This window comes from Mus musculus, chromosome 17 (assembly GCF_000001635.26).
Source record: "Mus musculus strain C57BL/6J chromosome 17, GRCm38.p6 C57BL/6J".
Taxonomy (NCBI): domain Eukaryota; kingdom Metazoa; phylum Chordata; class Mammalia; order Rodentia; family Muridae; genus Mus; species Mus musculus.
Window position 1 is genome coordinate 16512923 of NC_000083.6, and position 72089 is coordinate 16585011.

The 72089-nt window shown below is 37.0% G+C and overlaps 2 pseudogenes across 1 annotated transcript; both read left to right on the forward strand.

The window, feature by feature from the left end:
• The first annotated feature begins 29602 nt into the window (after positions 1-29602).
• Gm4786 lies at positions 29603-45166 on the forward strand (annotated as a pseudogene). Its single transcript, XR_003952304.1, has 2 exons — positions 29603-29677; positions 44315-45166. The product of XR_003952304.1 is annotated as a predicted gene 4786 (transcript).
• On the forward strand, positions 45489-46265 carry Gm17939 (predicted gene, 17939; annotated as a pseudogene).

Sequence of the window (72089 nt, forward strand, 5' to 3'; positions counted from 1 at the left end):
GTGGTAAAGAGAGTCACCTCTGAAGCGTGACTAATCTCTGCAGGTAGTGAAATTGACTGTTATTAAATGCTAATATGAGGAAAAGAGAATTTCTTTATGTAATGTAATTTGTTTCTGAAATAGTTCTTAAATAGAATCATAAAATTTCTGTGAAGTAATATTTTCTTTCCTGGGCCATGCTCATACACAATGGGAGAATAAATATAAATGAAATGTAAGGAGGCTTTTATTCTGCCTGCTGGTATAAAAGGTGCCTGGGGTGTCTGTGCAGATGGAGAAATTCAACCATTGTGCTCTCCTGGTCTTTTCATGGTACCAGTGGCATCTCTGTGTGAGACAGTTGCCTGATAAGAGGTCTCTGATTGTGAACCAAATAGAACTAATTAGTTCTGAGCTTCTATCTAGTATCTGTTAGTTCTATCTAGCATGAACCCTATAATCAAAAGGTTGTCTTGTAAAGCAATACATAGAAGAACCCTGTTGAAGAAAACAACCCTAAAATTTGACCCATCCTTGTGAAAAATATTGGCACTTGAGGGTACATGTTTAAGGTTACAGAAAGAGTCATCATGGTCTCTAATTTTATGTAAAATTAGAAATAATTATAAAGACAATAGAGAGTAGAGTAGCCAGAGATAATAAATTCTGCATGGGACAAACACATTTTATAGCTGCAGAGACAGATCTATTTAACCACCTTCTACTTATAGATATAAATGAACTTTGGACACATTTCCTGGCATAATAATTCATAGAACTCAATATGTACATACTAGGGTTGCAATTGAACTGTAATCTAGTAGCAAAGAACCATGTCAAAGGTGAAAATTCTGGGGACCGGAGAGATTTTCAGTGGTTAGGGTCATTGACTGCTTTTGCACAGGACCCAAGTTCTATTACCCCATACATGACTTCTACAAAAACATCTATAACTCCAGTTCCTATTGTGTATGAGCATGGTACAAGAAAGAAAATGCTTCTTCATAGAAATTTTATGACATACTTCTATTTAAGAAGTATGGTAGAAACAAATTATATCATCTACTTATCTATATGTCTATCATCTATCTATCATTTATCTATCCATGCATCCCTATCTATCTATCTATCTATCTATCTATCTATCTATCATCTAACATGTATACATTAATACATCATCTTACTATGTAGCCCTGGTTGGCTTGGGACTCCCTACATAAACCATGCTAGCCACAAATTCACAAAAATCAACCTGCTTCTGGCTTCCAAGTGTTGGAACTTAAGGCATGCATATACCAGCACACCCAAATGAACACTCAAACTTCAAGAAAGGAATTAATATGTGGCATTCATAAGTTTAAGATTCCTCTACTATAAAATTATTTTTTGAAAATTTCATATATTTTATTTTATTTTGATAAATAAAATAAATCAATGATTATTATGGATTATATCATTTTTGTATATTTACTTTTTATTTCAAATTTTGGCAAATAAGCAAATTAGGTATGCATTTATATGTTAATTATCACACTGACTTCTCAAATTACTTTTTTCTATTTTTGCATGATTTTATATTGAATCACTCAGGCACTTAAAGTTATGTCCATTCAATTTGTAAAAAGGAAATGACACTTTCTCTCTCATGTTACAAAATATTTACAAGAAAGACATTTTAAATCTTTCTACAAGCTAAGCTATTGATATTTTTGTTTTTAGGTTTGATATTCTTATTAAATTTTTATGTCATTTTGCTTGATTTGGAAGCATCATCTGAGCATTTAAGAATTTTTATAAAGCTTGAAAATGACTGTTATAGATGATACATTAAAACATTTTTAAGGGAGAAATTATTTCTAGATTTCATAATTAAATAAAAGCTTAAAGTCGTCTCTGAAGATTAGTAAGCTCTTTGTAACTGTTTGGGTTTTTCTATGACTGCCCCAGTTCCCAAATAATGACACAGAGGCATATTTATTTATTTATTTATTTATTCCCAAGCCTTAGGTTTATTGGCCAACTAGCTTGTAACCAAATTATTCTATGTCTGCCACGTAGCCTCAGTTTCTTACATCTGATATCCCCATGGCACATTTATAACTCTTAACTTCTTTTCAGAATTCTAATCTCTTCCCAGCTGTCCTGCCTATTCTCTCTTACCTTGCTATAGGCCGTTCAGCTCTTTAGTGACAGACAATGCTTTTACACAGTGCACAGAGATTATCCCAGCAGGTCTTTATGAATTAGAATTTCTGAGAAGAAAAGACTGGGAAAATGGAAAAGATGATACAAGACTTGTCTTTTGGTGAACAACAACAACAAAAAAAAAACCCTGGATTTTATTGAGTACACTTACAGCTTTTGTGTGTAACATCTCCAGACATACAAGGCATATTGCTCATTTGCTTATTTATATATTATTTATTTTGCCTAAAACTTTGTAACAAAGATTCTGGAAATGTACAATGATATGTAGAAATTACACCATGAAAGATAAAAGAAAAAGACAAATCTATGATCTATTTGCTTGCTTCCTGAAGTCTTTTGGGTCTGCTTTTAACCTTCAGCTTCCTTCTAAGTAATACTAAAGATCAGTAGGCAATTTCAACCTGCAATGAAGATTACCCTTGCTCAACATGTCAATCACCTGATAGGCAGACTTTACCTTTCTATTTCTGTCATTTTAACACTAGCAGTCGCTTGAATTTTTTTCCTGCTCTGACATTTGCTAATATTTGTTTAATACCTGTCACTGGTTCTTAAAGGAAAGCCTTCCATCTCATCTTTGAAATAAATAAAAGATTACAAAGCCATTATTTGTTTGATTAATTTGTATGAGCCCAGCTGTTAGAACATTGTTTATGAATTTAGATAAGGAAATAAAAATTGGTTTCATGTTCCCAAGCCTTCTTATTACGGTCTCTTACCAATTATATTTCATATGAAAAGTGAACTGAAGGAAATATTTGGCCATAATGAGGCAGCTGATTATGGAAACAGACACATAGTTAAATTCTAAGAGCACGTTGGGTTTCTTAATGAACTCTTTACCTTGTTTTCTTTGCATTTATCTATATCCTGAGAATCTTTTAAATCTCTTTTTATTCTCTCACAGTAGCACAATAAGCCATTCAAAAGCCCTTTTATTTTTGTAGGAATAGAGGTGTTCAGTATTTCTATTAGAATTATAAGGTCTCCATTTTAAACTTTCTAAGGAAGTTGACTCTGGTTTACTTAAATCTTGTTAGACAATTCTTGATACAAAGCATTTACATACAACCTCTTTAAAGGGGAAAAAGAACACTTAATTGAAATCCCAAATTCACAAACTCAATTGACATAGAAAACATTCTTTTTGTACCTATGGAAAGTGTCTTTAGTTGGGAAAAGGGAAATGAACAAAAACTCAAGCTGCTCTTTACCAGGTGTGAAGAAACAGACTTCCCAAGGGAGGTGTTACTCAGACACTGGGGAGTTTTGTTGAGTGTTTTCAGTCACATGTAATTACATAGTAATGCAAATATAGACTTTGCTGTCCAAGATATTTGCAACTTGAAACCCCACATAACTTGTACTGAAGAGACTTTGAAGGAAGTTCAGTAGGGGAAGATTCTGTAGGAAAGATGGTAGAGCTAGACACAGCTGAATCTGTGTCTAGATCTGTCTTGTAGGCCATCTTGTTAATGCACTAGCCACATTTATGACATACTTGCCTTGTTAGCATATCAGAGATGAGCCAAGATAATTATGAGGAACTTAGTGCTCTTCACTGTGATATCAGGGTTGTGTTGAATATTTAGAAATACAGGATTAGCTTTGTTTTCCAAGGGAGGGGGTGTTATACAATAATGAACCTAATCTGTGTTTAATAATGTTTTCTTCCTTTGCATTCATTGTAGTATAGAACTAATTTTAGTTTGTTTGCACAGAAGTCCCCTCTGGCTTACATCACATTATAGTACATAGCATCAGGAATCCAGCAGGTATCAAATGAAGCACATGACTGGCTGCCTCTAGAGATTTTTTTTCTTCTAAATTAATGATGCAGCTTTTCTACATTCACTTATGCCTAATAAGTGGATTTTATTATATTAATACTTTGCTAATCTCAATTATATTAACATCTTTCAATAAATATTCTGGTTTATACACTACATTATAACACAGACTTGGAGAAACATAATGCCCACATTTTTAGAAAAAAATAACACAATATCTTTCAAATTCGCACACATAAAAAGCTAAAAAAGTATTTAGTATACATTGAAATGTGTTTGAGAGTACCTAATATGTCCGTGTCACTGTGAATGTTTCTGATAAAGTACTCTGTTTGAAGATTAGGAAAATCTTGGTTTATTCCAATGCTGACTTTTAAATACTTCAACTTGAGAGATTATGAAAGGAATCATTTTAATAGTTTAGAAATAACTTTAAACAATATTGTACTTTTAATAGTTGGCGATTGTATTGTACATTGACCACATTTAGTGAAAATCATATATTCTCACCACCACTGCATTAAAAATAAGTGTAGTAACATTCATTTCAATTTGCTAGAGTTAGTTATTTTAGCAAGCATAAATACTTTAAAAGTCAGGTTTTGCATAATAAATGCACACAATCTTATATATTAATATAAAATTAAAATAAAAAGTAGTATTACAGAGTACTGCTTTAAGCACCAAGAAATTTAAATTTGCTCCACTTAAAATATTGTTCATATAACACTTAACACTTACATCTTCTAAGACTTAAATTATTATGTGAAACTTAGAATATTTTACTAGCTGAACTTTCCGCTATGACCTAAGCACTGTGGTCTTTGCCAAAGGGATTCCTTACTGGATATAGTGGTTTGAAGAAGAATGCCCCCTTAGGCTCATGTATTTGAATGCTGGTCAACAGGGACTGGCACTATTTGAAAGAATTTTAAGTATTAGGACCTTGATGAAGGAAGCATGACACTGGGGGAGTGAGCTTTGAAGTTTCAAAAGCTTTGACAGTCTCTCTCTCTCTCTCTCTCTCTCTCTCTCTCTCTCTCTCTCTCTCTCTCTCTCTCTTTCTCTCTGCCTGTACATCAGGGTGTAGTACTGCTCCAGCACCATGCCTACCACCATGCTTCTCATCATGAAAGTGTAAGCAAGTCCTCAATTAAATACTTTCTTTTATAAGTGTTGCTGAGGTCATCATGTCTCCTCCCATCAATAGAACATTGACTGAAACTGTAGATTCCTGTTACAGAGTTTCCCACTGATATAGAGCTGTGGTGGTGGTAGGGCAGGCACTACATCACTGAAAGGCATGCTTACACCAAGATTGCAAGTGTGAAGTTAGGTACAATAAAAGAGCACAGTGTTTGGAAGTTCATAATCACTCAATGCTTATCTAAATTATTGATTTCCTCTCTCCTGGTCCAAATGTGTTTCAGGATACTATAAGGTCCTCCATTGACCCTTACAAGCTTGTTAAAGATAGTTTGAATGCACAATACTTTGGATTAAAATTAAAATCTTAATTTTACTCCCATGTCTCAGGATCACAAATATGGAGATCATCTCAGCTCTGCTCTTGGAGTCTGGAGATGCCATTAGAGTATATCCAACAGATATGGATGGATTACTGTTGCTTACTTAAAACCAGTGTGGACAAATGCTCACTCATATGTCCAAACCAAATTTTCAGTGTGATGGTATTTAGAAATGAGCTTCTAGGATAGGTCTTGGGAGCAAGATCAATTTATCTTCTCTCTCTTTTTTCTCCCTCTGTCATGTCTCCTTCTCTATGTCTCCCTTCCTCCCTCTTTCCTTCCCTCTCTCCTTTTTGTTATGCTATGCGAGAATTCAACAGGATAACACTTGTCTATGAATTGAAAAGTAAATCCTCTTCAGAAAACTATGCTTTCAACCCTTTAGCCTTGAATTTCCTAGTCTTCAGAGCTGTGGCAATTATTGATTTAACCACTTAGCTCACACCACTTTGTCATAGCATCCCAAATCAACTAAAACTGTTAAATAACCCAAGTTTTGCTGTGGGCAAAGGTATCTAGATTCTCTACTGCAGTCTTGCTGAAGTAAGTGCATTTTTGTTGTAGAAGGTATGTTTCAGGAGCTGGACTTTGAAGTTTCAAAAACCCACACTGGATCCAGTATCTCCCTCTCTGTCTATAGATCAGGATGCTACACTCTCAGCTTCTGCTCTAGTAGTATACCTTTCTGTTTGCTGCCAATCTCCCCACCATGATAATAATGGACTAACCCTCTGAAATTGTAAGCAATTGTACTATACCTTTCTGTTTGCTGCCAATCTCCCCACCATGATAATAATGGACTAACCCTCTGAAATTGTAAGCAAGTCCCCAGGAAAATGCTTTCTTTCCTAAGAGTTGCCTTAGTCACAAACTAAGACACCCAGAATTAAATCATGTCCATGTAAAGACCGAAGGAGGCAGGACTTGGAGATTTGCTCAAAGGAGGGCTGGAGGGCAAGGAGAAGGGAGGGATCACCATGACAGGGAAAAAGAAATACCAGACCTAAGGACTCATCCACATGTGAGAATCAGGGAAAGATACCACACAGGTGTTTGGGGTAGTAGAGATGAAATTTAGATTTTATTTGAATGGTGGTGTGTAGCAGTCGGGGAGGGGTACTGAGGGTAGCTACTAGAAAATTCTAGATGCCAGGGACCCTAGAGGTCCCCAGGACCCAACAGGGATGGCATTAGCCAAATGCTCAACAAAGGGGAGGGAGAATGTAGAGACCATATCCAGTGGATAGACACAGCCCCTGTGTGAGGGATGGGGCCACCCATCCATCTCAGAAATTTTAATCCAGAATTGCTCCTGTCAAAAGTAAATGCTGGGACAAAGAGTAGAACAGGAACTGAAGGACACACCATCCAGACACTGCCCCACCTAGGGATCCATCCCATTTGCTGATATCAAAGCCACACACTCTTGGTGATGCTAAGAAGTGCTTGCTGACAGGAGCCTAGTATAGTTGTCTTCTGAAAGACTGTGACAGAGCCTGATCAATAGAGATGCAGATGCTCATGACCAACCATCGGACAGGGAGGGGCCCCTTTGAAGGAGTTAGGGAAAGAACTGAAGGAGCTTAAGGGGTTTGCAACCCTATAGAAAGAGCAACAATATCAACCAACCAGACCCCCTGACCTCCCAGGGACTAAAACACCAACCATAGAGTACACATGGAGGAACCCATGGCTCCAGCTGCACATGTAGCAGAGAATTGCTTTATCTGGCATCAATGAGAGGGGAGTCGTTTGGTCTGGTGGAGGCTTGATGACCCAGCATAGGGGAATGCTAGGGTGCTGAGGCAGGAATGTGTGTGTGTGTGTGCGTGTGTGTGTGTGTGTGTGTGTGTGACCCTCATAGAAGCAGGGGGATAGGGGAGGGATAGGAAATTAATGGAGGGAAAAAAAAACAATAAAAACTATTAATAGGCAAAAAGAGAGGAAGAAGAAGAAGAAGAAGAAGAAGAAGAAGAAGAAGAAGGAGGAGGAGGAGGAGGAGGAGGAGGAGGAGGAGGAGGAGGAGGAGGAGGAGGAGGAGGAGAAGGAGAAAAGAAGAAGAAGAAGAAGAAGAAGAAGAAGAAGAAGAAGAAGAAGAAGAAGAAGAAGAAGAAGAAGAAGAAGAAGAAGAAGAAGAAGAAGTTAACTCAGGAGGGGAGTGTTTGCTAGCAGCAGGAGGGATTAGAACTGCTCAGCCTTTGACCTATACAAGGCATCCTATACTTAACTGGCATGTGTACGTGTGCGTGTGCGTGTGCGTGTGCGTGTGCGTGTGTGTGTGTGTGTGTGTGTGTGTGTGTGTGTCTTTCATTCATGAATCTAGTGGGCTCTGGCAGGTAGCTGTGTATGCTACCCTCCGATAGCACAAAGCGGTTTGCCAAATTATCCCAACAATGTTGTTTGATAAAAAAGGTTCCTTTTTATTTCATTTGTGTCTCTTCTTCCTGCTAATGAAAATCAATAACATGACATGCTGAGCTATCCAGACATTTCTAATGTACTGCCAGGCTAGGATCATTTGATTTTCTCTGCTTATTTGCCGGTTAATCATTTGTTTTTGTATTACAAACTAGTTCAGCTGTGCCTCATTGCACACTGAAGGTAATCCTTGACACGTTATTGCCCAAGACTCACCAAGCAATACTCAATCTGGCTGGCAAAGGATGCTCACAGAATAGTCGGGCTGACTTTCTGTGCAGTCAGCTTGCTTTTCACTCTATTGTCCAAGTATCTACTGACAGAGGGAAGGAGTCAGAATGATAACTGAACGAGAAGAAATCAAAGGGGAATGATATTGATATTTTAGGCAAGAAATAGCCACACATATAGTAGAATAGGAAATTCAGGGGATATTAGAATGGTTACTGGTAGTTTGGTGTTTTATTTTGGTTTTCCCAAAACTGAGGATCGAACCCAGGGCCTTGGGCTTGCTATGTAAATGCTCTTATCACTGAGCTAAATCCCCAACCCCAGTTTGGTGGTTCTTCAGGCAGAAAAGGAGTTTTGTTCTATGGCAACAAGCACAACAAATACAACTGGACAAACTTCTGCTAAATATTTTCTAAGGTTAATCAGGTTCCTAACATAAAAACAATATGCTTCTTATTTATTACAAATGATTATGGCATTATTTATATATTTGAAAGAAAATATTTTAAATCTCCTTGCTCATCTTGTGATTCCTCATATACTAAGGCCCACAAATAAATTGATGACTTTATTGTAATTATAATGCATTTTAACATTTTATGAGTAAATGTTTCATAGAATGTTTCAATTACTTTTTAAAAATGAAATATGTCTTTGCACTTACTAGCACTGAGTATCTTGAATCAACTTAGAAAAAGAATTCATATCTGCTAATCAGATGTCTGGAAGAGATCTCCTGTGTGAGGCTCAGTGCTTAAAGTAATAAGTGGGCCCAGGACTGAATATTAGCTTTTCATACTGCTTTCAAGTTGCATAAAGGATGGTTACTTGAATTTGTTTTTAACCTTATCATTTGAGATAAATTATTTTCCAATTGTAAAGTTATTTGTGGTTAACATTACAATAGAATCTAAAATCCTTAAGCATAAGCCAATTATGGAATAATCAGAAAATAAAATTCACAGAAAATCTAGAAGAAATAATTGTCCTAAAATGTAATTTATTATCAGGTAATCCAACGTGACAAAATAGCAATGTGAAATAAATATATTCTTGACAAAATAAATTTTCAACAGGTGACTACTCTGTCAAAGTAGGTGGCATATAAAACCTTTTAAATACTTCCAGTGACAGATTGGCAATGGAAAAGCCTTGTGGAATTCTTCTTTCATGGTCATATTTGAAGACTGTCATCCTTTCAGCAAATACTCACTGAACTCTGACAGCTCAGTCCAGAAGGCTGTGAATAATCCAGCACGTGTAGAATGAACTCTGACATCAATAACCCCATGGTTTCTGTCATTTATCCAGCATGCTTTTTCTGAGCATTACTACAGTATAGGCATCTTGCTAAGCATGCCCTGAGAATTAAGTAAAAGATTATGACATCCTTGGTGTTCCCTGCTTTATTTACCAGTTTTACCTACAACTTCCTAGAATGTGGCACTAGCTAACCAAACTATAACATTTCTGCAGTATTGTGTCTCAGACCCCATGTAATCTATGGTTCATTTCCTACATTACTAATATATATGATATATACTAACATATACCACCTTACTGCTTTGTCCTTTTTAAAAATTGGTTACATCTGTATTTGGGACCTATACTGTGAAACTGTTTTAATTAATTCTGTATTTTCTTAGATGCTTTCAACTACTGCTTAACTTGAACCATCCACAAACTGTCTAGCATAACTTATCTCCTGGTTAAAAATATCCTTTACCAGGAGTCCAAATTCTAGTATCCCATTTGTAGTGTTACCAGTCTGAAAGTTATCTCTTGTCTAATTTACTTAGAAACTGACTAAAACCCATGCAATATTTCTTTTTATCTCTGATGATGAAAAGCAAAATATGACCACATTTTAACAGTAGAAAAGGAGAGAAAGGGGTTGTATATCCAACCAGAGACAGATGGAGGTGAACCTCTTTTGGTTAGAAGCCAGCCTGTTCTACATAGTGAGTTCCAGGACAGCCAGGGCTTCATAAAGAGTCCCTGTCTCAATCTGCCCCCAATAAAAAGAAAAACAAAACATGCAAAGTTGGGGAGCCCAATGCCAACATAGGCAATAGAGAGATGTAAGAAAACTCTAGAGGCAAAGGAAAAAACGTTTTGAATGGGACTCAGATTGACCAAGGATTATGAAGGTGAACAATTGACAAGTGAGACTTCATGAAAATAAAAAAAACTTCCACATGCCTAAAGAAAAACCAACTAGGCAAATAGAAAGCCCCACAGTATGGGGCATATAGATATAGATATAGATATAGATATAGATATAGATATAGATATAGATATAGATATAGATATAGATATAGATATAGATATAGATATAGATATAGATATATATGTATAGATTAGATAGATATAGATATAGATATAGATATAGATATAGATATAGATATAGATATAGATATAGATATAGATATAGATATAGATATAGATAGATAGAGATAGAGATAGAGATAGAGATAGAGATAGAGATAGAGATAGAGATAGAGATAGAGATAGAGATAGAGATAGAGATAGAGATAGAGATAGATTAGATATAGATATAGATTAGATATAGATATAGATATAGATATAGATATAGATATAGATCTGACAGAGGATTAATATCCATAATATGTAAAAATACTAAAAGTGAGTCAAATATAAAACAAAACAAACAAGAGATGAACCCTAAAACCTACTCAACAAGAAGGCAACTGTGATGCTCAAAGCCTAGCTAAAGACTCAGGGGTAGAATGTCATGGATCTGGGAGGGAAAGGGATAACCCCTACTGTACTAAACTAGCATAATCCTTAACAAAGATCTAAACATTTTTATACCCACAGATAAGTATATTATTCTTCCTTAATCAAAGAATCTTCCCTTTGCAGAGTGCACTGCAGAAACTCACAATGATTCAAAATTCAGAGATGTCAAACCAGGCATGCTTTTAATTCCAGCACTCAGGAGGTGAGGGCAGGTAAATCTCTATTAAGTTAAGGCCAGTCTGGTCTACATAGTGAGTTCCAGAACAACCAGAACTACATAGAGAGAGACCCTGTCTCAATACCACTTACACACACACACAAACACACACACACACACACACACACACACACACACACACACACACAAAAGCAAATCTGTGGAGCCCAATCCTAATGGATACATCTACAAAAGAGCATGAGTCTTCAATGTTTCCATGTCTATTGAAATCCTTTCCAAGTCCTGGACCAGCTTTATCATTTCTACCAGCTTTATATTTTTGTTTTCTTGGATATTACTCTAGCACTGTAATTAAATGCCACCTCTGAATTTCACTAAACTGGTTTTGTTTATTTATTATTCACTTATGATTGCATATTTGTGTATGCATATGCATAGTTTTAAAAGTCTTTTAACTCTTTGGTAAAGTTTATAGCTGTTCTTTTAAATTCTGTGTCTACAGTTTATCTAATTCTTTTTTAAAAAAATTTTTAATTAGGTATTTTCTTCATTTACATTTCAAATCCTATCCCAAAAGTTCCCCAGACCCTCCCGCCCACCCCCCGCACTCCCCTACCCACCCACTCCCACTTCTTGGCCCTGGCATTCCCCTGTACTGAGGCATATAAAGTTTGCAAGACCAAGAGGCCTCTCTTTCCAATGATGGCCGACTAGGCCATCTTCTGCTGCATATGCAGCTAGAGACACGAGCTCCGGGGGTACTGGTTAGTTCATATTGTTATTCCACCTATAGGGTTGCAGACCCCTTTAGCTCCTTGGGTACTTTCTCTAGCTCCTCCATTGGGGGCCCTGTGTTCCATCCAATAACTGACTGTGAGCATCCGCTTCTTTTTTTGCCAGGCCCCTGCTTAGCCTCACAAGAGATAGCTATATCTGGGTCCTTTCAGCAAAATCTTGCTGGTGTATGCAATGGTGTCAGTGTTTAGAGGCTGATTATGGGATGGATTCCCAGGTATGGGAGTCTCTAGATGGTCCATCCTTTTGTCTCAGCTCCAAACTTTGTCTCTGTAACTCCTTCCATGGATGTTTTCTTCCCAATTCTAAGAAGGGGCAAAGTGTCCACACTTTGGTCTTTGTTCTTCTTGAGTTTCATGTGTTTTGCAAATTGTATCTTGTATCTTGGGTATTCTAAGTTTCTGGGCTAATATCCACTTATCAGTGAGTATATATCATAGGGGACTAATATCCAATATATATAAAGAACTCAAGAAGTTGAACTCCAGAAAATCAAATAACCCTATTAAAAAATGGGGCTCAGAGCTAAACAAAGAATTTTCACCTGAGGAATACCAAATGACTGAGAAGCACCTGAAAAAATGTTCAGCATCCTTAATCATCAGGGAAATGCAAATCAAAACAACCCTGAGATTCCATCTCACACCAGTCAGAATGGCTAAGATAAAAAATTCATGTGACAGCAGATGCTGGCAAGGATGTGGAGAAAGAGGAACACTCCTACATTGTTGGTGGGATTACAAGCTGGTACAACCACTCTGGAAATCAGTCTGGCAGTTCCTCAGAAAATTGGACATAGTACTACCGGAGGATCCCGCAATACCTCTCCTGGGCATATATCCAGAAGATGTTCCAACTGGTAATAAGGACACATGCTCCACTATGTTCATAGCAGCCTTATTTATAATAGCCAAAAGCTGGAAAGAACCTAGATGTCCCTCAACAGAGGAATGAATACAGAAAATGTGGTACATTTACACAATGGAGTACTACTCAGCTATTAAAAAGAATGAATGTATGAAATTTCTAGGCAAATGGATGGACCTGGAGGGCATCATCCTGCTGAGGTAACCCAATCACAAAAGAACTCACATGATATATCTATATAATTCTTATTGTAAATATTTTTACAGGACTGATGGGTTTAGGAGGAGATAGTGGCTTGATTTTTTTCATAGTGTTTATATTTTTGTGATGCTTTGCTATTGGACTTCTTTAGGAGGAAGAGAGGATATGCAAATAGGTGGAAGATGTAGGCTGGAAATAGCTCAGATGGGATGAAGTGTAATGGATAGAGGAGACTTTGTTGGTATACAGAATGCATGTCCTTGTCTTAATCTAGACTGTGGACGTAAATCTGTTTGGGTAGTAGGGTTGGATACACCTTAGGGCAGAGCATGTGGGGCGTGGAGAGGGAGGATCTAGAAGGAGCCTAGATGTTGGGTGTAGCACAGGCCAGGGTATCTAGATTAGCCAGGGCACTTCTTGTGGCAACTGGGCTAGATCACCAGATTATGTTAGGAAGGGTAAACAGAAGGAGGTTCAGGCAGACTCACCTGCCTAGATTTTGGAAAAGAGTGTGCATGATCTAGCTGGGTGTGCAGGATCTGGCTGGGTGTGCAGGATCTGGCTGGGTGTGCAGAATCTGGCTGGGTGTGGAGGATCTGGCTGGGTGTGGAGGATCTGGCTGGGTGTGGAGGATCTGGCTGGGTGTGGAGGATCTGGCTGGGTGTGGAGGATCTGGTTGGATGTGGAGGATCTGGCTGGGTGTGGAGGATCTGGCTGGGTGTGCAGGATCTGGCTGGGTATGAAGGATCTGGCTGGGTGAGGAAGTTGGTTGTGGTATGAAAGGTATATGTGGGCTGGGCACTGACAATAAAAAACACACACACACAAAAGCTGAAAATAAACTAAAACTTGTAAGACAAATATAATAGCAATTAATATCAAAGTTATGCTTACTGATTTATATAAAGAAGGCTCTCTTTTTCCTTTTTTTATTAGATTATTTTCTTTTTTTTACATTTCAGATGTTATCCCCTAGTTTCCCCTCTGAAAATCCCCTATCCCCTTCCCCCTCCCCCTGCTCCCCAGCCCACCCACTCCCATTCCTGGTTCTGGCATTCCTGGGACTATACTGGGACATAGAGCCTTCACAGGATCAAGGGCTTCTCCCATTGATGACTGACTAGGCCATCCTCTGCTACATATATAGCTAGAGCCACAAGTTCCACCATGTGTTTTCTTTGATTGGTGGTATAGTTCCAAGGAGCTCTGGGGGTACTGGTTAGTTCATATTGATGTTCAAGAGAAGTCTCTCTTGTAGTCATGATTTAAGAATAAAATTTATTTTAGATTTGTGTATCTGATTTCATTAAATGGCTTGGATATGAGGGGAATTATGTAGTGACATCCAACCGTATGGCCATTCACAGGCTACACTTTAGATTTTGTTATGATATTTGTATTTTCAATACAATATCTTTCTGATTTTAAATGAAACTAATAAAATTGGTTTACAAAGAAGACACAGTAAGATAAAAAAATTATGTGTTCATTGGACTTGTATTAGGTCCCAGAATCTTAGCACAACTGACCCTCCGTTCTGACTTCAAAACACAACATAATAGGCCCCAAATCCTGCCAAAATGGGAACAAAGACCTAATTCATTAAAGAACATAGTTTCAGGACCATACCTAAATGTGTTAACTTAATATCTGGCTTTTATTATTCTGCTTCTTGGTAACTGAAGTATCACAACCAGGATGTGACATTTTTTCATAAAAGACAAAGTGTTATGAGGCTCAGGTTGCATGATTGGGACAAATTCCCAGTGCAGCTGTTGGTTGGCAATAAAGACTATCTTTTTTACTTTAAGGGGGTCTGCCCTGTCTTTCTACTGGAAGTGGACTCTTCAAGTCCTGACACTATTACTGAGGCTATGGTGTGCTTACAAACAGGAGCCTGTTATGTCTGCCTTCTGAAAGACCCAGCAAGCAGTTGAAAGAGTTAGATGCAATATTTACACCCAATTAATGGAAAGATTCCTGTGAACTCTGTGGTTGAATTAGGGAAAAGCTGGAAGAAGCTGAGGAGGAGGGCCACCCTATAGGAAGACCAGAAGTCTCAACTAACCTGGACCCCTGAGATCTCTCACTTAGCTAACAACCTTCCAGCATACACCAGCTGATATGAAACCCCCAATACATATACAGAAGAGAATGCCAGGTCTGGACTTAGTCAGAGAAGATGCACCTAACCTTCAAGAGACTTGAGGCCCCAAGGGGTGGGGAGGTCTGGTGGCATAGGAATAGGGACATCCTCTTGGAGATGGGGGTGGGAAGGGCAGGTATGGGATGTAGAACAGTGAGAGAATGGGCTGGGAGGGAGATAAAGTCTGGACTGTAAAAAATGATTAAAGAATTAAGAAAAGAAATTATTAGAGACAAGAGTATATTTAAAGATACTTAAACTATTTCAAATATTATTTTAATATCTATAAATAGCTGTGCTGTTCAATATTTAACAATTTACTTTAACACTATAACATTTCCTTTTAACATATCTTTGGCTTTCTACAGAAATGGTTGCCCTCAGAGAAACAGTTAAGGATATAATTAATGAACAAACATGCTACCCACCCAGTTCTATGCATAGGAGAGTGAGCCTGGGGTCTGGTTTACCATCACAAGTTTCTGCTCTCACTGTGTCTGACATCTGCAATCTTGCCTGTATTAAGTTATATGCTGGTAGATAGGAGAAACATTCATTAAGTAATGAGTATAAATATTGCAATCTGTTGGGACAAATGGATGTGTAAAGTCATCTGTATGTATTTGAGTAATTGATGTTCAAATGTCACTCCAGAACATTGAAAGTATGGTCATTTTCCATTAATAAGTTACTAAGAATAGTAACTATGCAAAAAATCTTGAAAAAAAATGTCTGTGTGTGGTCTCTGGTGAACTTTGAAACAGCATCATATTCAATTGTTAGCCTAGCTGACTTTGTTTATTTATTTGTTTGTTGTCTCTTCATCAATTTTACTTTCTATAAGTGTTTGAGCTCAACTGGCTTAGTTGATTATTTCATTAAAAAGCTAAAAACATGAAATTTTATTTAGGTGTTAATAAATATGCATTTTTCTTTCTAGGCCTTCTATAGAAAAAGTATAAAAAGATTGAGGCTTAACCAAAAGAAATTAATATTACCATAGTTCAGAAGATACACATGAAAATTGAAGGTGTCAATGAAGTACTAAAGTTTCATCCTTTGGCTTAAGATTGGCTGCCTTGTGGGTTTCTCACATAGCTTTTAATCTGGGCATGAGTATCCTTGGTGTGACTTTATGTGCCCTAGTTTCTTTCTTTCTTTCTTTGATAAGATTCAGTGTGCATTATATTCTTTCATAACTGTTCATTTTAACTGAATCTCTTGTTTATGGGCCATATGTTATGACTTGACATTCACATTACATTTAAAGATTGTAGAGCTATGAAGTCAGCATATAAATTTGGAGAGAGTTGGGGTGTAGCCACAATTTAATATCAGACAAGAGTTAATTGATACAACATTCATTTAAAATGAATTTATCATTTCTACACTTCAGTTATGATCTGATTTCTGAGTTTTTAGACAGTAGTCCCTGGGGTCCTTAGCTATACTTCTTTGGGTCAATAATACTGGGGAAGTATTTACAAATCATCCGAACTCTATACACTGTTTATTTACATTTGCTAATAGGCTAATAGTTTATATGTTCAGAAAATTATTTAATCTCCAATGAGTGGTAGCACCACTATCCCTTTGGAGATAGTAAAATAAATTAGTGTGGTTGGAAATAATAGCTTGCGTTAGTAGCAGGTTAAAAATGTGTGTTTGTTTTTGGATTAATCTTGATTGTCAATTTGATTGGATTGAGATTTGTATAGATCAGGAAAGCGTGTCAGAGCATGTCTGTGACAGCTTTGTGCAGAGAGGAGAGGAAGAGAGGAATCTGACAAAGTGAATGGGTTCATGATTGATTCATTGGTCATAATGTGATGGAGCACTAAGAGATGGTGAGAAAGGCTGGGTTTGATTAGACGAAGCAGACCACTGAAAACCTGTTCTTATATCTCTCCAAGTCTCTTCATTTGTGCCACTTTTCTATGTCCTGGTCACCATGCTGAGAATTGACTCTCGCCACTACACTGGAATGTCACTTCTGAAAATATCAGCCCCCATAAAACTTTCCTAGCTCAAGTTATTTGGCATAAAGAGTCACAGCAACAAGAAAAGTAATTCAGGTAATTAGGATGTGAAAGAACTCAAGACTATTGCAGATCTCTGTTTTCTGCTTGGAGAATTTTAAGGCCAAAGTGGGAACTCATTTATTTTTGTTATTTATGCATTTATTTATTTATATGTGAAATGCTACCCCACCCCTCCCTTTTCCTTTAAGAGAATGCCTCCTGTATCCCCCCTTTTTGTAGCCAGCATTAGCTATTTTATGGGTTCTTCTTTCTTCCAGTATTCTCTACCCTTCTGCACTCTTTTCTACTTTTTCAACCCCCCAACACTAGATGGGAGACTAAAAAGGATAAAGGGTAAAGGGCCCCATTATCATCAGAATACTTCCTGCTGATTAGGTGCATCATTTTCTTGGGGCAAGTTTTATATTCACCATCAGGATATCCAATTTCTTCTTGTTGTTGTACTTAACAAACTGTGACCACCACCAACTAACCAACAAGTCACCATACCTCTCAGGGCCCTCATCACATAATCACAAAAAGTATCTGCTATGGGAAAAACCACACCCTTCACTGGGTGAACCATAGTCAGCTACTGCGAAAATCTGAAGCAGCCCCATATCCCACACTAGCGATTAAAATGAGAACATTTTAAAATACTATTTCTGTGTTTTTTAAAGAACCCAAGACTCAAAACTTGTCACTACAATTCCTTAGTTAGGATGTCATCATTTTAAATAAGTCAATATTTATAGCTCAGTTTGCCACTTGCTGGACAAAGATTTTAAATTATGTGCCTCAGCTTTTTCATCTTGAGCCAAACTTGTATCTCATTATTACAGAATGCTTATAATCATATATAATCATAGAAGACAGATTCACCAAAAGTAGTCAGACAGCATATAGAGCAATCAAGGATCACTCTTCAAACTGCAATAATAAAAAATGTTGTCCATCTGTTTTAGTCAGCTGCTAGGTAGAGCATCTCAGAGGAGAGGTTTTTTTTTTTTTTTTTTTAAGGCATTTTTTATTAGATATTTTCTTCATTTACATTCCTTTTTTCATTTACATTTCAAATGCTATCCCCAAAGCCCCCTATACCCTTCCCCGACCCTGTTCCCCAATCCACCCACTCCCTCTTCCTGGCCCTGGCATTCTCCTGTACTGGGGCATATGATCTTCACAAGACCAAGGGCCTCTCCTCCCATTGATGGCCGACTAGGCCATCCTCTGCTACATATGCAGCTAGAGACATGAGCTCTGGGGGGTACTGGTTAGTTCATATTGTTGTTCCTCCTATAGGGTTGCAGACTCCTTTAGCTCCTTGGGTACTTTGTCTAGCTCCTCCATTGGGAGCCCTGTGTTCCATCCAATAGATGACTGTGAGCATCCACTTCTGTATTTGGCATAGCCTCACAAGAGAGAGCTATGTCAGGGTCCTGTCAGCAAAATCTTTCTGGCATATGCATCGAACAAATGCATCTGTACTTAAACCCTGACATGTCATTGACAACTAATCTAGACATAAGAAGAAGATAATTCAAGTTTTGGGGGGTAATTGTAGGCCTCATTATATACTGAATAGTTTAAAAATGAGTATAATGCATTTGATAGTTTGAGAGTTGTAAACTCCTCATTCAAGAATATTGAATACAAGAAGATATCACTAAAATCTCTTTGAATCATAAGAAACAATATCTTTGGAGACTATTCCAACTATTATCAATCTACTAATTTCGTTTGTAAATTGGTCTAAACTATGAGGTTGTTTCTGAATGATGGTATGTGTCTTATCTCCTTGGAAATATTTTTTCATGTGAGAAGAAAGATACCAGAAGACAATTTCTATCTCAAATAAAATTATAACAGGATACAGTATGTGGGTCACTCATTAAGCACTGGCCTACCGTACTCAAACCTTAGCCTCAATTTGAACAATCGCAGGAGAAAACAAATAAATATGAAGATATAACTTTATGGAATAAACACTTATATAGAATTCATGCTACACACAATAAATATTAATAAATCCCTTGATACAAGTGGTGTGTTAATGTGGGTATTTGGGTGTATACATGTGTAATCCAGGGCAAATGCCAAGAGGAATCTCACTCATATAGAGATATCTGTACATCTGTATTAACACTATTTTTTAATTAAATAAGATGAAATCATTCTAGATGATTATCATCAGATAAATAGGTTAAAAAATACAGTATATGCATAATAAGGAGTTTTATTTAGCCATAAGGAAAGTAGAACTATGTCACTTGTAGGAATAGTATAAATGGGAGTATCATTTTCAGCAAAATAAACCAATCAGAAGAATTCGCATATTTTCTCTTACATGTAGAATCTACATTTAGATTTTACATTCACACATATATGTGTATGTATAAATATATATATGTATGCATTGTATGTGTATATATATATGTGTGTGTGTATGTATCTATATGTATGTATAGGTATGTAATATATACCCATATATATATATACATATATATATATATACACATAAATACTGTCATTCATAGCCAAATATTTATATATATAATTACATACCCATATATATTAATTATTTACACACACATACTCTCTCTCTCTCCATATATATATACTTACTTAGGTATATATGACCTGGTCATGGTCATTAGGAAACATTGTTTTCTAAAATAAATACTGTCAATAAAATTATTAAAGTGGAAGAACCATGTCTATATTCAAAACTATTCATAGTGTGCAGCTCAAGATATGTATTTTTGTGTACCACATGCTAACTTACAGATTTAAATCTGCTATTTTCCTACTTCCTATAATCACTGTTTAAGTTAGATATTGTTCTTATATTCATTTCAGGGGATGGGAAACTGAGTCACTGAGTAAGCACTCAGTGGCTCTAAACTATGCCCAAGACAACATGGTTTGTAAGCAGAGGAGCCAAATCTGACTCTAGAGCACGTAAACAAGGAATCAGTGTTTAAAAAATATTCATTAAAACCTTTAACTGTAAAATATGTATTTGCACATGCATGTGCAAAATTGCCCACCTGTGACACAGCACACATATGGAAGGCTGGCAGCTACTTGTGGTAGCTGGTTCTCTCCTTGCACCATGTAGGTACCAGAGATTGAGCCCAGGTCGTCTGGTACAGTTGCAAGTACCTTTATTCACCAAGCCATCTCACTTGTTCCCATGCATCTTATAACTTCACTTAGAAACACAAAACTGTTTGCCACTCTGAAAACCAAACCTAAGAAAGGAACATACAGAAGCCAGATCCCTGGAAAGAAGATGCAGTCAGGCTCACTGTGTTGAGTAACAAGTTCTTTGACACAGGTATAGGGTTGCTCAGATCAAAAATTACCAAAGATGATCCATCACAAGCTAGTAAACAATACAGTCATTACAACCCTGGAAACTCTATGCTCGTGTTTAATATTTCTAAATCTCATCATGAATTGATAATTACAACATAAAGAGACATTAAATATTTGGATTTTATATTCATAGCATTTCTAGGCTGGGGTGCATACACACACACACACACACACACACACACACACACACACACACACACATATATATATACCAGTAGTTGTTTTACTTTTTAAAAAGAGCAATGATGATATTTCTTCCTATAGAATAGGTAAATTCACAATTTTACTATATTTATATTCATAGGTTTTATTTAAAAAATACCTTTCCTCTCATTCTTTAATTTTCTTTTTCTATTTAATTCCAAATTTACTCCCCAAGATCAAAAGAAAATATAAATATAACTTTAGAAAATTGAACATTGGTTATGGACTATTCCCTTAGAGTAAGTAATGGCTAGCGACCAGTCAAATATTAATTTTTAAAGAATCAAATATTGGTCTTGAAAGAAAATATGAATAAAATTATGGAAATTATCTTTCTCAAAATGGAATTGACAATGCAGTGTAAGTGTATAAGGGAGTACATCAGGCATTCATATAGTGTTTGACACTTTCAATCAGCTGTCCTAGTTCTAGGGATGTTATTCACTGAAGTACAATTTGCTTTCAGGGCCTCCTACTGCATTAACACACCACTGAGACAGTTTTTTCGATTCAACCAAGGTGAATGAGAAGTTCTAATCCCCAAGGTGTTAAGGTAATTTAGTGTGTTGAAAGAAGGGCTCAAGCTTTCATAAGAAAAATTATTAGTTTGTATTATGTGGGGAGGGCATCATAGATTGCTCAGGGCTGGTTTCTTCTCTGTCAGGGTTATTTTTCACATTAAAGCTTTTTCAAATATAGTTCCAAACATATTTTATAGTAATTTATGATTGCAGTGACAAAGCCTGATTTGCTTGAAGCTCACTGGCAATCTGAATTCCTACAAAGGTAAGGAACACAAATAAATTAAAATCAGGGAGGCCATTATGGAGGAAGACAGAGGCTTTGGAAAGGCAGAGATTAAAGGTGAGCTCCTGGGAGCACTTCATTGCAAGCCCTTCTTTAAAATAATTTAATTTAATTCCTTTAAGTGTTTCCTTTTCTGTAGGAAGAGACTGAATTTCAATAACACTCATTTCCTACCAGCTTAATAAAAAAACAAAAACAAAAACAAAAACAAAGACTCTAGCCATCAGAACGTGGGGTTTTGTCATTGTTTCTATAGAGAATGCCAAAAGTAACGATCCCTCTGAACAGAAGGCATCATTTCTTTGACATTTTTAAAATCTTCTAACTTTGCCAGCAGCTATGTGAGATATATTTTATTTTCTTCTGTTCACAAAGGATTTTTGTTACAACTTGAGAGTTTCACCATATGTTATTGCAGAAAGGCTTACTGAGAATTGTATATATTTTTATCTTTTTCATTAAGGTTGATGTGTGTGCTGTAGAGATTACGTTTTTTAATTGTGTAAAGAATGTAAAGTCTTTGCTTTGTAAGAAGTAAATTGCAATTAGAAATTTTTATTGTACTGCAAAACAGAACATGGAAAAGGCTAAATCACCACAATCTAAGTATTTTTGATAAAATGTGTTAATTCTTTTTGTTTTTCATTCAAGGCCTGTAGGATTCTTTTTACAGACATAATTCATGTTTGTTTAATTCAAATAGTACATACTTAATTAAATAACTGAAATTAATCAATATTTTGTCTAATTAGGAATTTCTAATTAAGAAAATTAAAATATCTTGGAATTTTTAATTAGCAAATCTGCTATATTGTTGCCTAGAATTTGTCCTACAATAAAATTGTCACCAAACTGTACTTGAAAAAGAACGCTTACCTGTGTAACAGGTGAATTCTAAAGCTCCTTTCAAGTCTTGCAATCCTAATAAAGTCTTTATCTGATGGTTATGCATATGTAATGTCCCAGTTCAGCACCTCAGGCTGGCCTTGAACTCACAGAGATCCCTCTGCCTCTGCCTCTCTCCTGCCTCTTATGGAATGAATGAAAGATGTGCACTATCAGATGAAGTGGGTTATTATACGAGTTCATCACTCTAGTTTTATCAATCACTTTTAGTTGTATTATCTGGTAGCTATCATTCAATATGCTAACACATTCTATCAATATATATGATAGTATATTATATATAATAGATTATATATTATATATGTAGAATATATCAAATAATATTTAACATATATTATATATAAATATTATATAACTAAAAATAATATAAATATGTATTAAATATTATAATATTTTATAAATTTGTATAGACATTTAAAGTAATAAGTTATAAATTATGAGAAATATGTTATATAGTATATAATACTGTACTATATATATTGAATTATAAGTTTATTGGAAATATTAAAAAGCACAGAAACTCATCAACAGAAATACAGTGAAGAAGAAGCAACTTTGCCAAGTTTGAAGAACTGAAAAAAATGATCAAGCTTGAGTGTTGAAAGTGTAGAAGGGGTGTATTAGGTGACCTGGCTTATCACTCAATATATAATCCTGCATTGTTCAAATGAGAAGCGTACTACTCCATTGCTATTATAAAGCATTTAAGTATTATAAGTATGGAAATAGCTATCATACTTAAAGTATCAATGCTATTAATACTTTAAATTTTTTTCTATGAATATAAAGGAATACATCTGTCCTCTCAGCACTTGGGAGGCTGAGGCAGGAGTATTATTATTAGTTTGAGGTCAACTTGGGTTATTAAACACAATCTGGGTTTAAAAGGGAAAACAGCTCCCATTGCCTTGTGGAGAATATAATTTAGGAAAATAAAAAGTGGAAGGATGGCTATCACCCTATCACACATGTCCTGGCAGAAATTTAGAAATTATAAGAAAAAGTATGTATCTATGCTGATGACAATGTGGGCAAAGCCTGATGATATGTACTTTTTTAAGTTTTGCTACTTTTTCAATGGCATGCCATACTAAGATGATGGTTATTTTTTTAATTAGTGAAGGTTTCTTAGAAACAATTTCACCTGTGTATTCTCATGCTACTTTTTTTTTGCATTATAAGAAGTGTTTAAGTATGTTATCTTTGATAGAGTGTAGCTTTCATTAAAGTAGTATTTTTGTACAAAATAGATTACTTTCAAAGATTTTACTTTGGGAACATAAACATTATATTGAAAGAACTCAATTATAACTCTCTGAACACTAAACAAGGCAGTAAACAATTACTAAAGAACTATGTTCTCTGTTAGACTAAAACTTGAAATCTCTGAATGTTCTCATTTTCACTAATGCTGAACTCTCTGCCATCCCACTAGATACTGAATGTTATGGGTTAGATTTTATAAATCTTTGAATGGTAATGATGATCTTTTTCATCTAAATTAAGACATTTGTGTAAATTACAGGGAATTTGTCAATGGGAAATTACTACACACACACAATTTATTGTTAGCTTTATGGCCAGTTGGAACTGCCTAGGAATTGAAGTCATTGAAGGTCATTCAGTTTGTATGTTAGACAGATAAATAACACAGTATGACAGGCACATAGTCTCTGAACAATTATGCTCTAAGTCTGCATTGGCTATCACAAAAAAAGATGATTGTTAAATCGACAGGGCTATAAAAATCCACTGTATTCCAATACCCTGAGTAGCTGGGAGCTGAGAACATGATGGAATTGGGAATTGATGAAAATTAAGAATTCTTGAATATTATTTCAATTTTTAAGTGAGAGAATTAAAGATTTCCTATGTTTCTTATATAAATTTTCATAAGAAGTAATTATTCAAAATGTATTGAAAAAACTCATCCTATCAAAGTTTGAGAAGTTTGAAGGATCAATGGTCACAGAAACCTATGAAGATAGTTTACATTTGTTGAGATGAAGAAAACCACATGAAAAAGGTTGGAAAATTGAGAGAATTTTATTAGTAAGGATAAGAAGTTATAAAACTAATATTTTATTTCCATGTACAAGTATATCATGTGCTATCTCAACAGTTTATAATTCCCAAATGAACACATATTTACAAAGCTTAACTGTTTTTTTTAATTGGTTTTTAATTTTTTCTTTTCTTTTTTATTTATTTTCCTTTTTTATTAGATATTTTCTTCATTTACATTTCAAATACTATCTGGAAAGTCCCCTAATCCCTTCCCCCACCCTGTTTCCCAAACCAACCAATCCCTCTTCCTGGCTCTTGCATTCCCCTGTACTGGGGCATATGATCTTTGCAAGTCCAAGGGCCTCTCCTCCCATTGATGGCCTAATAGGCCATCCTCTGCTACATATGCAACTTGAGACACAGCTCTAGGGGGTACTGGTTAGTTCATATTGTTGATCCTCCTATAGAACCCTTTAACTCCTTGGGTACTTTCTCTAGCTTCTACATTAGGGGCCCTGTGTTCCATCCAATAGATGATTGTGAGCATTCACTTCTGTATTTGCCAGGCACTGGCATAGCCTCACTACAGATAGCTATATCCTGTCAGCAAAATCTTTCTGGCCTATGCAATAGTATCTGGGTTTGGTGGTTGTATATGGGATGGATCCCCAGGTGGGGCAGTCTCTTGATAGTCCTTCCTTCCTTCTCAGCTCCAAACTTTGTCTTTGTAACTCCTTCCATGGGTAGTTTGTTCCTCATTCTAAAAAGGATTGAAGTATCCACACTTTGGTTTTCCTTCTTCTTGAGTTTCATGTGTTTTGCAAATTGTATCTTGGGTATTCTAAGTTTCTGGGCTAATATCCACTTATCAGTGAGTGCATATCAAGTGACTTCTTTTGTGATTGGGTTATCTCACTCAGGATGATAAGCTTCAGATCCATCCATTTGCCTAAGAATTTCATAAATTCATTGTTTTTAATTGCTGAATAGTAGTAGTTTATTGTGTAAATGTACCACATTTTCTGTATTCATTGCTCTGTTGAGGGACATTTGCATTCTTTCTAGCTGCTAGCTACTACAGAAAAGGCTCTATGAACATAGTGGATGGAACCTGTGTTCTTGTTATATGTTGGAGAATCTTCTGGGTATATGCCCAGGAGTGGTATAGCACTGTCCTCAAGTAATACTATGTCCAACTTTCTGAGGAACCACCAAAGTGATTTCCAGAGAGGTTGTACCAGCTTGCAATCCCACCAGCAATGGAAAAGTGTTCCTCTATCTCCACATCCTTGCCAGCATTTGCTGTCACCTGAGCTTTTGACCTTCACCATTCTGACTGGTGTGAAGTGCAATTTCAGGATTGTTTTGGTTTGCATTTCCCTGATGACTAAGGATGTTGAACATTTCTTTAGGTGTTTCTCGGCCATTAAATATTCCTCAATTGAAAATTCTTTATTTAGCTCTATACCTCATTTTTAATAGAGTTATTTGATTCTCTGGAGTCTAACTTTTTTTTTTTTGGAGTCTAACTTCTTAAGTTCTTTTTATATATTGGATATTAGCCCTCTAATGGATTTAGGATTGGTAAAGATCTTTCCCCAATCTGTTGGTTGCCATTTTGTCCCATTGACAATATCTTTTGCCTTACAGGAACTTATCAGTTTTATGAGGTCCTATTTGTTGATTCTTGATCTTAGAGTGTTCTGTTCAGGAAATTTTCCCCTGAGCCCATATTTTCGGCGTTCTTCCCCTATGAATTTCTATGAATTTCAGTTTCTCTGGTTTTATGTGGAGTTTCTTGATCCACTTGGACTTGAGTTTGTACAAGGAGATTAGAAGGGGTCAATTTGGATTCTTCTACATGCTGACCTCCAGTTGAACCAGCGTCATTTGTTGAAAATGCTGCCTTCTTTCTCCTGGATGGTTTTAGCTCCTTTCTCAAAGATCAAGTGACCACAGGTGTGTGTTCATTTCTGGATCTTCAATTCTATTCCATTGGTCTTCCTGCCTGTCTCTGTACTAATACAGAGACCAATACCATACAGTCTTGGTCACTATTGCTCTGTACAGTTTGAGGTCAGGGATGGTGATTCCCCTAAAAGTTTTTGGTTTGTTTGTTTGTTTTATTTTTTTATTTTTGAGAATAGTTTTTCGTTGTCCTGGATTTTTTGTTTTACCAAATGAGTTACATACAGACTCCTTTAGTAATTCTAAATAACTTAAATAAATACTGTAAAAGCAAGATTTGTTCTAAAGCAAAGAGACAAGCCACTAGATGAACACAAAAGTTTTAAACACAATATGTCCCACATGAACCTATAGCATAGAACTCTTAGACCACAGTGAAGACTTTGAATTTATGTGGAGAAATCAACTAAATAAAACCTAAAATATGAACTATTAAAGGTGATAGTGATTTATAGTAAATATTCTTATCTCCAAATAGATATTGGCTTTGCAGTTTATCCTATCACAAATTCTGATTTAAAAACTATGAATATGTGCATTGTGTAAAAAAAAAAGCAAAAAAAAATGAACAAACAATCTGAGCTGTAAGCTAAGTGCTATAGCAATGTAAGAGACTCTGAAAGAGGTTATACAATGGTCTGCATCTGCATCGAGTTTGCATTGTGTATGGGATGATTTTATGTAGAGTTATAGGACAAACCTATCTTAAATGATTTCCACTAGAAATGAAAACAAGTGTAAAATACGTTATAAATGCATATTTTTCTATATGAAATAAAAATTCCAATGTATTACATTAGGATTGTAGGTTTTCATATTTTATGTTGATTTCACATGGTAAAATATAGCAAAAGAAGAATAATTCAGAGAAAATGTATCTTGTTCTGTGACTCACACATCTGAGTTATGGCAGGCAAGAAACATAAATTCAATAATGAAAATAACCCAATAATTCATTACTTGTGGAGATTTAATCAAATAAGCAACAGTTATATCAATAATACTGCAAAATCAACAGAGTATCAACCCAAAAGAATAAAAAGTATTTTGAGCAGATGCTGAAGGGAAATATTTGTGAATGAAATGAGGAGCAAATCAAATACAGGAAATCCCTGACGTTATTAAATTATCCACCAGATGGGATGTGTGCACTTACATTTAAGAGACATTAGTCTGGCAGGATGGCACATGCTGGCAATCCCAACTACTCAAGCACTATGGTAAGAAGATGGCTCTATTTCCATTACACAAGTAGACCAGACTGGGCCAATAACCAGAACCTTTATCAAAATGACCAAGTGAAATAATCAATAAAGAAAGAATTAGCTTTGTTAGTAAGGTCACTTTAATTGTTTACATTTATTAAGTTAATGTGAATTTCAAAATATTTTTCATAATATCTAAAGAAAGAATCCTGGGCTTAACTAGACAAGGAGGTTCATTAGAAATACATCTCAAAATTAAGTTATCCTTTCACATTAACAGGCATCAATAGATTGCTATGCACCATTTAGAAGGACAGAATGTGATAGCTTAAAAATACCTAATGTTTTAATTGCTTAATATAGATGTAAACTGTCTAAAGATACTTAATGCCTTTTATGAAGCCATATAAGATGATATGAGATCCTCATATTTATTGTATGCCTTCTTCATGATATGGAAGCTTTTGAATTTAAATTTTTCTCAGAGTGAACATTCACATATGAGAAATGAATGTAATCAGGGATGGGGATGGTAAGTAGTTTGAGGGTTGTCATGGTGACAAAATTACTCAGGCATCTACCTGACATCTGTAGAGAACACCTTGGGGTGTCTGAAAGTACTCTCTGAACAATATGAGATGCAAAAGGATAGCAAAACACAATGTGGAGAGCAGAATAAATATTCCTAAATATACTTCTTATGAGAACTGGGAAACCATCAGGGACAGGGGCATTGGTTCTGAACAGGGATAAATTCTAACACGAAAAAACAGCCATTGACTGCTGACTGGAAAAGAAAAAAAAATGTTGCGACTACATCAGACTGTTTGACAATAGGAAGTCCTACTAAACCTAAATTAAATGTGAAAGTGGGTTTGATACGATGGCACAGCAGGAAAAGGACTTTCCAAAAGTATATGTATAGTACAAATTACAGATAATCAATTACCCAAGTCTAAAGCAGTAGCCACTTTCTCAAAAGTTAGTAAATTTTTCATAGAAGAAGTATGGTTGAGAATGTAAAAAAAACATATAACCCCGTGGGGAGTGGGGCAACCACTCACTAAAGGAACAATGTCATTTCCTAGTATCTCTTATTCTTACTAACTTAGCGATAACAAAAGACTAACAACATAACAGCGATGTGAGAGATTTTAGGAAACAATCATTGGCGTGGAAACTTGTGGTGCAAAAATCTGATGAGAAAAATCCAAAAGAAAGCTGCAATGGGGTGAGGAACAGTCAGAAAAGAATAATTGGTGTTCAGATGCATTGCAGAGAGCACAGAAACAATCATTCTTGTACATATTTAACAGACGTGTATAACTCTACTCTAACTACAGAGTATAACAGTACTGTCTATAAAAGCTGTTTGTCAGAGATTGAGGCAGTACACACAGGGCTGGCCTGCACCAGGATCTCTGTGTATATCTATGACATCCAGTTTAATGTTTGAACGGACTTCTGAACATGTGAATGATTGAGTCTCTGTTTCCTGTGCCTTCTCTTAGGCTTTTTTTTCTTTCTGTTTGTTTTGTCCAATTCTAGTGTGTTTTTATCTTATTATATTTTATTATTTGTAGCCTCCCTCAGCCTTGAAGCAGGCTGATCCAGACTTTGACCTTGCTGCCACTAAGAAGGAGATTACCTAGGGTAGAGCCTTCTGACCTTGATGGCTCTATGTGTTCTTCTTCAAGACTCTGCTTCCTGCTGAAAGGTCCTTGAGATGTTCCGGAGACACACCCTGTAGATCGCCTATGGGTTGGCTCCAGGCACCAAGAATGGGCTGATGGGGAATGGGCCTACCCTCTTTATAAGCACGGACTCTCAGTAAACATCAGAGGCTTTGAACAGAAAGGTTTGTCTTGGCCTCATTCTTTTCTCACCATCTGATCTCTTTCAGCCCCAGCCCACCTTTCAGGGGAAACCCAGTTCACGTGACCCCAGGCATCTACAGGTGGTGTGGGATGTGGGGCCTGAACATGGCCGGACAGTCTGAGGGAATCCTGTCTTATGTGGAGCTCCACGAGAAGGGAAGAACAAGAAGATCGTATCGAGCACAGTGAGCAACAGGTATTCATGCTAGCACTGGCTTTAAACTTTATCTTTTTAAAACTGTTGCTGTAGGTGCGATAGGATACAGGCTAAGTTGGGACAGTGTTGACCCGGCACTGATTCCACTTAGCAGAAAATGGGATCAGAAAATTCTAAACAGGCATCTGTCCGCAGCCTCCAAGAGCTGCTTCAGGCGAGAGGAGTAGGGTTTGAAAAACATTTGTTAGAAGATTTCTCAGATCAGATAGATTCTTGCTGCCCATGATTCAGAAAAGAAAAAACTTTAGATAAGAGAACCTGGGAGAGAATTGGAGAAGCTCTGAGAAACACCCAGGCAGATAATATCACCCTCTGCCTCTGAGTGCTCGTAAAAGAAGCTATTGATGAAGAGACCTCACAGGCATCAGATAGTACCCAGGCAGAGTTTGAAGAATCTCAGGAAGAACACCTGCCAGAGAGGACTTTCTCAGAAGAGGGCCCTCTCAACCCTAAATTAGAAAGATACAGAGACTCTGATGATGAGCTAACATTAGACAAGGAAGATCATTCAGAAAAATAGCCTCCAAATATTTTGGTGAGGATTAGCCTCCTTGCAAACCTCCTGCTCCACCTATGGCCTCCACTATAGGAGATGCTACTCATATGGATATGCAACGAAGTAAATTAGAGTTTGAAATCAAGTTGCAGAAATTGACTAATGAGCTTCGGGAGCTAAAAAAAAGGTGTCAAATACAGGGAAGGTCAGCTATTCTGAAATGTACCAATCTCCACTAGAAAGAGCTGTGAGTCAGACTCGTGGGAAAGGGCAAGATACTTCTGACATGTTAGCCTTTCCTATAGTTGAGATAATTGATCAGCAAGATAATAGGGTCAGACAATACCAGACTTTGGAGTTCAAGGTGATAAAGGAGTTAAAATCAGCTGTTGCACAATATGGCCCTACAGCTCCCTTTACACAAGCATTATTGGATACTGTCATGGAGTCACACTTAACACCCCCCCCCCAGATTGGAAGACTCTATGTAAGGCTACTCTGTCAGGAGGAGATTTCTTACTTTGGAATTCCGAATGGCAAGAAGCCAGTAAGAGAACTGCCGCTTTGAATGCTCAGACAGGTAATCCTGACTGGGATGTTAACATGCTTTTAGGAGAAGGTCAATATGAAGGCAATACTAATTATATTGGGTTTCCTGTTGGAGTGTACACACAGGATGCTATCGATGCTCGACATACTTGGAATCAGTTACCAACTAAAGGGGATCTTGGTGGAAGTTTAGCCAGAATTCAGCAGGGTCCTGATGAGCTTTACCAGGACTTTGTGGATAGGCTATTGAAAGCAACCGGTAGAATTCTTGGAGATTCTCAAATGGGAATTCCTTTCCTTATGCAATTGGCTTATGAGAATGCTAACACAGCGTGTTGCGCCACTGTTCAGCTGCACAAAGGACAGACAGATTTAGCAGGATATATCCAGCTTTGTGCAGAGATTGGGCAGTCATATAATCAGGGTTTGGCCTTGGCTGCTGCTTTGCAAGGAACCACTGTGCAAACAATGCTTGCACAGAAACGAGGGAATAACGCATGTTTTAAGTGTGGAAGTTTGGGTCATTTAAAAATGATTGTTCTAAGAGTAGAGGTGCAGGGAGTGGGCAAGCAGGCCGTGCTCCAGGAGTTTGTCCTCAATGCAAGAAGGGCAAGCATTGGGCTAGGGAATGTAAATCCAAGACAGACATTCAAGGTCGTCCTTTGCTGGGAAACGAGAGGAGGGGCCAGTCTCGGGCCCCGAGATACCCACAGCAAGCAGCTTATGGGGCCATGAAGCTGCTGCCCAGCCAAAGCAATCAATTTTTGAATTTGTCAGGGCAACCCCAGGAAGTGAAGGATTGGACCTCTGTTCCACCACCCACACAGTATTAGCCCCAGAAATGGGAGTTCAAACTTTGCCTACAGGAGTTTTTGGACCTCTACCTGAAGAAACTTGTCGATTTCTTTTAGGACAAAGCAGTTCTATTGTAAAAGGTCTGCAGATTTATCCAGGTGTTATAGACAATGATATGAGGGAGAGATTAAAATCATGGCTGCTTCCCCTCATGGTATTAAAACTGTACCTGATAATCAAAGAATTGCTCAACTTGTCTTAGTTCCTTTACATCCACTACCGTCCAGATTTGTTAAGAATAAGAGAAGACAAAGTGGCTTTGGTTCCTCTGATGTGTATTGGGTTCAAGATATTACTAATCAGAGACCTAACCTTAAATTGATAATTGAAGGAAAAAGCTTTGAAGGATTAATAGATACTGGAACTGATGTAACAATTATTAGAGGACAAGATTGACCTTCAGCTTGGCCTTTGTCTGATAAACTTACTCACCTTCAAGGAATTGGTTATGCCAATAACCCAAAACAAAGCTCTAAATTGCTAACCTGGAGAGATGAGGAGGGCAATTTGAGACAAATTCAGCAGTATGTTATGTCAAATTTGCCTGTTACCCTATGGGGAAGAGATCTCTTGTCACAGATGGGCATTATAATGTGCAGTCCTAATGAGGCAGTGACTAAGCAGATACTAAGAGAAGGATTTTTGTCCTGTCAGGGGCTAAGAAAGGAAGGACAAGGTATTAAGACTTTTGAAAGTTCTAAACCTTACTCTAACACAAAAGGCTTAGGGTATTTTCAGTAATGGCCACTATCTTGCCTGCATCCCATGCTGATAAAATTCAATGGCTTAATGATACTCCGGGGTATGGGTTGATCAGTGGTCTTTACCTAAAGAGAAAATAGAAGCTGCCTCTTCACTAGTACAGGAGCAATTAGAGGCAGGACATTTAGTAGAATCTCAGTCTCCTTGGAATACTCCAATATTTGTTATCAAGAAAAAATTTAGTAAATGAGATTGTTACAAGATCTAAGAAAGGTTAATGAAACCATGGTACCTATGGGAGCTTTAAAACCTGGGCTTTCATCTCCGGTAGCCATTCCTAAAGGATATTATAAAATTGTGGTAGATTTAAAAGATTGTTTCTTTACTATTCCTTTACATCTTGAGGATTGTGAAAGATTTCCTTTCAGTATTCCTGCTATTAATTTTAAAGAACCTATGAAGAGATATAAATGGACAGTTCTTCCACAGGGCATGGCTAATAGTCCTACCTTATGTCAAAAGTTTGTGGCACAACCCATTCAGCCTGTGAGACAATGGTCTATGATCTACATTATTCATTACACAGATGATTTCTTATTGGTGGGAAAAGACCTCCAGGACTTGATTTTATGTTATAGAGATTTACAACAGGCATTGGCTGATAAAGGACTACAGATAGCTCCAGAGAAGGTACAGACTCAGGATCCTTATAATTATTTGGGTTTTAGACTTGCAGATCAAGCTGTTTTCCCCCAGAAGATAGTTATTCGCAGGGACTGCTTACCAACTTTAAATGATTTTCAAAAATTGTTAGGTGATATTAATTGGCTTTGCCCTATTTAAATCTTACTACAGGAGAATTTAAACCTTTATTTGATATTCTTAAAGGGATTTCTGACCCTACCTCCCCTAGATCTTTAACCTTAGAAGGATTGCTGGCCTTACAACAAGTGGAATGAGCTATTGAAGAACAATTTGTCACTTAAATAGATTACTCTTTACCTTTACATCTGTTAATTTTTAATACGATTCATGTGTCTACAGGATTGTTGTGGCAAAGGGCTCCTCTAATGTGGATACATTTGAGGATATCTCCTAAACGTAATATCTGCCATATTTTGAAGCAGTAGCTCAGATGATCATACTTGGAAGAAAGCAGACACTAAATTATTTTGGGAAAGAGCCAGATATCAGCCTTATAGTGTAGATCAAGATACTTGGCTGAATCAGCACAGTACAGATTAGTTGCTTGCTCAAATAGAATTTATAGGAATTATAGATAATCATTATCCTCAAGATAGGCTGACAAAGTTTTTAAATGTACATGAGGTGACATATCCTAATATGACCTCTTTACAGCCTTTGTGTAATGCTTTTCTGATTTTTACTGATGGCTGCTCTAAAGAGCAAGCTGGATATCTTATGAATAATCAACAGGTAGTCATAGAGACTCCTGGCCTCTCAACTCAGTAAGCAGAGCTGACATGTTTTTCAGTCTGCAAATGATGGTTTTAATATATTTACTGATAGTTTATATGTTGCACAATCAATTCCCTTATTGGATACTTGTGGTACATTTAACTTTAATATGCCAGCAGGATCTCTGTTTTCACAATTGCAAAACATTATTCTTGCTCAAAAACATCCGTTTTATATTGGTCATATACGAGCTCATTCTGGTCTTCCTGGACCTTTCCCTGCAGGCAAGGATTGCATTGACAGAGCTCTAATAGTAGAGGCCTTAATTTCAGATACTGTTGCATTGGCTAGACGCAATCATGATAAATTTCATCTCTCTAGCCATACCTTAAGGCTCAGACACAAGATCACTAAAGAGCAGGCAAGAATGAATGTAAAACAATGCTCTAAATGCATTACAATATCTCCAGTTCTGCATTTAGGAGTTAATCCACGAGGTCTTATGCCTAATCATATTTGGCAAGTGGATATAACTCATTATGCAGAATTTGGAAAATTAAAATATATACATGTTTGTATTGACACTTGTTCAGGATTTCTTTTTGCCTCTCTACATATGGGAGAGGCCTCTAGAAATGTAATTGATCATTGTTTACAAGCCTTTAATGCTATGGGATTGCCTAAACTCATTAAGACAGATAATGGGCCATCCTAAACTGGCAACAATTTTACTTCATTTTGTAAGGAATTTGGTGTCAGACATAAAACTAGAATTCCTTATATGGGACGAGGAATTGTTGAACGTGCTCATCACACTCTGAAAAATTGGCTTTTAAAAACAAAATGGGGGCAATTATACCCCCCAAAGTCACCAAAAGCACATCTTACTTTTGTCTTATTCATTTATTTTTTTGCAAACTGACCTTAAAGGTCAGTCTGCAGCAGATCGCCATTGGCATCCAGTTACTTCCAGTTCTTATGCCATAGTTAAATGGAGGGACCCATTAACTAATAAATGGAATGGTACAGACCCTGTTTTATTTGGGGGAAAGGTTCTGTCTGCATTTTTTCACAAAAAGAAGATGGGCACGATGGCTGCCTGAAAGATTAGTTTGTCAAGTGTACCCAGATCTTGAATCTTCTATTAAGTATGATTCCAATCCTGATGTAGCTAAAAACCTTTTTTAGCCAGAAGAGTTAATTTGGAGCACAGCCTCCATTTCCAGAGAACTTACAGACTTTCTGTTGATTCTAAAAGTCAGCCCTTCTACACTGGGATGTCAGAGTCTAAGCTTAAACGTTGCTAATTTGCAACTAAATAGAGTACCCAGACATCCCCAAAGAAGTTTTTATCCTGTTGTTTTTCAACTGTCTCGACCTTGTTTTTCAAGCAGATCAGTCAATGCCTTACAGCCTGTTTTCAGAAAGTATATAGCTCAACTCCAGCAAAAGCAGGTGGCAGAAATCCATCGATATGAAGAAGCATTTTAAGTATATTGTGGCTTTGGTCTGATTTGGGAACAAGGTGTGCTATGAGGGCCGATCAGTCAATGACAGGCAACCAGATTTCGGAACTATATCAATCTAAGACAGAGGTATATGCCAAAAGACTGTGGTTTATTAATAATACACCACAAAGGCATGTTTGTGCAAAATAAATACAAACAAGCTGCATATATTCTCTTTAACGGATAAGAATAGTTTGGGAAAATCTGAGCCCCCAAGCCCCAGGCGACTACAGTTATTAAGCTTGTTTTTCTTTTTTTTTTTTTTTTAATTTTTTTTAATTTATTATGTATTTTCCTCAATGACATTTCCAATGCTATCCCAAAAGTCCCCCATACCCTCCTCCCCACTTCCCTACCCTCCCATTCTCTTTTTTTTGGCCCTGGTGTTCCCCTGTACTGGGGCATATAAAGTTTGTGTGTCCGATGGGCCTCTCTTTCCAGTGATAGCCGACTAGGCCATCTTTTGATACATATGCAGCTAGGGTGAAGAGCTCCGGGGTACTGGTTAGTTCATAATGTTGTTCCACCTATAGGGTTGCAGATCCCTTTAGCTCCTTGGGTACTTTCTTTAGCTCCTTCATTGGGGGCCCTTTGATCCATCCAATAGCTGACTGTGAGCATCCACTTCTGTGTTTGCTAGGCCCCTGCCTAGTCTCACAAGAGACAGCTATATCTGGGTCCTTTCAGCAAAATCTTGCTAGTGTATGCAGTGGTGTCAGCGTTTGGAAGCTGATTATGGGGTGGATCCCTAGATAAGGCAGTTTCTAGATGGTCCATCCTTTTGTCACAGCTCCAAACTTTGTCTCTGTAACTCCTTCCATGGTTGTTTTGTTCCCAATTCTAAGAAGGGGCACAGTGTCCACACTTTGGTCTTCATTCTTCTAGAGTTTCATGCATTTGGCAAATTGTATCTTATATCTTGGGTATACTAAGTTTTGGGCTAGGATCCACTTATCAGTGAGTACATATTGTGCAAGTTCCTTTGTGATTGGGTTACCTCACTCAGGATGATACCCTCCAGGTCCATCCATTTGCCTAGGAATTTCATAAATTAATTTTTTAATAGCTGAGTAGTATTCCATTGTGTAAATGTACCACATTTTCTGTATCCATTCTTCTGTTGAGGGGCATCTGGTTCTTTCCAGCTTCTGGCTATTATAAATAAGGTTGCTATGAACATAGTGGAGCATGTGTCCTTCTTACTGGTTGGGGCATCTTCTGGATATATGCCCAGGAGAGGTATTGCTGGCTCCTCCGGTAATAGAAATGAAAAGGGAGACATAACAACAGATCCTGGAGAAATCCAAAACACCATCAGATCCTTCTACAAAAGGCTATACTCAACAAAACTGGAAAACCTGGATGAAATGGACAAATTTCTAGACAGATACCAGGTACCAAAGTTAAATCAGGATTAAGTTAACGATCTAAACAGTCCCATATCCCCTAAAGAAATAGAAGCAGTCATTAATAGTCTCCCAGCCAAAAAAAGCCCAGGACCAGATGGGTTTAGTGCAGAGTTCTACCAGACCTTCAAAGAAGACCTGATTCCAGTTCTGCATAAACTATTCCACAAAATAGAAGTAGATGGAACTCTACCCAACTCATTCTATGAAGCCACAAGTACTCTGATACCTAAACCACAGAAAGATCCAACAAAGATAGAGAACTTCAGACCAATTTCCCTTATGAATATCGATGCAAAAATCCTCAATAAAATTCTCGCTAACTGAATCCAAGAATTAAAGCAATCATCCATCCTGACCAAGTAGGTTTTATTCCAGGGATGCAGGGATGGTTTAATATACGGAAATCCATCAATGTAATCCATTATATAAACAAACTCAAAGACAAAAACCACATGATCATCTCGTTAGATGTGGAAAAAGCATTCGACAAGATCCAACACCCATTCATGATAAAAGTCTTGGAAAGATCAGGAATTCAAGGCCCATACCTAACCATGATAAAAGCAATCTACAACAAACCAATAGCCAACATCAAAGTAAATGGTGAGAAGCTTGAAGCAATCCCACTAAAATCAGGGACTAGACAAGGCTGTCCACTCTCTCCATTCCTATTCAACATTGTTCTTGAATTCCTAGCCAGAGCAATTCGACAACAAAAGGAGATCAAGGGGATACAAAATGGAAAAGAGGAAGTCAAAGCTTGTTTTTCTTAATGAGAGACAGAAAGGGAATAGGTAGAGAAAGGAGGAGATTTGAATAGAAACTAGGGAAAGTAGAGGAAAGTGAAAACATAATTAGGATATATTATGTGAGAAAAAGTCCATTTTCAATAAAAGGAGAGAAAACTGTGCTTGTATAAATTCTTTATTCTAGCAATTCAACTTTGTAGTGTATCCTATTGTTATTCTTAAAGGAATTTTGTTGTATATTTCACATGATACAATAACACAATCTTCTGTGTAATAGGAAAATATGGAAAAGAAACTAAATTTTTATCAAGGTGGCTAAGAAATTAATTTACATTACATATATAGTATGAACTATCATACAACTGCAACAACTTAAAGTAGCTCTTTGTACACTAAAATAGAATGATGTTCTTGGACAAACCCTGTGAAAGAACAGATTACGTTGCTTATGATAGAGTTTTCATGCATGCATAAATGCTGGGAGTGGAAGTATTCTCATTTGAGAAAATTGAAGGTACTCAAATAATTGGCTTTTGGAGGAATGAAGTATCCACACGCTGGTCTCCCCCCTTAGAATAGGGGACAAAATACCCATGAAAGGAGTTACAGAGACAAAGTTTGGAGCTAAGATGAAAGGATGGACTATCCAGAGACTACCCCACCCAGGGATCCATCCTATAATCAGCCACCAAACCCAGACACTATTGCATATGCCAGCAATAGTGATTTTGCTGAAGGGACCCTGTTATAGCTGTCTCGTATGAGGCTATGCCAGTGCCTGAGAAATACAGAAGTGAATGGAACAGTCATCTATAGGCTGGAACAAAGGGCCCCCAATGGAGGAGCTAGTGAAAGCACCCAAGGAACTAAAGGAATCTGCAACCCTATAGGTACAACAACAATATGAACTAACCAGTAACCCCAGAGCTCGTGTCTCTAGCTGCTTTTGTAGCAGAAGATGGCCTAGTCGGCCACCATTGAGAAGAGATGCCCCTTGGTAATGCAAACTTTATATGCCCCAGTACAGGGGAACGGAAGGGCCAAAAAGTGGGAGTAGGTGGGTAGGGGAGCAGGGCGGGGGAAGGGTATAGGGACTTTCTGGATAGCATTTGAAATGTAAATAAAGAAAATATCTAATACAAAAAGAATCACCTGGAGGGCATCATCCTGAGTGAGGTAACACAATCACAAAGGAACTCACACAATATGTACTCAATGATAAGTGGATATTAGCCCAAAACTTAGGATATCCAAGATATAAGATACAATTTGCTAAACACATGAAACTCAAGAAGAATGAAGAACAAAGTGTGGACACTGTGCCCCTTCTTAGAATTGGGAACAAAACACCCATGGAAGGAATTACAGAGACAAAGTTTGGAGCTGTGACGAAAGGATGGACCAACTAGAGACTGCCATATCCAGGGATCCACCCCATAATCAGCTTCCAAATGCTGACACCATTGCATACACTAGCAAGATTTTGCTGAAAGGACCCAGATATAGCTGTCTCTTGTGAGACTATGCCGGGGCCTAGCAAACACAGAAGTGGATGCTCACAGTCAGCTATTGGATGGATCAAAGGGCTCCCAATGGAGGAGCTAGAGAAAGTACCCAAGGAGCTAAAGGGATCTGCAACCCTATAGGTGGAACAACATTATGAACTAACCAATACCCCGGAGCTCTGGACTCTAGCTGCATATGTATCAAAAGATGGCCTAGTCGGCTATCACTGGAAAGAGAGGCCCATCGGACACACAAACTTTATATGCCCCAGTACAGGGGAACGCCAGGGCCAAAAAAATGGGAATGGGTGGGTAGGGAAGTGGGGGGAGGGTATGGGGGACTTTTGGGATAGCATGGAAATGTAATTGAGGAAAACACGTAATAAAAAATATTAAAAGAAAAAAAGAATCAAAAAAAAAAAAACGAAAGAAAATCTCTAAATTTAAAAAAAAATGGCTTTTTTTTTTCTTTTGGAATGGTGAGATGGCTCAGTAAGTAAGAGCAGTGACTGCTCTTCCGAAGGTACTGAGTTTAAATCCCTGCAACCACATGGTGGCTGACAACCACTTGTAATGAGATCTGATGCCCTCTTCTCATGTGACTGAAAACAGCTAAAATGTACTTATATTTAATAATAAATAAATCTTTTTTTAAAAATAAATTGGCTTTTTTACTATATAAGTGCACACAGCAAAAGTTAATTATTATTGACTACCTAGAAAATTGATATTATATAATAAAATAAACATATTTTCATATTGATTAAAATTAGCTTGATAAAAGATACAAAATGATTAAAATATAAACTACATAGAAGCATCTAAAATTTCCTCTTACTCATAAATAGCCTATATTCCTTTTGAAAAATGAGTATCCAAATAATTCAAACGCTTTAAAATTTTAATTTTTATCATATTTAATTATTTTCTGTGTGTGGTTGTGTGTGTGGGAAGAGGGTAGGCATAAATACCAGGCGAATATGTGTGAAGGTCAGAGGACAAATGAAAGGATTCAGTCCTCTTTTTACTGTGTAGGTCCCAGGGATCAAATTTGGTGGTAACATTTAATCCTGAGTAATGTTGCTGCCACAGTTTTAAATGTTTGAATGTACCATTTTATATTCTAAAATTATTACAACCAAGTTGAAGTGGACCCATTAGGTGGATTGTAATCATTGATCTACAGGCATTTTATTCTTTATTTCTAACAGCCCAAGAAGAGCAGAGTCTGATATTAAAAGAATTTAAGAAAAACCAGAAATACCGGTAGACCCAAGTAGGACCATCTTTTCCCTAAACCCAGGATATTATGCATCTGGATAATTCGTGTGCATAATGAAAAGAATGGGGTGCACTATCTCCTCTAGACTTTTATAAAAATGGCATTTTGAAAAACTTATAGCCTCTTTATTCTTGTGATTTTCTATAATAAATAGGTTAATTTGCTCACCATTTTTAGTACAGTCTGTATCATAAATTAAAATCTAATCCCAGCTGTTTGCTCTTTCATGGATACACAATACAGAGGAAAACAGAATTGGCCCCTGAGCTTGCCAACTGTATTATTCCTGCATGGTTACTTTTTTTGGTAAAATACTTTACTCACATTTTGCTTAACATCTTCAGTGAGCATCTGGAAGAGTCTCTTACAATGTATATGTTTTCGTCCTTTTCTGAGAGGAAATAGAAATCGTTTGCCAGTTTTATTATTCATAAGCCAGAAGAAATTAGTAGCTAACAGTATTTTATATTATAATCTGGGCCCAGGTTTTCCATGGAAAACTTTACAATAATCAGCTAAATAGACTTAAGAGTATTTCATTCATTCACAACTGTCTTAAAATGGAGTAGCAATCAGGGCATTGAGTAAATTGCTCTAGGATAAAAAATATTAATTTTTAACATATTCATCAGGCTAAAGACTGTAGAATCTATTTCTGATGCTTATCTAAAATGTGAAAGAGAACCAGAATCAGCAGGCACAGAAATTACTAAATAATAAAAAGAGAAAATGTCAATAATGAATTGCACATGCTGGGCAAACTTACACCCACGTTTTTCTTTCCTGCTGGCCCTGGACTGGGAAAGTTCTCTGAGACAGATTCAGAATTTACTTTACATCATGCTAATTTATCTCTCTTGAGGAACTTTCCCTAGTCCCTCCATCTTCTTTTGCTCAGCTTGGCTCTTCTCTTCCTTATCACCTACTGGCTTAATTTTTGCTTCTCTTCAATAAAAGTCTCACCAGAGCACAGATACTCCTGAAATTTCTAGCCTTTAAATTTCTAGTTCCTGACAAATAGAAAACACTGTTTAAAACATGATAATTTAATGAACAAGATACTGAGTAGAACTTTTAAACTAATTATTGGACGTAGTCAAGAACTATTTAAATAACTCTAAACAGCTAAAGATTGTTTTTCACTGAATTTTGTGTTGATGCTATAACAAGCCATGCACTGACTGGGAGAAGTGGTTGGCCTGTGCTCTTTGACTGAGATAAATGTCATTTTTCCTTAATCCATTTGAAGAATGTTGGCCTGCCCTCATACAGATTAATATAAAATTCTTATAGAATTGAATCTTACAGATTGTTTGAATCATTTTTTGTATTCAGGCTTTTCAAGTTTTTCTACTTAGAATCAGCATACAACAAACAAAAGACTTCCATAGCCTAGGAACCTGCAGATAACAATCGGATGAAATGTGACCTGATTATATGTATCTGCCTCCTTTTCAGCTTTCTTTTTTTTTTTTTTTCTATTCATCCTCCCTGAAAGCCCATTAGTCTTCCATAGTCATCCATATACTTCATTTATTTTATATTTAAATTTCTACATATGGAAAATATTGGCACCAATCCTTAGTTATCTGATTTATTTCATTTAGGTTCATCTGCCATTCTATCATTTTTTTCTACAGGTGAAGGGATTTTTCTTTTTATGAATGAATTATACTCTAGAATATAAAAATGTACATATATGAATGATATATATGTGAGAATATATATGTGTGTGTTATTTTTATTCATGTATTCAAACGTACCTAGTGGTTGTGTAGCTTTATGTTTATAAATAGTACTGCAATGCATATACATAGAATTTCATTATATATGCTAATCTGTTTTCTTTAGTTGTATACCCAGAAGTGGCACAGTAGTATCAAACGGCAGCCGTATTCCTACTTTGTAGTGGTTTGGCCTGATGCTGCTTATATTCTAATGCTAATTTTGGCCTCCAAAACTGGTTGCCCCAGAGACAACTCCTAGATGCTAGCTAAGTGACCCTGCCCCCAGTTAATTGTCATTGGTAAATAAAGATGCCAACTGTCAATAGTTTGGCAGAAGAGACCTAAGTTGGGTTGAGGTTTGTGGGGTAGGGGGTTGTAGCAGAGAGGACCATGAGGAGGTAAGAAGGATGATGGTCATGGAATATCAGAAGAATGTACAGGAGAGAAGGAAGGACCAACCACCATGGCTTTGCTGACCTATAAAAGCGTGGCCATGTAGGACTGGCCAATTGGAGTTAAGAGCAGCCCAGATGGAACATAGTAAGTAGTAAGTAATAACTTGGGTTTATCGATTGGAAAGTAAATTCTAACAGTATGGTGGGTAGGCAGCTGCCCAGCTAATGTGCTATTTAAGGCTTATTAAAAATATGAAGTCTGAGTGTGTCTTTCATCTGGGAACTCAATGATCATGGCAGGGTAGAATCCCCTGGATGGGATTTTAAGTCTTTTTTTTTTTTTTTTACTACACTTCCTGTTTAAAGAAATTTCCATAGTAGAGATAGTAACATATTTTCACAGATACCATTTAAAGGTTCCTTCTCTCACACTTTTTAAAAATAATAGTCGTTTTACATAAGATGGAATCTTAATGAGGTTTGCTATATATTTCCCTGATGGCTAAATATATTGAGCATTGTTCTTAAATTATTGACAATTTTTATTTCTTGTATTGAGAAGTGTCTTTTCAGAATATTTGCCCATTTATTAATTGAATGATTGATTCTGTTAATTGACTTTTGCAGTTTACTATGCATTTTGAAATCTTGTCCTGTGTCAGCTAATATAGTCAGTAAGGATTTCTTCCATTCTGTAGGATATCTTTATGCTGCTGGGCTCTTTCGTTTGCTGTGTATTTCTGAATGTAGTGTACTTTTACATTCCATTGATTTTACTTTGTTTTAGGTTATGTTCAGGAAATCATTGCCTGAGCCAATATCTTGTCATGTTTCCTCTTTATTTTTCTCTGATAGCTTCAAATGTTACATTAAAGTCATTGTTTTACACTTTAGTAATTTTTGTATAGTAGAGAGAAAAGGACTGAATTTTCAGTGTTTACATATGGACATCTAACTTTCCAAGTGCTAGTTGCTAAAGAGGTTGTCTTCTCTCTTATATGGTTTTAGCTGGTTTGTAAAGGGCCAGTGTCTGTAGGTGTGTACGTTTATAGACATGTCTTCTATCTCAATCTCTAGTTTTACCTTTTTCTTTTTATTGGTCCTAAGGCTCTGTGATGTTTCAAAACAGATACTGTGAAACATTCAGCATTGTTCTTTTGAATGCTGGAATTGATTTTTTAAATGCTGGAATTGCTTTGTAAAGAAGTTCTTGGAAAAATAACACTAAAATTATGGTCAGGAACATTGAATCTGTAGATTGTTTTCTTTCCATTCATTTCTATCTTCATATTTGTCTATTTCTACAAACAACTACACTAAATTTGATTATTATTTAATCACTTTAGTGAACAACATTCTGTTAAAGGCCCAATCTTTTTAAGTACTGCTCAAAACTGAAGGCATGCGGCAGAGGGAATGAAGTCAGAATTGTATTCTAGCATTTGGATGTTAGAGGCAGAAATTTGAAGTCTACCTCGATCATGCAACACATTTGAAGGCAGACTAAGATACTCGGTTAAAGTTTATGTAAAAATAATCCAAGGCATGGGATGTAATTCAGAAGTATAACACTCACCACCAGATATAAGGCCTTGAATTAGATCCACTGAACCGTGGGAGAAAGGAAGGAAGGAAGGAAGAAAAGACTTAAATATGTGAAAAATAATTAAAATAACAACTATGACACCAATAAAAAAAGAAAGACCACAAAAATATCAGGATAAACTAACATGTCTAAAATTAATATAACAGAAGCTAATAAAATATTTTTAAAGGCAGGTCATGCATTAGTATACTTAAAAATTTAGTATCCCGAGCTCTCCACAATTTAGCACGATTTTTAAATGGAAAAAAATGAAAAGAAAAAACACCATATTTTTAAAATTCCAATTTAAAACTAAATAAATAAAAATGGGAAAAAAGTGAAACATGTCAGACATTAATCTTAGCTGAGACACTTGAACAAGAGAAACTTTCTTCTGTGTCCTCCATCATTAAAAATCCATGTCCACTCCAGCAGCCAAGCAAGATGCCCAAAGGGAAGAAGGCCAAGGGAAAGAAGATGGCCCTGGCCCCCGCCGTCGTCAAGAAGCAGGAGGCCAAGAAGGTGGTCAACCCTCTGTTCGAGAAGAGGCCCAAGAACTTCGGCATTGGACAGGACATCCAGCCCAAAAGAGATTTAACGCGCTTCGTCAAATGGCCCTGCTACATCAGGCTGCAGCGGCAAAGAGCCATCCTCTGCAAGTGGCTCAAAGTCCCTCCTGCCATTAACCAGTTCACCCAGGCCCTGGACAGGCAGACAGCTACTCAGCTGCTTAAGCTTGCCCACAAGTACAGGCCAGAGACAAAGCAAGAGAAGAAGCAAAGGCTACTGGCCCGTGCTGAGAAGAAAGCTGCTGGCAAAGGTGACGTCCCAACTAAGAGGCCACCTGTCCTCTGAGCAGGAGTCAATATAGTCACCACCTTGGTGGAGAACAAGAAGGCTCAGCTGGTGGTGATTGCCCATGATGTAGACCCCATTGAGCTGGATGTTTTCCTACCTGCCCTGTGTCGAAAGATGGGGGTGCCCTACTGCATCATCAAGGGAAAGGCCAGGCTGGGGCACCTGGTCCACAAGAAGACATGCACCACTGTTGCCTTCACACAGGTTAACTCGGAAGACAAGGGTGCTCTGGCTAAGCTGGTGGAAGCTATTAGGACCAATTATAATGACAGATATGACGAGATCCGTCGCCACTGGGGAGGCAACGTCCTGGGTCCTAAGTCTGTGGCTCGAATTGCCAAGCTGGAAAAAGCAAAGGCTAAAGAACTCGCCACTAAATTGGGTTAAATGTACACTAAATTTTCTGTACCTAAATATAATTACAAAATTTAAAAAAAAATCCATGTCCAATATTAGAATCCACTAGGTGTGCATGAATGTAGTGAGTTGCAGATGAGCTTGACTATAATCTCTTCCTGGGTATATTTTCTGTGGTAAGACTATAGTCATCCCATATTGTTTTTTAAGATTTACTTATTTTTGCTTTATGTGTAAGAGTATTTTACCTGCATGTATGTCTGTATATCATGTATATGCCTGGTTCCAATGAAGTCCAGAAAGAGGTGTTGGACACTTATCTCATGGCACAGCCCTGAAAGAGCATTCCATGTTCTTGTCAAAGTACAAGAAACTCAGACTGGTTCCTTTCCTGGGGCTGGAGTATATGTCAACCTCTCTTGGCCTGACAAAAGAAGAAAATTATAGTAAGGAAAAATTAAACATTTTGATTAAGTACAGAATGAAACAGACAGACTTAATGAACAAGCTGTGATAAAAAAAATGAAAGTAAACAAGAAAAAACAAACCCCACTAACAATTTCTTTTTCAGAAGGGGTAAGAATTGATGACACACATCCCATATTTTTTAGTGACAACATTTGTCAACCATCCACAAGTATCTGTATCATTTGAATAGGAGAACAATAAAGCCCTGCAGTATTTGACCACAGAAGAAGTAACAGATTTTAAAGAAATAAAATCAGGGTATAGAATGGAGTTCTATTTTGATGAGACTCTTTACTTTGAAAACAAAATTCTCTCCAAAAGATTTCATCTGAATGGGAGTAATGGTCTATCTTCAAAGACCAACAAAGTCAAATGGAAATCTAGAAAAGTTTTGACAAAATGCGCAAGTCCAATGCATAATAAGACCTCTAGGAAGTGTCAGCCTGAGGAACCACAGAACCTTTTGACCTGGTTTCGTAACTACTCTGATGGATGAGTTAGGAATGGTCATCAAAGGTACTTGGTCATGTACTTTGCAGTTCTATTTGCTGATATGGATAATGAAGGATGAGAGGGGAAAGACAATGGTGATGATGAAGATGATGGCGATGTGATGGATTGGAAAGTATTAATGGAGAGAATGAGGATGGAAGGTGAGAAAGACAAAGAAAAGGAGCAAGGAGAGAAGGATGAAAAAGATGAGCAATACAATAGAATACTGGTGGAATTAAATCTTCTTATTTTATTTTCTTTCCCTAGTCCCTGGGAGCAATATGTAGTCTTTCTTATCATCCTTCTGGTTTTGATGTCTTTTTCTTCTCAACCCTGTGGTTCTCAACTTATTATGGGAGAAATAGCTTGAGAAAAATACAATGGGAAAATAATCTCCACTTTTCTTTTCTAGCTTAATTTTAATCCTTTTTTTGTCTCAAAAACTGAAAATGCAACAGCACAATCATGTTTTCTGGGATAAAAGAAAAGCCTTCCAGCTCTTTTCATTCTCCTGGAGGGCAGAAGGTACTAGGCTCCTATGGATTAGAAAGTAAAGTTGAAAGTTTTCTTCTCTTATCTGTATATTGGACCAGAGATTGCACTGTATCTTCAAGTGACTGTGGATAGTTATCACTTACCAAAATATATCTGTGTACACTATCTTGTTTCATAAATAGAAAGAAGTATGGAGAGCTATCAGAGGTGAGTAAAGGGTGGGTTTGAGATGTCTGGGAAGGTTAATTGGACATTTTGACAATATGGCATTTCTTTTGGCATTTTTAATTTTGGTGTTTAATGGATATTCTTGCAATTTAACTCAAGTGAAGATAACACGTTTAAGATAAAATCCTCTCCTATTGATCATTCAATGACAACAGGCTGAGAAAGAAATTAGGGAAACAACTCTCTTCACAATAGCCACAAATAATATAAAATATCTTGGGGTAACTCTAACCAAACAAGTGAAAGATCTGCATGAAATTAACCTCAAATCTCTCAAGAAAGAAATCGAAGATCTCAGAAAATGGAGAGATTTCCCATGCTCATGGATTGGCAGAATTAACATAGTAAAAATGGCCATCCTACAAAAGGCAATCTACAGATTCAATGCAATGCCCATCAAAATCCCTAATAATTCTTCAAAGATGTGGAAAGAGCAATTCTCAAATCCTGGAAAGGCAAAAACCCAGAATAGTGAAAACGTTCCCAACAATAAAAGAACAGCTGGGGAATCACCATCTCTGACCTCAAGCTATACTACAGAGCAATAGTGATAAAAACTGCATGGTATTAGTAGAGACACGATCAATGGAATAGAACTGAAGATCCAGAAATAAAACAACACACTTACAGACACTTGATCTTTGACAAAGAAGCCAAAAATATACAATGGAAAAAAGAAAGCATCTTCAAAAGTTGTGCTGTTCTACTGGCTATCCATATGTAGAAAAATGAAAGTAGACCATATTTGTCACTGTGCACAAAGTTCAATTCCAAGTGGATTGAGGACCTTAACATAAAACCAGACACACTGACTATAATAGAAGAGAAAGTGGGAAAAAGCATTGAACTCATTGGTACAGGGGGGAAATATCCTAAACAAAACTCCAATGGCTCACACTCTAAGATCAAGAATTGATAAATGGAACCTCACAAAATCAGAAAGCTTCTGTCAGGCAAAGGACGTAGTCAATAAGACATTCGGCAACCTACAGATTGGGAAAAAAAAATCTTCACTAGCCCTAGATCTGATAGAGGGCTAATATCCAAAATTTATAAAGAACTCAAGAAGTTAATCACCAAAAAACCAAACAACCCAATCAGAAAATGGGAAATAAAACTAATCGGGGAATTCACACCAGAAGAATCTTGGATATGGGTGCCTGGTTGGTGGTCAAGTGTCTGAGAGGACCTGCAGTCTCAATTAACCTGGACCCCCAAGACCTCTCAGACATTTGACCACCAACCAGGCAGCATACACCAACTGATATGAGGCCCCCAACACATATACAGCAGAGGACTGCTGGGTCTGGGTTCAGTCAGAGAAGATGAACCTAACCCTCAAGAGACTAGAGGCCCCAGGGAGTTTAGAGGTCTGGTGGGGGGGGGAGAGGGAAGTGGGGGCTCCTCATGGGGACAGGGGGTAGGGAGGAAGTATGGGATGGGGAACAGTTGTAGGGTGGACCGGGAGGGGGATAAAATCTGCAGTGTAAAAAAAAATTAAAGAAATTTTAAAAATAAATAAAGAATAAGAAGAGGAGGAGGAGGAAGAGGAGGAGGAGGAGGGGAAGGGGAAGAAGAAGGAGGAGAAGAAGGAGGAGGAGGAGGAGAAGGAGGAGGAGGAGGAGGAGGAGAAGGAGAAGGAGAAGGGGAAGGAGAAGGAGAAGAAGAAGAAGAAGAAGAAGAAGAAGAAGAAGAAGAAGAAGAAGAAGAAGAAGAAGAAGAAGAAGAGAAGAAAGAGAGGGAGGGAGAGAGGGAGGGAGGGAGGAAGGAAGGAAGGAAGGAAGGAAGAAAGAAAGAAACAAAGAAACAAAGAAAGAAAGAAACAAAGAAAGAAAAGAAGAAAACAAAACCTCTCCTAATGAAAAAAAAATTGAAGTGGTATCTGCAGTGGGTCTGAGAACAAGTCTTGAGAATTGGTGTGGTAGCAAGGAGCTGGAAGAGGGTGTCACTCTAGAGTGGTCATATGAACCATTTATAATTGTTGGCAAAGGTACCTAAAAGGGAAAAATAAATGTTCTCCCTTGCCATTCAGTCTAAGCCTGTAGGCAGGAAAAATAACAAAATTCTAAAACTGGATTTTGGTGATGGTTGCACAGCAATGTGGGCATACTTAGTTCAGCAGTTCAACTCAGTGTGACTTGGACCAGGGGACTAAAATATGTGATTCAAGTTCTTATAAATATTTACTTTTTAAAATCAAAGCAAAACGTATCTACACATCTTTCAAGCTTTTAAATATGTTATCTCCAGTAATTAACTTACCTTCCATACATCTTAAACAAATTCTTCTCATTCAAACATGGAACAGCTGTAATCATGTGGTAATGCAATCAAGATTCCTCCTAACAGTTGTAGCTTTTGATTCCTCATACAGGAAAAGGAAAACGTTCAGTTACCCTTTTGTCTGTTTATCTGTCTGCCTGGCTATCTTGAGGGAAGGTCGTACTAAGTTAGTACATACTTAGGCTGGGCTTCAACTCACTGTATAGCCTAAACCTACTTCTAACTTTTGGTCCTTCTGCCTCAGCCATCTAAGTAGCCAGAATTTCAGACTCATGTTATTTTTTTCTTGAAAAGTATTACTTTGGGGTGGTATATGATTTTATTGCTGATAGTAGATAACTAATAAGGGGACTCATCCCTAGGAAAGACAAATTTTCTCTCAGTAGTCACTAATCATCTATGGGTGGGGTCCCATTAGAGTTTCTCCATACATTTTGTGGTATTCCAAATGACGTTACTAGTATTCAGGTCTTGTTTAGGAAGCCATATTGTAGCTATTTAATTATGTAGCTTCCCTGTCATAACTAAAGACACGGGAGACTTGTATTCCTCTGACTTTTATAGTCTTCCTTTCCTTTTTGCTCCATGTTCATATACCCTAAGTATATGGGTTTTATTGTACATATATAAATTAAGGCTGATTATCCCTCAGATTACCACTGTTGAATCAAAATATGCATAAATTTACCCAGTGTAGTATCCTCTACCAGCATCAGTGGAGGTGATTTTAGGAAAAGTGAAATCTGAAAGAGTGTAATACACTCCCATTTTACGTGCTACAGCTTCAGCCAACATCAGAAAAAATATATCAGTTCTAAAGTAACATTCATTCATCTAAATTTGTTACATATCTACAAGGCATAGGTCAATTTTCTAAGAGGTTCTCAGTTTCCATGCTCTTAGTTTTCATTAAATCAAACACCAATTTAAGAGGTAAAAGCAGCTTAAATATTTCTCATTATTTCATGGCATTTTAAACTAATGGGGCAGTTGAGAGCAGGAATTAATGTGCCTTTTTGCAATTTGTAAAAAATTTGGCGGCATGCACACACTAACCTCAAGGCAAAAAGGAAACAACCTGCTCTCTAGTAAATTAAATAACTGTTCGTTTAAATGCTACATGAAGAGTATGGTTTTAACTGACTGTGAAGATGATGGAGCATCTTGTCATCTCTGGATGTTTTAAACAGCAATTAGAAACTAATGAACATTTCACTCACCATTGTGTCTTCATTGTCCAAGCACTGCAAGCATTGAAAAGTCACTTGATCACCTTCTTCTATATTTATGCAATATCAGTACATTATACAAGAAATATTAATAGTTTCAATGTGGAAATAACCCCAAAACTACCATCTGTCCAAAGTCTTATCTTAGGGCCCTCTCTTCTAAAACTATTCTGGTCTAACCTGTCATAAATTGGATTTGCCAGTCTGTAGACATTAAAACAAGGATTTTATAAAGTATGATTTTTGGATAGGATTCTATAAGTACAGATGAAAAGATGGGCATATGCATAAGGAAATAGAAGGAAGTCAACAGAGGAGGTCAGATGGAATGGCTGATTATAGAGGATACAGGGAACTCAATCCTAGCTGGGGAACTCTTAGTGGCCTATGTTGAATGTATCCCATGTGAGTAACCAGTGAAATGGAGTATTTTCTTCTGATTTCCCATCAGTCATTCATTGATTGGGAGTTATTTTTAGATTTAAGGTGCCTATGTATCTATTATCAGCGTATGGACAACAGAAATAGCCTTTAGGTAAAAAGGCTATTGTGTCTTCACTTTGAAGGACAATGCTCAGTGTCTCCTATCATGGTTATGATCATTCCCTTCTTCTATCTTTAAGTATATAGTCTCATATAGTAGTCAATATTTCCAATATAAATCCAACTGCAGAGTTTCTGTTTTTCCCAAGGAAGGTCATCACCACTTTCTTTCTATCCCAACTCTTTGCCCTATGTTCTTGTTGGCAACTCCACATTCTGACCCCATAGACTTGGAAAATGAAAACGAGGTCCAACTAGGGAGACTAAAATCTTCTGACTTGTCTGACATTGTCACAAGCTAGTAGAAAGCAACATTTGGAGCCAGACACTATTATAAAGTCTGCCTGTTTGTCTCCTGGAAACTCTATGGGTTCTCTGGGCTCCCTTCCCAGGATGTTCTTTTAATTAGGTCTTCTCTGGTTCATAGGTTTCTAATATTGCAGCACTAAAAAGCCCTTAGTTACGAATTCTCTACTCTAAGAATTATTTGCCAGTGTAGGAATCTCTATTAAATAGAACTAAAGTTCACCGACTGCTGGTCTTCTCTGGTATATGTGAACCTCATCTGTCTTCAGAAAGCTTCCCTAATCTATTTTGATCTTGCCATGTTCTGAAAATGTAGGTTACCATGCAGCAATCTGGCTTTCCTTCTACTACTGAATCAATGAAACAGACTTTTTAGATATTTCTATATATGAGACAAATAACAGCATTGAATAAGTCTAACTACAAGAAACCTTTGAAACTCAGTGTACTGTCTTATCAAAACTTCCACAGGCTTACGAGTATGCACAGAAATTTCTGATTTCTTTTTCAAGGAAGAAAAGAGAAATTTTCCCAGACCAACATCCCCACAAACTTCTGAGGTTTACTGTCATCCAAACACAAACACAAAACCAAACACAAAACTGGTACTAGATGATTCAATTTTAGCAGACTCATATAATTTTTTAAAGATAAAAAAAACATTTTTTGTAAAGTCAAACTGTGTTTGCAGAAATGGATGTATAACTTCATTTTCTTATTACAGAAAAATTCTGTGAGGAGGTAAAGCACAATATAAATAGGAAAGAAAATCATGACAGATCACTTCAAAAACACACATAAACAATAATACATCATTTTGATTGATTTCTACCCACTGACACATTATTCCACACATATGGTTTTTACACACCATGGAAATGCTATATATACAAACTCTCTTTGGTGTGTCTTTTAATTTAATTTTGACATTTTCCATATGATTATAAATTCTTCACAAAAAGAGATAGTAGAGGCAAACTAATTCATAGGAAAAACATACTTTAATTTATTTTTCTTCCTCTATTACTAAACATTATAACTGACTCCAAATTTTAGCACTTAATATCATAAGCATTTCCACAACACCGGTGTTTTACTCTAGGTTTAAGATCTAGCCACAAAGGCAAACTTATTGGCCTAAAGGGGAACTCAAGATTTAAAGACCCAAATTAAGTCTAACCCTAGAACTTGTTGCTGTGTGTGCCTAGGTAGATGAACTTTGAAAAGATTGAAAATATGAGCTGTCTCTTGTGAGACTATGCCAGGGCCTAGCAAACACAGAAGTGGATGCTCACAGTCAACTATCGAATGGATCACAGGGCCCCCAATGGAGGAGCTAGAGAAAGCACCCAAGGAACTAAAGAGAACTGCAACCCTATAGGTGGAACAACAATATGAACTAACCAGTACCCCAGAGCTCTTGTCTCTAGCTGCATATGTATCAAAAGATGGCCTAATAGTCCATCACTTGAAATAGAGGCCCATTGGACTTGCAAACTTTATATGCCCCAGTACAGGGGAATGCCAGGGCCAAAAAGGGGGAGTGGGTGGGTAGGGGAGTGGGGGGTGGGTTGGTATGGGGGACTTTTGGTACAGCATTGGAAATGTAAATGAGCTAAATACCTAATAAAAAATGGAAAAAATAATTAGGCCCTAAAAAAAAAGAAAGAAAGAAAGAAAGAAAGAAAGAAAGAAAGAAAGAAAGAACGAAAGGAATTGTGAGGTGAACAAGAATGACACCAATGGGCATGCCAAAGTGGATGGAGAAAGTCTCATCAGACCTCACTCCTACACAAAAAAAATTGTCAGTCGAACAAAATGGCAACCTATAGATTGGGAAAAGATCTTCACTAACACTACATCTGATGCAGGGCTAATATCCAAAATACACAAAGAACTTAAGAAGTTAGACTCCAAAAATCTAAATAACCCAATTAAAAAATGGGATACAGAGCTAAACAGAGAATTCCCAAGAGAGGAATCTTGAATGGCTGAGAAGCATTTAAAGAAATATTCAACATCCTTAGTCACTGGGGAAACGCAAATCAAAAAGACCCTGAGACCCCACATTACACCAATCAAAATGGCTAAGGTCAAAAAAAATCAAGTGACAGCACATGCCAGAGAGACTGTGGAGAACGAGGAATACTCCTTCGTTGCTGGTGGGGTTGCAAACTGGCACAACCACTCTGGAAATCAATCTGGCAGTTCCTCAGAAAATTAGAAATATTTTATTCACCCTTCTACAAAGGACCAAAGTATCCATACTTTGTTTTTCCTTCTTCTTGAGTTTCATTTGGTTTGTGAATTGTATCTTGGGTATTCCGAGCTTCTGGGCTAATATCTAATTCTCAGTGAGTGTATACCATGTGTTCATTTGTGATTCAGTTACCTCACTCAGGATGATATTTTCTAGTTCCATTCATTTGCCTAAGAATTTCATGAATTCGTTGTTTTTAATAGCTGAGTAGTATTTCATTTTGTAAATGTACCACATTTTCTGTACCCATTCCTCTGTTGAGGGACATCTGGGTTCTTTTCAGCTTCTGGAGATACAGAGAAAAAGTGTGGAGCAGAGACTGAAGGAAAGACCATCCAGAGACCTACCCGGTGATCCATCCCATATAGTCACCAAACCCAGACACTATTTTGTATGCCAACAAGTGCTGACAGGAGCCTGATATAGCTGTTTCCTGAGAGGCTCTGACAGTGCCTGACAAATACAGAAGTGGATGCTTACAGCCATCTATTGGAGTGAGTGCAGAGTTCCCAATGGAGGAGCTAGAGAAAGAACCCAAGGAGCTGAAGGAGTTTGCAGCCCCATAGAAGGAACAACAATATGAACCAACCAGACCCCCCAGAGCACCCAGGGATTAAACCACCAACCAAAGAGTACACAAGGAGGGACTCAAGGCTTCAGTTACATATGTAGCAGCGGATGGCCTTGTGGGACATCAATGAGAGGAGAGGCCCTTGGCCTTGTCAAGGCTCAATGCCCCAGTATAGGAGAATGCCAGGACAGGGAAGCAGAAGTGGGTATGTTAGTGAGCATGGGGACGAGGGATAGGATAGGTGGCTTTTCGGAGGGGAAATGAAGAAAGGGGATAACTTTGAAATGTAAATAAAGAGAATATCTAAGAAAAAAAGAAAAAAGGAATGAGAACATCATAAGTTTTGCAGACAAATGGATGAAACTAGAAAATATCATCCTGAGTGAGGTAATCCAGACGCAAAAGGACATGCACGGTGTATACTCACTGATGTAGATATTAGCCAAAAAGTACAGAAAACCCATTATACAACTCACAGACCATTGTGAAGCTTAAAACGAAGAAGGGCCCAAGTATGGTTACTTCAATAACACTTAAAAGGAGAAACAAAATAAACAGGGGTTGCAAAGGGAGGAAGTGTCCTCAGTAGAAGAGGGAATGGGGAGGGGAAATGGGTGGCAGAATCAGGTATCAGGAGACAGAAGAGAGGCCCAGAGGGCCAGGAGAATGAATGGAAATATGCAGCAACACGGGATGGGATGTGGGGGAACCTCTAGAAAGGCCCAGAGACTTTGGATGTGATAGACTCCCAAGACTTAATGGGGATGACCTTAGCCAAAATACTCAACAGTGGGGAGACCACCTCTAGCAGATAGGCATGACTCTCAGTTGAGGCATAGGGCAACCCACACATCTTGAAATCTTTTGACCCAGAATTGTTCCTATCTAAAGGAAATGCAGGGACAAAAATGGGACAGAGACAGAAGGAAAAGCCATTTAGTGATGGTCCCAACTTGGGATATATTCCATGCAGAGACACTAACTGCTAACACTATTACTTATGCCACATGCTTGCAGGTAGGGACCTACCATAACTGTCCCCTGAGAGGCTCCACCCAGCAGTTGACTGAAACTGTACTTAGGGAAATCTTGTGGACGAGCTGGGGAAAGGACCGAAGGCCCTAAAGGGGATAGGAACTCCACAAGAGTCAACTAACTTGGACTCTTGAGAGTTCTCAGGGACTGAAACACCAACCTGAGAGAATACACGGGGTGGACCAGTGAATGCCCTGGCACATATATAGTAGATGGGTATCTTGGTTTTCATGTGGATCCCCTAACAACTGGAGCAGCGGCTGTCACTAAAGCTGCTTCCTGTCTGTGGAACTAGACTAGGCTAGTTTCCCCAACTAGGCTGCCTAGTCTGACCTCAGTGAGAGAGGATGAGCCCTGCAGAGATTTGTCAGAGGAGAAGTGGGGAGGGACTCTGAAGGGAGACCTAAGGCGTTGGGGGTGGGGGTAGGAGTGGTGGGACAGCGTTCAGGATGTAAAATGAATAAATGCATAAATTAAAGGAAAAAAACCCTCTTTTACCTCAGTTATCTAAGAGAAGTCTAGACCTGTGGTCAAGAAAAGTCAGGAAGTGTTCTTAAATTTCAAATATACTTTATCAGACATCAGAAAGTCAGAATTATTTAAAGCAATGTCAAAGAAGCCCACATGAATGTCTCTTTTACATTTACTCTATAAGGAAGAGCTTCTAAAAAGGAGAAAAATGAAAACTTCTGAGAAATAATGTTTACTAATAAATGTGACTAATGTGGCTTTATTTTAAACCTGTTTGTCAATTAAGCATTTCTGTGTTCTTTAGGATAAATACTGAGACCATTTTAATTGTAATATTATCTCTGCAACTAACCTGGCAATACTACTTTCCTCTGGGGAAGTACAAGTCTCACCTTCCTAATTAAAATAAAATAATGACCTTCTAGTCAGCTGTAGGAAGGTGACATTTAAAGAATTATGAGAACTTCACAAGAAACACTCACGATGAAGGATGAAGGATGATTCTCCGTAGTTGAGCATTCTGCTGCTGCTAAGTTCAATTCCATGAATAGGTGAGATGGCATTTTCTTTGTGCCATGCCTGGAATGTAGCCATATCAATTGTTTGGCATATGCAGTATGACGATTAAAACAGCTTTGTGCCTGTGAAATAATTCTTTATGCAGAGTTCCCTGCAGATCATTCACAGAGTTCCCCGCAGATCATTCCCAGACTTTAGTATTTAGCACATAGAACTTAGATCTTAACTCTTGCTGGAATAGGCTTATCAGTGTATGTTCCCTCATAAAAATGACTGAATTCCTAGTACACTTACCTGAGATCTGAACATTCTGTCCCACAACTAAATTCCTGAATTCTTCAGGAGTTTTAAAATTTATTAAATAATAATTAATTAGACTCATTCTCTAAGGGAAATAGGAAATCTTTAATCTTCCGTATGGAAAAAATGTTGACCAAATCAACAGAATAGAGATAAAAATCCATGGCTGAAGACATGGCCCAGTTGAAAAACAATTGTTTAACATGTAAAATTGGGTATTCCTAGCATCTATTTGAAAACTATGCACTCATCTATAACATCAGAGGAACTGAGTCAAGCATATCCCTGAAGATTGCTGGCCAGCCAGTCTGAGTAGGTGAGATCCAGGATTTAAAAAACAGGGGGTGGAACTGGTAAGAAAGACACAGAACATCGACTCTGGCTTCCACTTACATTCATTTATGTGCACCTGCACATGCATCCACATTTGCAAGTACACACACATAGATTTGTACATGATGTACAGCATGCACATGCACACACATGCAGAGAGAGAGAGAGAGAGAGAGAGGGGAAGGGAGAGACAGAATACCAATAAATATTAGCTGCTGATGAGGGAAAATGTTTCCTTCAAAGACAAGATTCACATAGGGTGTCTAATCACAATGGTCAGCCTTTGTCCCATGAACATATGAGAGGCCAATAGTAAACGGAGTTAGTAAGTTGTTTCTAAATATGTGGTGTGTGTGTGTGTGTGTGTGTGTGTGTGTGTGTGTGTGTGTGTGTGTGTGTGTTATAAAGTAACTAAAAAAAAAGGGCTCATGAATTAGGGCAAAGATAGGAGGAAATAGGAAGAATTGGGGGTGGTATCAGGAGTGATGTAGTTTCAGTATCTATGTATGAAGTTTTCAAAGAAAAAAGTTAAAGTTGTAGAGTATTTCATGGAGACAGCCTCCAACCTCCAACAAGACGAGTTGCTAAAGTCATAGCAGCCAACAGGAGTTGTCCTAAGAAGTTGTGTGCATGTGGAACAACAATATTTGTTAAGCAGTTACCTCTGGGTAATTGTCTCTGGTATGTTTCACTAGGCACCACAGTCTTCATGTATCTGAATAAGAATTTTCTTATTCACCTTAAACTAACTAGTTCCCTGCCCCCCCCCCCATTCTTTTTATAGAACTATAAGCAATATACCTAAGTCAGCAGAAAGTTAGGAGTCATTCCAGATGCCTGTGATACCATTTCTCACTAAATCACATCACTTTTCCCTGATGAATATCTGCTCTCTCCTTTCCTACTACTAATGCCTCCAATATATAAATTTTAATATATAGTGGCATATATACATTATGTAGTGCTATATATAATTTTGATACCAGGTATTATTTTCACTGTCTGTTGTCACCAATGTGTGCTGCCTGAAGCTAAATCTGATCACTCACTGAGATAAATATCAAACAGCCTCCTTTCAACCATATTTTCAGCCTTTATATCCTATCATAAACTATTTCTTATAGGTGAGAATATATATTTTAGAGACATCCAGAGGAAAAGAATTGCCCATTCTAATACTTAACTGTGTTCTAAAGGTTATTTTTCCTCAGTCAAAATATGCCTTTTCTTCCAGTATCGTTTAAAGACTTCCTTGCTATATTTATTTATAATATTATAATTTTCATGAATTATGCAATATGCATGCTAGTAATTTGTTAATTTCCCTAATGTATAACTCAGCTCTCAACCACCTTCCCATTTCAAAGGCTACTCACAATTCAGAAAAAGACTAAAACCATTGGAAAAAAAATGTTTGTGCTAAGAGGATATTTTCTTTTCACTGTCATTAGTGACTATTTAGTAGTCAAGAGCAGATGTCCACCCTCTGGGGAGCAGGACAATTCCTCTGCACATGAGATGGCAAGATTGACTCCTTTAGTCTCTTGTCAGCATTCCTAAGACTGTCTAGTGAATTGACAGAAGTCTGTATGTGTTAGATTTATAGGGCAATATCCAAGGCTGTTATATATATAAAAGGGCCTATATAATGTTCTTAGTAATTCTGGCCCTCCCGGAACCCCGAGGCAAGAATGTAAAAAGGATTAGGTACGATTTCTCATAAAGTAATACCCTAGGTTTTAAACTCTTCTTTATTTGATGGCTCTTTAGCTGTAAATCTTTCTTTAAGAGCCCATATGCCCACATTTTTCCTTTTCTTTACTGTCAAACCTCAACTCCAACCAAAAATGGAATCGTTCCCCTTTGTATTCATTCTATCCTGCTCCACATACATACTCAGATCTGCGGTATTCCATGTGGAATAGCAAACAGGACTTTGAAATTCAGCGAGAGAAGCCTTCAAAGAAAGAAAGGTAGGGGGCTTCGGCACCCTGGGTTCTGCGCTTTAGTCTGAGATTGGATCCTCCAGCCTGGACTTTGTTTTTGAAGTCTCACTAATGGGAAGTGAAAACTCATCACAAGTTCTTCAACTAATGAGTCATTAGATTAACCACAAGACCTGCCCCTAGTCAAGATTTAATTGGAGGTTAGTGTAATTGATATCAAAGCACATCCTGCTTTCTTTGACACCAATTAGTGGGCACCCTGCTACACACTTGCACTTTAGGATTCATTTCTAGTTGTCCCTGAACTCATAAGAGGTAAAATCCAAATGTGTTACCTGTAGTGATGTCTCTACTTAAAAGTCCTCAAAATTGGTCATTCTTAGAGGGCTTCAATTAAGTTCTATAATCAACTTTAATCAAGATTTTTGAAGAACTTTGGGACTGCTAAGAAATAGAAGGACATGGAAAATTCTTCCTAATATATTTATTTGTGTCTAGAATATTTTGCAAAAATTACAAGCTTTGATTTTCATAGCCAAAGAATGTCAATGTTTAACTTAGTGCCTGGTGTATGTATTTTCAAGCACATAATTAATACATAAATGCATTTCTTAATAAATTAATTTAAATTTATTGTACAAGATGACAGCAAATATCAGCAATATATTATTTAAAATTCTAAGAAGAATATGAGGACATGTGAGGGGTGTATTCTAATTTGTGCTCTACGATGCATGCATTTTTCGAAATAACACATTTTATATAAGTGTGTAGATATTTCTTCTACAGTGAGGGAAAGAAATACTCATAAGTTTCAGAAAATCAAAGAAACTTAACTGAGTTCAGAAATTAAACAGTTACAAGTTACAAAATTTGTCAGTTCCCACCCCCCAAGATTCTAAAGCAGTAAATACCCTTGCAGAGAGGAGACTCTCAATCCAGCCAAGTGGCCCGCAGATTGCTACAGAAAGGCAGTTTTTGTAAGTTGTCTAAGTTTCAGGTGCACCTGACTTCAAGTCACTCAAGCTCTTGTAAGGAAGCCAAGTAACAACTGATTCACTAAACTAGACCTAAGAGGCATCATTTTTGGTCTGATTTTAGTCCCTTTTCTGAGGTGAATAAACATGTCTTTGCATCTACTCAGGAAAATTTACAAAACAATAAGTATACAACATTATGCTAACCAATTAAAATACATTTTAAAGAAATGCTGCCATGACAAGTGTCCATAGGGAAAAAAACTTCTTGATTCACCAGTCTTTGTGTGCTATCCTGCCATACCTTCTGCCAAGAAAAGCGAGTTGTTTGTGACACAATGAATATAAAATATCAGTATGTATGATTCTGAATATCACAACAAAAAATGGCACTTGTCCTTATAAAGTGACAAGCCATGGGACTTTGATTGAAATAAGACACTGTGTCAAGTAGGTTTTTATAAAGACTCACCAATTGGGGCATAGAGGGCTGTGATTCTCCTAGAATAGAAAACTCAATGTTGGATGATCCTATCCTGAGCAGTATAAGGCTTTTAAGCCTTTGTGAGCTAAGTGTCAAATATAAGGAATACAAAACAAAAATCTAAGGCAAGTATATAAGAAGTCACCATTAAGCACTAAGAAAAGCTACATAAGAGAGAAGTGAGTCAAGTAGACATAGCATCCTAAAATGTATCTTAAAAACCTGGATACAAAAACACTGAGCAGAGGCAGGAAACCAAGGAGATGCAACGACTATTGTACTGAACATTTTTCACTACCAAAATTGTATATTCAACCTAGTCATTAAATATTGACATAAAACATGTGATGATGAATTTAAAACAACAACAACAACAAAAGCAACGAAAACAAAATTAATAAGAAAATAGCTAAGAAATAAGGCTACAGAGATGACTTAATAGAAAAAGGTATTTGTTTTAAGCTCAAAATCTGAGTTTTGACCACCAGAACTAGCAGGGTGGTAGGAAGAACTGATTCCAGCAAGTTGTCCTCTGACATCCACATGTGTACGTGACATGTTTATATACCCCACCTCACTCTAAATACATAGATACATGTATTTTTTAAATTAATATTAAAGTACAAAAATAAAAATCATAGGCAAAATATGTTAATATTGAGTTTCTTGTTATTACCTAAACAAAAGAATACATTTTACATTCTGTTTGTATACTATGGTTCATGGTCTATAATATACTGTATCATCATTCATTCAGGACATGTGATAACTTTACAAAGAATGTAACAGTATTTGTTCATCTGTTATAATGATATGTTAGATTAGTAATCATGAAGGAAAAACTGTCCAAGGAGTGCAAGAGAGCTCTTGTCACTCTCCAATATTGCTGAAGTTCATGGAATCTGTGAGAACCAAGATATTTTCAAGTTTATAGAACAAAAGGGAAAACAGCTGCAAAAGACAGGATCCAATAGATGAATGTGTCTAAGGTGGAAAGCAGATGTTGCTCAAATTTATTTCCTGTTTCTTCCTGTCAATGATGTAACTGGATTCAGACATTAAGCCCAGATGGTTTAGGCAAGAAGAGACCTGTGTCCAGAGACTTCATTTCAACAAATTCATTAAGTATGAAATATATTTTTATTATATTATATTTCTTTATTTTCATTATGTCTAATTTCTAAATTTAAACTCCAGTATATATGTAAAATCTTGAATATATTCAACCAAGAAGTATTTGGAAAGATTATCACAATCAAATCCAAACACTGTAAATGGTTCTTGGCAATACAAGGGCAAACCTTATGACTGAGACTGTAATGTGCATCACACATTTCTTAACCTAATATTATGGAAAAATAAATCTAATATAGCTAATCAGACTAAAGGATGGTTGCAAATACAAATCTGTTAGATGAATTATGCATATTAATATTTGTTTCTGCTCTTGGTGTTGAGTCCTTCACTAGACTGCTATATCTTATCTAACAAAATTTGTTTCTGAATTTTCTAAAAAATAAGGACAAATTGATTTAATAAAGCTTGTACAATTGCCAAAATAAATTAAATAAAGAAATCATATACAAGTAGTCACTGGCATATTTCAATTATAAACATATCTGTAAAATTTCTAAAGTCAATGTTACTATTATCATCATTCTTGGAGGCTGTATGTCAACAATAGAAAATTTTAGAATGATATTAACTACATCAATGACTGAAAGAAAATAGTGACATAAGAGTAATTTTCAACATTCAAAATTTATTTAGGACCAAAACTCTTAGTAAGCAATAAATAGATTTGAATCTGTAATACAGACTATAGTAAAAAAATTATACTTAATAGAATATAGATATAAAAAATTCTCAAAATCAGGCAAAAATTTACAAGAAAATTTATATTGTTACTCATTTTGTTGATAATATAAAAATATGTTAAAATAAATAAAATGCTATAAAATCATTAATATAAAGCTCACCTAAATATAAAAACCAGCAGAATGAATTAAAACTCATTAGTATCAATAAGAAACCTTAATATGCTTGGTAAAATAAAATGAAAATAAACTTTTTAAGTGTATTCAGCTACATAAAACTATCATAATTTGAAATGTAATAAAACAGAAAATAACATTTTATTAGCAACAATAAAGACTAATGGTTGTAATAGTAAAAAAACTCAAAGTCCCTAGCAACCATCTCATCAAAACTGCTTATTTTCTGAATAGTGTGAAGGAAGTTGTGGAAAGAGTAGATGATGTTGGATAGGAACAACTAGCATCATGGAAACAAAATTCTTTCCTTACTAGCAACTTTATTCCAGCAATGCAATTGAACTTAAAGGAATTTAATAAATGTATTCCAAAACTTTTAAAAAATATAATTGTTCATATATGTATTTATATGTATCCTAGAAAAAAAATCAAAGCAAAAAAGAATGATCAGATAGCAAACAAACTTTAATGATCAGATAGTAAACAAACTTGAACACTGTTAGAAAAACAGTATAACACAACTAAAAGACTACCTCAGAACCAAAGGTAAGACTTTGACTAGTCTGATTTATATAAGGGTGTTTTTAAAGTATGGAAAAGTGTCCCCACAATTCAATTGGCAAAAAACTTCGGCTATTGCATATTACCACCAAATTATTTTATGCAGAATGGCAAAGTGAAGCTGTACTCAATGTTATCTACAGTTAAAACCATAATGTACAATGTGAAATTCACAGAGGAAAATGACTTTTTTGAGCAAACATAGAAAGGGAATGTCGATGCATCAAAGTATTTCTGCCCGGCAGAAAGGCTGATGGAAAATTATTGATGGGAAATACATGAGAAATAATGCTTTAGGTGAAACAAAATGACAGGAGATACAAGGTTGCAAGGGATCAATATGACTTCTGTAATTAGAAAAAAAAATAACTAAACGCTGCAGAAGTAGCAAGGAAAATACCTTTCCTAGATGACCAGCTCCTTCACACTCTTTCCTCACAGCCTTTGTAAATCCAGATGTAAACGGAGGACTGAAACTTGGCCTAGAGAAGAAACCTTACTTACTGTAGAACAGAGAAACCACTGAAGTTTCTAAAACTAGAAGTGGGGAACTAGACAGGAAGCTTAGAAGCTTAGAAACCATCATGCAACTCTTCACACTTTCAGGGTAATTAAGAGGCAAAAATCAATGGAATAGGAAGGCTTGTTTCTAACTCTGAATCAATATTCTTTCTGGATTTGCAGACATTACTGTAAATGGAGCAGAAGGCTGAGGGCTCTTTCTCATGGTGCTTTAGAAACACAAGGGAGTCTTACCAGTTTCTTAAGAAGCAACGAGGCTTATTTTATGCAAGCCAGGGGTGTGCTGACCTTTTCATGACTATGACATAATTCTAAGTTATCTGAAGAATCCTTTGAATGAATACTAGTCACTCATAACTAGTCAACAGACAAAGAGAAATATTTCCCATGGGGGGGGGGATAATATCACCCATAACAGCTGGTATTCAGGTACATTCTTTGCAGGAAAACTTTTGAAGAACTCCAGTGGGATAAAAATAGGAGGCCTGTGCTCAAGAGAACAACTGAACTACAGGTGTATATGCATGCTTCTAGACTGAGTATACATTCACATTTATGTGTATATACATATCATATACACACATACATCATAAAAATATATATATTTACACAAATGAAAGAAACACAAACAGATGAAAAGATGGGAAAACAAAACTGTATGTCTTTTAAATATTAATATTGTATTAAAATTATCTAAATTTTGCCTTGGTTGTATTTTAAATATAAATGCATTAATTCAACAAATTCAAAAGGAGAAAGAATTGGTGAACTCAAAATTGATCAAGAGACATTTGGGACCTCGTATTTAAATAAAGGCAAGGAGAGAAGAAGAATAGAAAAGCTAGCAATAAAAAGGAAATGAAGAGGTATCAAGTAGAAATGCAATCCTAGTGAGGAGCAGCAAAGAATCATTGTTGTGGAGCTGAGCCTTCTCAAAATTGATAAAGAGATCAGGCTGTCTATGAAAGAAACTGAGAAATAATTGAAATCAAACAAAATGTACCCAAGACGAAGAGTACCTTACTAAGATAATCATAATCAAGTAAAAGGAATTTTATAGTAAGGGCAGTTTAATATTACTGAAGACAATGAACTACTTTGAAATACTAAAATAAACTTTATAAAAACAGGATTATAAAATAAAATTGATGTAGGAGTAATGTATGAAAATAGATCTGAAAATATGTAACAAAACATATAAACTCTAAGGAATGAATATAAACAGAAAATTAAAAGAGGTAAATACTAAACTCAAATAATATGAAAATTAAGTTGTGCCCAGAAAATATTAGCAAAAAACTAAAGCCAAGTATTTGATAAATTTTGGGTGATGTGTATAAACACACTAAATATGATTCACAGCTAGAGTGGCCTAGACAGGTAAAAGAATTTCAAAAATTGCCTGGAAAGATTTAATTAACCCCATCTACATATCTCTTCAATCTTCCTATTTGCTATGTACTACACACGTCTCTCACATCTCCATAAGGAATTTATGCAAACACATCTATTACTGTATCATTGGCTTAGCTGGGACTTGGAACAAAAAGCCTGATTTCCATTTCTGTCTATTTATGAGGAAATGTGAGTCAAGCCCTGAAATGCTAAAAGTAATTTAGAAGAAACATATACCATGCTGGGTATGCAGAGCATGTCTGTATTTATAGCTACTCAAGAGTCTGAAACAGAAGAATCAGTTGAGCCAAAGAATTCAAGATTAGCATAGGCAGTAGAGCAAGTCCTAATATTTGATTTTTTTAAAAAATGAAAAATATCCATTCATATATGCTATTATTTAAAAATATATGAATAAAGTATTTATCTTACACCTTCCAGAATCTATGATGCTCTGTGTGTTGGGGGACTATAAGTTACAAGGTAGTAAAGGATATTTATATTCGAGGGGGAAAGAGTTGTAATGGTTAGCTTTATGTCAACTTGACAGAAACCAAAGCCATTTGAGAAAAGGAAGTCTTAATTAAGAAAATGTCTCCATCACAAGGTCCTAAATGAAGGAGTCAGAGAAATACTCAGGGTCCTGAAAGGGACTGAAGCCCCATAGAAGGAACATCAATATGAACTAACCAGTACCCCCAGAGCTCCTTGGAACTATACCATCAATCAAAGAAACATATGATGGAACTTGTGGCTCTAGCTATATATGTAGCAGAGGATGGCCTAGTCAGTAATCAATGGGAGGAGAGGCCCTTGGTCCTGTGATTAGCTCTATGCCCCAGTATAGGGGAATGCCAGAACCAGGAATGGGAATGGGTGGGTTGGGGAGCAGGGGGAGGGGGAAGGGGATAGTGGATTTTTGGAGGGGAAACTAGAAAAGGGGATAAAATTTGAAATGTAAATAAAGAAAATATATAATAAAAAGAAAATAATTGAAATAATAATTATGTATAAATAAATTAGTATTTATATACAAAAAATGCATGCAGTTAAATAAAAATAAAAAAAATCTTTAAAAATAAATAATAAAAACAAAACAAAACAAAATGTCTCCATAAGATCTGGCTGTAGTTTCTGAGCTAATATCCACTTATCAGTGAGTACATATCATTTGAGTTATTTTGTGATTGTGTTACCTCACTCAGGATGATGCCCTCCAGGTCCAACCATTTGCCTAGGAATTTCATAAATTCATTCTTTTTAATAGCTGAGTAGTACTCCATTGTATAAATGTACCACATTTTTTGTATCCATTCCTCTGTTGAGGGGCATCTGGGTTCTTTCCAGCTTCTGGCTATTATAAACAAGGCTGCTATGAACATAGTGGAGCATGTGTCCTTCTTACCGGTTGGAACATCTGGATATATGCCCAGGAGAGGTATTGCTGGATCCTCCGGTAGTACTATGTCCAATTTTCTGAGGAAACGCCAGACTGATTTCCAGAGTGGTTGTTCAAGCTTGCAATCCCACCAACAATGGAGGAGTGTTCCTCTTTTTCCACAATTTCGCCAGCATCTGCTGTCACCTGAATTCTTGATCTTAGCCCAGAAACTAAGTATACCCGAGATATAAGAGACAATTTGTAAAACACATGAAACTGAAGAAGAACGAAGACCAAAGTGTGGACACTTTGCCCCTTCTTAGAATTGGAAACAATCGCCCATGGAAGGAGTTACAGAGACAAAGTTTGGAGGTGAGACAAAAGAATGGACCATCTAGAGACTGCCATATCCAGGGATCCATCCCATAATTAGCCTCCAAATGATGACACCATTGCATACACTAGCAAGCGTTTGCTGAAAGGACCCTGATATATTTGTCTCTTGTGAGACTAGGCCGGGCCCTAGCAAACACAGAAGTGGATGCTCACAGTCAGCTATTGGATGGATCACGGCGCCCCCAATGGAGGGGCTAGAGAAAGTATCCAAGGAGCTAAAGAGATCTGCAAGCCTGTAGGTGCAACAACATTATGAACTAACCAGTACCCCGGAGCTCTTGACTCTAGCTGCATATGTATCAAAAGATGGCCTAGTCGGCTATCACTGGAAAGAGAGGCCCATTGGACAGGCAAACTTTATATGCCCCAGTACAGGGGAACGCCAGAGCCAAAAAGTAGGAATGGGTGGGTGGGGGAGTCGGGGGGAGGGTATGGGGGACTTTTGGGATAGCATTGGAAATATAATTGAGGAAAATACGTAAGTATATATATATATTTAAAAAAAAGATCTGGCTGTAGGAAATCCTTTCCAGTCTGCGCCAGCAGCACTGGGTCAACTTGTGTGTGTATGTGTATGGCTCCTGAACAGCAAAGCTGCAGGCTCCAGCTGTGGCCGTGGCAGAATGATTGAGCAGCAAGGTCCACCCCAATGTAAACAGTGAAACCTGTGCAGGCAGGTTTCAGGCTGGGGAGGGGAGGCTACAGTCACTTGGCATCATCAGAACCAAACTCTCCCACCATAGCAAGTCCTGTATACAACATCACACCAGAAAAGCAAGAAATGAATCTAAAGTCACTTCTTATGATGATGATGGAGGACTATAAGAAGGAAATACAGGAAAACACAGGTAAACAGCTAGAAGCCTTTAAAGAGGAAACACAAAAATGCCTTAGAGAGTTACAGGAAAAGACTACCAAACAGGAGATGGAATTGCACAAAATCATCCAGGATCTAAAAATGGAAGTAGAAACAATAAAGAAAACCCAAAGGGAGACAACTCTAAAAATAGAAACCCAAGGAAAGAAATCAGGAACCATAGATACGAACATCAGCAACAGAATACAAGAGATGGAAGAGAGAACCTCAGGTGCAGAAGATTCCATAGGGAACATGGACACAACTATCAAAGAAAATGCAAAATGCAAAAAGATCCTAACTCAAAACATCCGGGAAATCCAGGACAAAATGAGAAGACCAAACCTATGGATAATAGGAATAGATGAGAATGAAGATTTTTAACTTAAAAGGCCAGCAAGTATCTTCAACAAAATTAGAGAAGAAAACTTTCCATACATAAAGAAAGATATGCCCATAAACATACAAGAAGCCTACAGAACTCCAAATAGACCTGGACCAGAAAAGAAATTCCTCCCGACACATAATAATCAGAACAACAAATGCACTAAATAAAGACAAAATATTAAAAGCAGCAAGGGAAAAAGGTCAAGTAACATAAAAAGGCAGGCCTAATAGAAGTAATCCAGACTTCTCACCAGAGACTATGAAAGCCAAAAGATCCTGGACAGATGTTATACAGACACTAAGAGAACACAAATGCCAGCCCAGGCTACTATACCCAGCCAAACTCTCAATTACCATAGATGGAGAAACCAAAGTATTCCATGACAAAATCAAATTCACACAATATCTTTCCACGAATCCAGCCCTTCAAAGGATAATAACAGAAAGAAAAAAAATACAAGAATTGAAACTATAACCTAGAAAAAGCAAGAAAGTAATCCTTCAACAAACCTAAAAGAAGATAGCCACAAGAACAGAATGCAAACTCTAACAACAAAAATAATAGAAAGCAAGAATTTCTTTTCCTTAATATCTCTTAATATCAATGGACTCAACTCCCCAATAAAAAGAAATAACTAACAGACTGGCTACACAAACAGGACCCAACACTTTGCTGCTTACAGGAAACCTATCTCAGGGGAAAAGACAGATACTAGCTCGGAGTGAAAGGCTTGAAAACAATTTTCCAAGCAAATGGTCTGAAGAAACAAGTGGGAGTAGCCATTCTAATATCGAATAAAATTGACTTCCAACCCAAAGTTATCAAAAAGGACAAGGAGGGGCACTTCATACACATCAAAGGTAAAATCTTCCAAGAAGAACTCTCAATTCTAAATATCTATGCTCCAAATGCAAGGGCAGCCACATTCATTAAAGAAACTTTAGTAAAGCTCAAAGCACGCATTGCACCTCATACAATAATAGTGGGAGACTTCAACACCCCACTTTCATCAATAAACAGATCATGGAAACAGAAACTAAACAGGGACACAGTGAAACTGACAGAAGTTATGAAACAAATGGATTTAACAGATTTCTGCAGAACATTTTATCCTAAAACAAAAGGATATACCTTCTTCTAAGCACCTCATGGTACCTTCTCTAAAATTGACCATATAATTGGTCACAAACCAGGCTTCAACAGATACAAAAATATTGAAATCGTACCATGCATCCTATCAGATCACCATGGACTAAGGCTGATCTTCAATAACAACATAAATAATAGAAAGCCAATATTCACATGGAAACTGAACAACACTCTCCTCAATGATACCTAGGTCAAGAAAGAAATAAAGAAAGAAATTAAAGAATTTTCATAGTTTAATGAAAATGAAGCCACAACATACACAAACTTATGGGACACAATTAAAGCAGTACTAAGAGGAAAACTCTTAGCTCTGAGTGCCTCCAAAAAGAAACTAGAGAAAGTACACACTAGCAACTCGACAAGACACCTAAAAGCTCTAGAACAAAAGGAAGCAAATTCACCCAAGAGGGGTAGACTGCAAGAAATAATCAAACTCAGGGGCAAAATCAACCAAGTGGAAACAAAAGAACTATTCAAAGAATCAACCAAAGGAGGAGCTGGTTCTTTGAGAAAATCAACAAGATAAATAAACCCTTAGCCAGACTCACTAGAGGGCACAGGGACAGTATCATAATTAACAAAATCAGAAATGAAAAGGGAGACATAACTACAGATCCTGAAGAAATCCAAAACACCATCAGATCCTTCTACAAAAGGCTATACTCAATAAAACAGGAAAACCTGGATGAAATGGATAAATTTCTAGACAGATACAAGGTACCAAAGTTAAATCAGGATCAGATTAATGAACTAAACAGTCCTATATCCCCTAAAGAAATAGAAGCAGTCATTAATAGTCTCCCAACCAAAAAAAGCCCAGGACAAGATGGGTTTAGTGAAGAGTTCTATCAGACCTTCAAAGAAGATTTAATTCCAGTTCTTCTCAAACTATTCCACAAAATAGAATCAGAAGGTACTCTACCCAATTCATTCTACGAAGCCACAATTACTCTGATACCTAAACCACACGAAAACCCAACAAAGATAGAGTTCTTCAGGCCAATTTCTCTTATGAGTATCGATGCAAAAATACTCAATAAAATACTCGCTAACCGAATCCAAGAACACATCAAAACAATCATCCATCATGACCAAGTAGGCTTCATTCGAGGGATGCAAGGATGGTTTAATATACGGAAATCTGTCATCATAATCCATTATATAAACAAACTCAAAACAAAAACCACATGATCATCTCGTTAGATGCTGAGAAAGCATTTGACAAAATCCAACACCCATTAATGATAAAAGTCTTGGAAAGATCAGGAATTCAAGGACCATACCTAAACATAATGAAAGCAATCTACAGAAAACCAGCAGCCAACCTCAAAGTAAATGGTGAGAAGCCTGAATCACCACACTAAAATCAAGGGCTAGACAAGGCTGCCCACTTTCTCCCTACCTATTCAATATAGTACTTGAAGTCCTAGCCAGAGCAATTCGACAACAAAAGGAGATCAATGGGATACAAATTGGAGAGGAAGAAGTCAAAATATCACTTATTGCAGATGATATGATAGTATATATAAGTGACCCTAAAAATTCCACAAGAGAACTCCTAAACCTAATAAACAGCTTCAGTGCAGTACCTGGATATAAAATTCACTCAAACAAGTCAATGGCCTTTCTCTACACAAAGAATAAATGGACTGAAAAAGAAATTAGGGAAACAACACCCTTCTCAATAGTCACAAATAATATAAAAATACCTTGGCGTGACTCTAACTAAGAAAGTGAAAGATCTGTATGATAAGAACTTCAAGTCTCTGAAGAAAAAAATCAAAGAAGATCTCAGAAGATGGAAAAATCTCCCATGCTCATGGATTGGCAGCATCAATATAGTAAAAATGGCTATCTTGCCAAAAGCAATCTACAGATTTAACGCAATCCCCATCAAAATTTCAAATCAATTCTTCAGTGAGTTAGAAAGGACAATTTGCAAATTCATCTGGAATTACAAAAAACCGAGTATAGCAAAAATTCTTCTCAATGATAAAAGAACCTCTGGTGGAATCACCTTGCCTGACATCAAACTGTACTACAGAGCAATTGTGATAAAAACCGCATGGTACTAATATAGGGACATACAGGTAGACCAATGTAATAGAATTGAAGACCCAGAAATGAACCCACATACCTATGGTCACTTGATCTTCGACAAGGGAGCTAAAACCATCCAGTAGAAAAAAACCAGCATTTTCAACAAATGGTGCTGGCATAACTGGCAATTATCATGTAGAAGAATGTGAATTGATCCATTCCTATCTTCTTGTACTAAGGTCAAATCTAAGTGGATCAAGGAACTCCACATAAAACCAGAGACACTGAAACGTATAGAGGAGAAAATGGGGAAAAGCCTCGAAGAGATGGGCACAGCAGAAAAATTCCTGAATAGAACAGCAAATGGCTTGTGCTGTAAGAGCAAGAATCGACAAATCGGACCTCATAAAATTGCAAGGTTCTACAAGGCAAATGATGCTGTCAATAAGACAAAAAGGCCACCAACAGATTGGGAAAGTATCTTTACCAATCCTGAATCAGATAGGGGACTAATATCCCATATATATACAGAACTCAAGAAGATGGACTCCAGAAAATTAAATAACCCCATTAAAAAATGGGGCTCAGAGCTAAACAAAGAATTCTTACCTGAGGAATACTGAATGGCTGAGAAGCACCTGAAAAAATGTTCAACATCCTTAATCATCAGGGAAATTCAAATCAAAACAACCCTAGATTACACCTCACACTAGTCAGAATGGCTAAGATCAAACATTCAGGTGACAGCAGATGCTGTTGAGGATGTGGAGAATGAGGAACACTCCTCTATTGTTGGTGGGATTGCAAGCTTGTACAACCAGTCTGGTGGTTCCTCAGAAAATTAGACATAGTATGATCACACAATACCTCTCCTGTGCATATATCCAGAAGATGTTCCAACTGGTAATAAGGACAGATGTTCCACTAAAATCCTGCAATACCTCTCCTGGGCATATATCCAGAAGATGTTCCAACTTGTAATAAGGACACATGTTCCATTATGTTCATAGCAGCTTTATTTATAAGAGCCAGAAGCTGGAAAGAACCCAGATGCCCCTCAACAGAGGAATGGATACAGAAAATGTGGTACATTTACATCATGGAGTACTACTCAACTATTAAAAACAATGGATTTATGAAATTCCTAGGCAAATGGATGAATCTGGAGGTTATCATCCTGAATGAGCTAACCCAATCACAAAAGAAGTCACTTGATATGCACTCACTGATAAGTGGATATTAGCCCAGAAACTTAGAATACCCAAGATACAATTTGCAAAACACAAGAAAATCAAGAAGAGGGAAGACCAAAGTGTGGATACTTCATTCCTCCTTAGAATAGGGAACAAAATACCCATGGAAGGAGTTAAAGA